At 35.3% G+C, this 53691-nt stretch overlaps 8 protein-coding genes across 20 annotated transcripts; 3 read left to right on the forward strand and 5 right to left on the reverse strand.

Moving 5' to 3' along the window:
* Window positions 1-1815: 1815 nt before the first annotated feature.
* On the forward strand, window positions 1816-5299 carry LOC7482826 (uncharacterized). Its single transcript, XM_002297845.4, has 7 exons — window positions 1816-2110; window positions 2963-3134; window positions 3348-3397; window positions 3694-3994; window positions 4245-4433; window positions 4548-4730; window positions 4899-5299. The coding sequence occupies exons 1-7, from the start codon at window positions 1929-1931 to the stop codon at window positions 5142-5144; spliced, it is 1323 nt and encodes a 440-aa protein (XP_002297881.4). The 5' UTR covers window positions 1816-1928; the 3' UTR covers window positions 5145-5299.
* A 1400-nt stretch (window positions 5300-6699) lies between these two features.
* LOC7482827 (peptidyl-prolyl cis-trans isomerase FKBP19, chloroplastic) lies at window positions 6700-10180 on the forward strand. 4 transcript variants are annotated; one of them, XR_008058975.1, is made up of 11 exons: window positions 6710-6925; window positions 7005-7047; window positions 7135-7275; window positions 7904-7989; window positions 8095-8145; window positions 8605-8685; window positions 8766-8810; window positions 9151-9206; window positions 9353-9428; window positions 9508-9662; window positions 9924-10180. XR_008058975.1 is itself a non-coding variant. In XM_052452079.1 (10 exons), the coding sequence occupies exons 1-10, from the start codon at window positions 6863-6865 to the stop codon at window positions 9601-9603; spliced, it is 738 nt and encodes a 245-aa protein (XP_052308039.1). In that variant the 5' UTR covers window positions 6712-6862; the 3' UTR covers window positions 9604-9873. The 4 variants fall into 4 exon arrangements, 1 of the variants encoding a protein (XP_052308039.1); XR_008058976.1 differs by lacking the exon at window positions 9924-10180 and having other exon boundaries at window positions 6700-6925; window positions 9333-9428; XR_008058977.1 differs by lacking the exon at window positions 9924-10180 and having other exon boundaries at window positions 6702-6925; window positions 9345-9428.
* Window positions 10181-10213: 33 nt separating this feature from the next.
* On the reverse strand, window positions 10214-12878 carry LOC7482828 (sterol 14-demethylase). Its single transcript, XM_002299320.4, has 3 exons — window positions 12650-12878; window positions 11733-12236; window positions 10214-11393 (listed from the first exon to the last, which is right to left on the reverse strand). Exons 2-3 carry the CDS (start codon window positions 12198-12200, stop codon window positions 10395-10397), a joined length of 1467 nt encoding a protein of 488 aa, XP_002299356.1. The 5' UTR covers window positions 12201-12236; window positions 12650-12878; the 3' UTR covers window positions 10214-10394.
* Window positions 12879-16803: 3925 nt separating this feature from the next.
* On the reverse strand, window positions 16804-20155 carry LOC7491437 (mediator-associated protein 2). The gene is made up of 5 exons (XM_002299321.4): window positions 19981-20155; window positions 19627-19770; window positions 19303-19381; window positions 19100-19183; window positions 16804-17559 (listed from the first exon to the last, which is right to left on the reverse strand). The coding sequence occupies exons 2-5, from the start codon at window positions 19756-19758 to the stop codon at window positions 17159-17161; spliced, it is 696 nt and encodes a 231-aa protein (XP_002299357.4). The 5' UTR covers window positions 19759-19770; window positions 19981-20155; the 3' UTR covers window positions 16804-17158.
* A 3164-nt stretch (window positions 20156-23319) lies between these two features.
* LOC7491438 (protein NRT1/ PTR FAMILY 6.1) lies at window positions 23320-26803 on the forward strand. 4 transcript variants are annotated; one of them, XM_024600819.2, is made up of 6 exons: window positions 23320-23562; window positions 23669-23831; window positions 24017-24270; window positions 24599-24816; window positions 24920-25500; window positions 25737-26803. In XM_024600819.2, the coding sequence occupies exons 3-6, from the start codon at window positions 24033-24035 to the stop codon at window positions 26614-26616; spliced, it is 1917 nt and encodes a 638-aa protein (XP_024456587.1). In that variant the 5' UTR covers window positions 23320-23562; window positions 23669-23831; window positions 24017-24032; the 3' UTR covers window positions 26617-26803. The 4 variants fall into 4 exon arrangements, with proteins under 4 accessions (XP_024456587.1, XP_024456602.1, XP_024456585.1 ...); XM_024600834.2 differs by having other exon boundaries at window positions 23669-23725; XM_024600817.2 differs by having other exon boundaries at window positions 23320-23558; window positions 23669-23725.
* A 1609-nt stretch (window positions 26804-28412) lies between these two features.
* Window positions 28413-32412, reverse strand: LOC7482829 (E3 ubiquitin-protein ligase At3g02290). Of its 7 annotated transcripts, XM_052450127.1 has the most exons (6): window positions 31762-32407; window positions 31093-31381; window positions 30628-30839; window positions 29513-29945; window positions 29300-29409; window positions 28413-28745 (listed from the first exon to the last, which is right to left on the reverse strand). In XM_052450127.1, the coding sequence occupies exons 3-6, from the start codon at window positions 30745-30747 to the stop codon at window positions 28719-28721; spliced, it is 690 nt and encodes a 229-aa protein (XP_052306087.1). In that variant the 5' UTR covers window positions 30748-30839; window positions 31093-31381; window positions 31762-32407; the 3' UTR covers window positions 28413-28718. The 7 variants fall into 7 exon arrangements, with proteins under 7 accessions (XP_052306087.1, XP_002299358.3, XP_024453483.2 ...); XM_002299322.4 differs by lacking the exon at window positions 31093-31381; XM_024597715.2 differs by lacking the exon at window positions 31093-31381 and having other exon boundaries at window positions 30628-30857.
* A 2717-nt stretch (window positions 32413-35129) lies between these two features.
* Window positions 35130-36229, reverse strand: LOC7491439 (uncharacterized protein At4g14100). The gene is made up of 2 exons (XM_024606400.2): window positions 35698-36229; window positions 35130-35487 (listed from the first exon to the last, which is right to left on the reverse strand). The coding sequence occupies exons 1-2, from the start codon at window positions 36170-36172 to the stop codon at window positions 35318-35320; spliced, it is 645 nt and encodes a 214-aa protein (XP_024462168.1). The 5' UTR covers window positions 36173-36229; the 3' UTR covers window positions 35130-35317.
* A 737-nt stretch (window positions 36230-36966) lies between these two features.
* On the reverse strand, window positions 36967-42113 carry LOC7491440 (uncharacterized). The gene is made up of 4 exons (XM_002299324.4): window positions 40718-42113; window positions 39379-39950; window positions 39060-39279; window positions 36967-38383 (listed from the first exon to the last, which is right to left on the reverse strand). The coding sequence occupies exons 1-4, from the start codon at window positions 41924-41926 to the stop codon at window positions 37037-37039; spliced, it is 3348 nt and encodes a 1115-aa protein (XP_002299360.3). The 5' UTR covers window positions 41927-42113; the 3' UTR covers window positions 36967-37036.
* Between the last annotated feature and the right edge of the window lie 11578 nt (window positions 42114-53691).

The raw sequence follows: 53691 nt of genomic DNA on the forward strand, positions 1-53691 counted from the left end.
ACCCGATAATTCTTTTTATCAATTCCTATTTTAACCATCTAGGTGGTGACCCAGTGGTAAGAGCTTGGGACCAAGAGGTTTGCTCCCTCTGTGGTCTCAGGTTCGAGCCTTGTGGTTGCTCATATGATTGCTACTGGAGGCTTACATGGTCGTTAACTTCAGGCCCGTGGGATTAGTCGAGGTGCGCGCAAGCTGGCCCGGACAGCCACGTTAAACTAAAAAAAAAACTACACTTTCTCTCTCTACCAATGGCGAATGTTGAATTTTTCAGCTAAAACAACCATCATTATTCATCCTTGCCACCCACATTTCCCTCTTAGAAGTATATTAAACACTCCCCTTCAATTAATTTAATATAATTTAAGGGGGTTAAAGAATAATATAAATTATATCTTGAAACCTCACATAACAACTTAAGCTATTGAGTTGAGATAGTTCTTTCTTTCAATTAATAATTTATTATTTGTAATGATTTATACCGAGGCTTGTGGCCCAGCGGCAGAGGTAAGGTTTCCTTGCCTCTGTCACCTGGGTTCGAGCCTTAGCGTGCACGTCTATCATTCCCGCGGTGTTTTACCTACCTACTGGGCTTGCATGGTATTCAGTGGGTTCGGGGATTAGTTGTGGTGCGCGTAAGCTGGCCCGGACACCTCGGGTTACCAAAAAAAAAAACAAAATAATGGACCTAAGAATGAAGAGAATGTTTGATATTATTTTTTATATATATAGAAAATGTATTGAAATAGTATTTACTTTTAAAAAATTATTTTTGATATTAATAAATCAAAACAATATAAATACAATAAATAAAAAAAATTTAAAAAAAATAAATTCTTACAAAAACATTTTCCAACCAACAAAAAAATCAAAGCGAGAGGGGCTTTCCACGATTCAGATTCCGAATTCTTCTTTTTAATCTCAACTGTACGGCCGACGATTAAAGAATTGATCTGAGTTAAGTTGGATTAAATAATTTGAACTCGGTTTATACCTACAAACAAGAATAAAAGTAGTTGAATTCGAATTGTTGTAAAATACAGGAGCCTAACCGCAGTTGTCACCTAACAAGCAAAGCCTTTCAATTTGAATTGTCCTTTGATATCCGTGAGATCATTATCTTAAAAAGCCACTTGTAATAATCTTATATTAATTTTAGAATTTATAAGATTAATACGTACAAGCACCAAATTTGTTATAAAAAGAAAAGTCAGACTCCGACATTCAAACACATTTTGTAGACTCTCACCTAAAATATGGCAGCAAAATTAGGAATAAGGACGTGGTCACCTTTAAAATATCTGGAGACGCCTAATTGGTAATAAAAGCAATCAACTAAATATAGTGTTTGCTATTTCAGTTTCTTTGAATTAAAAAAAAATAATTTTTTTATGTATTTTTTAATTGTTTAGATATATTTATTAAAGAGTTATCTCAACCTAATAATTTAAACTATTAAATAAAATCTAAAATATAATTTATATTATTTTTCAACACATCATCTCAAGTGAAAGTACTTTGAATTTAAAACTCGTACACATCTACACTACTTTGTGCTTAATTTTTTTTATCAAATTAAATAAAGATTGTGAGATTCGAACTCGTGACCACTTGATCATCAAGTTTCTAATACTATATTAAATGATTAATTCAACTTAAAAATTTAAACTGTTAAGTGTAGTTTTAAGAATAATATTAATATTAAAAATAAATTTTAATTTAATATATTTTCAAATAAAAAAAAATAACATTCACTATTTTCAAACAGCGCTAAAAGCCCCCACCTGTCCCGTTAAATCAGAGGAAAAAAAAAAAAAAAAACACACTCTGATCAAATTTTGCAATACCTTCTACTAAAAATTTCACCAAACCGAACACCTTCTCTGCCTCCCCCCCCCCCCCCTCTCGCTCGGTTTGTGATCTGAATCACTATGGCTACAATTTCAAAGCTATCAAATCCAAGCCCTGCTGCCTCTCTACCAGCTCCTTCTTCTTCTTCTTCTTTGCCTAGAGTTTTCCTTGGTTTCAATACCAAAACTTCTTTCTCCAAAGTTGCATCATCTTCTTCTGGGTTGTCTTTGACAAACACCCAACCTTGGAGGACCTCCTTTGTGTAACTATTATTCCTTCACTTTTTTTATCTCTCTCTCTTTTCTTTTTATCTGTGTTTATTTGGCGGTGATCATCTTGGCTCTTGCTTGGTTTCGCCTTCTGATCTTTTTATACGTCGATGATCAAGCGTCTTCTTTTTCTATGAATATGTGATACAGTTACTACGCTTTAGACCTTGCTTTAATGTATATTCTCTAGCCTTCTAGGGGCTTGAGGTACCTGTTTATGACAATTATTTAGTATCATTATTGAGGCAATTAGTTTAGGGAACATGTCTTCTTCATTTTCTATGCCGTAGAAAGTATATCTTAAGAAGTATTAACATGTACAAAGGGATGCTAGTTATTGCTTAATCTTTGCAGCCGCGGGCCTTATAATAAATACATTGTCGATATGTTCTTATATCATGAACTTTTGCTCCAGCTCTTATTCAATCCTTTTGAAATGATTTGCCATCAAGTAAATTGGTCCATCTAATTACAAGCATTTGTTTCGGATTTTTTTTGCGTGAATGAACATGTGTTAATCCTGTTAAACACAAAAAAAAATTACAACATGTTTTGATGGTGTTAAAACTGCTGACTAACTGATCTCGAACAGCGCTTTTAATGGATTTTGGAGTTTGTAGCTTTGAGCTAGCATAGAAGATATCAGATTCTGCGATAGTGGATAACAAGGAAGAGTTAATTCCAGATATAGAATTTCTTGGTTTTCGAGCTGTAGCTGAATGAATTAAAAGCAATGATCTATTATCTTTAATTCATGGTTGTTGCTGGTTATTTAATCCTTTCCTCTTTCCCTTTGATAATTGTGGACTTTGTTCAGTTGTTGTTTAACAAGATCTCTATCACAGTGTCAGGTGCTCTCAATCCAGTGGAAATGGTAGTCCGATAAAGAGAACTACCCTTCATGATCTCTATGAACGGGAGGGGCAGAGTCCATGGTATGACAACCTCTGCAGGCCTGTGACGGATCTGATTCCTCTGATCGAGAGTGGAGTCAGAGGTGTAACGAGTAACCCAGCGGTAATAACTATTATCTTTAAAAAAAATAAATTCAAGACTTGTCCAACATGCATAAAAAGATGACTTTCCTTGAATTAAGTTGAAGAAAGTTAAGTGGATGAAATTGAAAAGAAAGGTGGAATTGATAAGGGTGTATCTTCAACACTTCTTTAGTGGCTTTTCTTCATTATCCTCGGTCCTGTATAATGGGCTGTTTAAAACATATGATTGCAGATTTTCCAGAAGGCAATATCATCTTCAAATGCTTACAATGACCAATTCAGGTAAATCCAATCAATTGCAATTAACTAGTTTTATCATGTTTATTATTATTATTATTATTCAGAATTGATTACTCTGTTCTTTTCTGTTACATGATGTATATGAAATTTACCTGTTATGCCAAGAGGGGAAAAACAAAACGAAGTTCACATATCTCTTCTAAGTCTGCCGATTATTACATACTCTTGGGGTTTGAAAGTTGGATGTTAATTTCCAAGTCAGAATTTTAAGATTGTCAAGCTGATCACTATAGTGTTCATATATTTCTACTCTGATTTTAGAATGTTGGTACCTTCAGAGAACTTGTGCAAGCGGGAAAAGACATTGAAACTGCTTACTGGGAACTTGTGGTGAAGGACATACAAGACGCATGCAAACTTTTCGAGCCAATATATGATCAAACAGATGGTGGTGATGGCTATGTTTCTGTTGAAGTGTCTCCCAGACTAGCTGATGATACTCAAGGGACTGTTGAGGCTGCAAAGTGGCTTCATAAAGTGGTTGATCGCCCCAACGTGTACATTAAAATTCCCGCTACTGCTCCTTGCATCCCCTCAATCAAGGAAGTTATTTCTCTTGGCATCAGTGTCAATGTGACTGTATGTTCTTTCTGTGCATTCTTTCTTGCTTAGGCATTATTGTTGGCTAATGATTTTGTCACTGTAAATGATGTGCACATAAGTAGTCTTTTTCCATGATCATATGCTGATGAAGTGATCCTGATGACCTAATGGTTGAAGTCATGGTCAAACCAAGTTGGGAAAAGCAATCTTGAATGATCATGTAGTTTTAAGAAGTGACTCTTTTATTAAATCAGATTCAGACTGTTCTCCTTTTTCGCCTGTGCAGCTGATATTCTCTCTCACCAGATATGAAGCGGTCATTGATGCCTACTTGGATGGCCTTGAGGCATCTGGACTAAGTGACCTCTCCAGAGTTACAAGTGTTGCTTCCTTCTTTGTCAGTAGGGTGGACACTCTCATTGACAAAATGCTAGAAAAGATCGGAACCCCAGAAGCCCTTGATCTACGAGGAAAGGTAACTAGCTCTGAACTCTTGTTCTTGTATACCATTAATTCTCATTATATTCTAAAGAATCCGTAACCCAGTTTGTCAACTTTCGTTAACGTGACTGGATGTGTACTGTTTTAGGCTGCTGTGGCTCAAGCAGGCCTAGCATACAAGCTCTACCAAAAGAAATTCTCAGGTCCAAGATGGGAGGCTTTGGTGAAGAAAGGTGCTAAGAAGCAGAGGTTGCTGTGGGCATCAACCAGTGTCAAGAACCCTGCCTACCCAGACACTTTATATGTTGCTCCCCTCATTGGACCTGACACAGTAAGCCATCTTATATCTCAGAACCCTGTCTCCTGTATTTTATGTGCATTGCTGTGTAGATATTTCTGGAAGGAAATGATATCATGTTCAAGAGGGAGTATTCACGTTTTAAACTGTAATTTGTTGTTTAATGTTTCCCCTTGTGTGGTTTGTTTTTTCTTATGATAGGTCTCAACCATGCCTGACCAAGCTCTCCAAGCATTTGTTGATCATGGAAGTGTTGCAAGGACAATCGACTCAAATGTTTCTGAAGCTGAAGGAATTTACAATGCACTTGAGAAGTTGGGAATTGATTGGGGCTACGTGGGAGACCAACTTGAAGTTGAAGGAGTGGATTCTTTCAAGAAGAGCTTCGATAGTCTGCTTGATACCCTGCAAGAGAAGGCAAATTCTCTGAAATTGGTTAGCCCGTAAGCCTTTTATTATTTGCTTATAGTATGAATTCAATGTAATAAAAGAGGGCATCGATCTTGCCGTAGAAAAGAAAACCCATCGGTGAGTGCTCTGTAAGAAGTTAACTACGTATCATAAGGAATCATAAAAATCCACTCTAAAATATATTCTAAAGATGACTACGTATCATCGGCCATTTCCCTTCTTTTATATTTGCGCCAAGCTTCCATTATTCATGGCATAATCTGGCCTGGAAAGCCTACCTAAGGAGAGCTAAGATCTCTTGGGTTGAACAGGAGGCCACAGTCTCCGACCTACATTTGAAGATTAACATTTTAGGAGGTGAAATGGGATAAAGGGATGGAAAGAAGGACCGTTTTCTGCAATGCGGGGAGATCTTTAATTAAAAACTAGTCGTGTTATCATCCATGAACAGGATAATTTTTAACTTTAACAAATCTTTTTTTTTTTCAAGGAAATATAGAGAACCTGCCCACGCTAAGAGGAACTAAAAAAAAAAACGAAGCACAGAATTTTGTGCCATGGATTTCTCAATAGAAGAAAAAAAGTATTGTCATCTTTTACACACGGTATAAGTGAAGATCTCTTTGCCTTGCATGTTTTACTCTACATTATTTTTTTGAAGACTTTCTAAGAAGGAAAAAATTGAAGAATTTTGCTCCATGCTCGAGAAATTATTGCATACATCTCATCCACATTCACTATCACGCTCTTCTTTTTTGTCTTGTACATGGAATTGAAGACGAGAGGGAAATACTGAGCGTGAGAGCGAGAACAACAAATTAATCCAATGCACAGTTATAATTCTGATTTTTTTTTAATTATTGAAGATGATATCGGACCAGTTTGCGTGTATTTTGATTAATTTCACATGTCCTGAAGTTAACGATCATGTAAGCTGAAGTTAACAATCATGCAAGCCTCCAGTGGTCTTAAAATTTATGAGACTCGAACTAATGATTTTTAGAAAGTAAATATTATTCCAAATTTTTTTGATATAATTGTAATATAGATAAACATGTTAACTTAAATTTTAATTTTTTAAAAAATCATAACAATATTATTCTAATTAAAGTGGTTCGTTTTATTTGAATTCAAATCTTAAGTTTTTTAATTAAAGTATAAATTAATTCTAGAAAATGAAAAGGAAAATTAATCCTACCACTTTTGAAAAAGATAAAATAAAAGAGGAATTGTTGTAGCTTATGTTTTTTAGAATATTTTATCTAAAAAATATTAAACTAATACTTTTTATAATTTTAATATGTTAACGTATGATATGTAAAAAAACTATATATTATTTTAACTATCAATCACATGTAAAAGCCAAAAATATGGATTTAGCCGTGGTGGGCCGAACAAAATGCAACAACATAAAAAAAAAAAAAAATTATGATTTTTCATAGATTAATTAGCGATAACTATTAGTTATTTTTTAGATGTACTTAAATAAAGAAAACAGACTAAAACATATAAAACTTATTATCCATCTAAAATAATAAAACTATAGGCACCTAGAATTTATATCTTTGTATATTTATTCAAAGTGAATAATATAAAATAATTAACAAGATACTAATAGCCGATCGACATAAAACTCGCAACACGGTGGTCTCTTCTTCTCTTTTTACTCGTAGAAAAACTGAGGCTGTTATCTTCCCGCGACTCATATCACTCTCTCTCTCTTTCTTCCTCTCTTACTGGAAACTTGTACATTAATGGCCTCCATTTCAACTCTTGGAATTCCATTCCAATCCCCTGGAAGAGCTTCAACATCCACAGTACGTCTTCTTCCTTCTATTTGTCTATCTTTTTAATTTCACTTCAATTTTAAAAGTGACGATAAAATTGTTGTTTCAGAGATGTTGCAGACCGATTGCAACTCTAACTTCTCACCATCCAGGTTAATTCTCCTATCTAAGTTAATTTCGATGGAAATCTTGAAAAACCCTCTCCTCACTCTTATCTTTTGATGCAATTTGACTCGTAGATGTTTGTATTAAAAAATGTGCCGGGGTCATCGAGAGAAGACAAGTTATAATGTTATCTGTTGGGTTACTGGCCGGAGCAGCTCTGCAGCATTCTTCTTCAAATAAAGATGCTGCAGCTATGGCAGCCGAATTCACTGACAGTAATCTCATCTCACGATGTCCCTTCTTTTCTTGCATTTATGGGTTTTATTTATGTGTGTTTCTGCTATATTATGGACAAAATTGATCCTTGCTTCGTGCTGATGTTTGTCTAGAAACTTCCGGGGAGTTGTTTGTTAACTGCATCAATAAAGGCTAGTCTCCATGAGTTTGGTTTGTCATCACTGTATTCTGGACAGTGAGCGTTGCTATTATCAATAAACTGTTCAATGAACTATCCTTTTCTTCGCTATGTTTTAGACTACTACCTTCCCACTTCCTCCTATAGGAGAGAATCAACTTTTCACATTCTAATCTTTACAACAATTCGCACATCCAAGTTTACACCATACATTTGTGAGGGAGCAAGAATCGCATATATAATGTATTGCTTGTTTCATTACTTGAACCCTTGTTGGTGTAGATAGCTAATAATAAGAGATTGCTATCCAATTTGTTCTCAAGACTTGAACCTGCAATGCTATGGTTGCAATCCCAGTTTTAAAACCATGTAGTGCTACTGTGGATGGCAGAGTAATGTGAAATTGTTCCGGTAAAAAAAAAAAAAACAGAGAGACATATAACAACTGTAATAGAATTACTCTTGACCATGTTTTTCTGGGCATGCAGTGCCAGCTCTCAGGGGGAAGGATTATGGCAAAACAAAAATGCGGTATCCGGACTACACAGAAACAGAATCAGGTCTTCAGTATAAGGTCATTTATTGGATAGTAAATGTTTCTAATTTTATCTTTTATATTTATGCATGCACATGGTTAGTTTAGTTATGCATTCAAATTCTAAAATGAAAAGGTGTGCAGGACTTGCGAGCAGGAAATGGTCCCTTGCCTAAGATGGGAGAGACGGTTGTGGTAAGTTTCTTAGGCGGTGTGCAAGAATTTAAAGTTTGGCATAGTTTTCTTGGCTGGCCTAATTTGAATCCAAGTAATTGGGGCAATAGACTTTTGGATTTTAGATGATTTAGTTTCTTCATAATCTGAATGATGCACAGGAAATTTATATATTATAATTTATGTAGCTGAAGTTTGGAGTACATGGAGAATTTTCGAAAACAGCAAACAAAGAGGCTCCTATTCTCTGTTACGAAAGCCTGAGAGATACTTGTAAATGCTCAAGTGATAGTCAAAATAACTAAACTACAATAAATTTAGTTGTTCACAACAATCATGCTTCAAACAACTATGATGCTCACCAGTTTTAACTATAAGATGAATTACGAGTATCATATGCTGCGAGTTAACAACAAATTTGGTTGTTTTCTTTCTGATCAGTGTAGTTCAAGTAGTTTATGAATCATGAATTCGTTTTAGGTCGATTGGGATGGTTACACCATAGGATACTATGGTCGCATATTTGAAGCTCGAAACAAGACAAAAGGTGGCTCCTTTGAGGTATGAGATGCTTTCTCCTCATTCTGGAGTTCAAGGACTTGATTAGCTTTATCAATGTTCTGTGACCTCTTGATCTGCAGGGAGATGACAAGGACTTCTTCAAATTCAGACTAGGATCCAGAGAGGTAGCATATCCTTTCTCGTTTGTATAAAAAAAATTGATTTTGTAGATCAGACTTAATGGAATTGAGAATGAACATCTTTTCTTCATAATGTATCATTTTCAAATTTAACTTTCCTCCAAGTAGTTATCTTGGTTCGCTTACACACCTGTCTCTGATCCACTTGTTTTCAGAGTATCTGTCAATAGTTTGTCCTTTACATTCATAGGACTGGAATATTTAATTGGGTTGGGTTGGGTAGTGCAGCTGCATAGATGTTTCAAATGGAAAGTTAGGGACTATGTCATCATATATCAATTCTGATGCCTCGCTGATGAGATTGATTGGGTTCTTGAGCATTCAGGTTATACCTGCTTTTGAAGAAGCTGTTTCAGGAATGGCCCCGGGTGGCATTAGAAGGTGCTGCGTCTGCTTTTCTCAAGGATATAGCCTTTGTTATGTTTGAAGTTCTCTATTACATAAATTTGCCATGAATAAAATATATTAACATTTCAATCTTTGTAAGTGTGTTTGCAAATTTCACAGTATGCTTCGCAGCGATGCAGGATCATTGTGCCCCCAGAACTAGGATATCCTGAGAATGACTACAACAAGAGTGGGCCAAGACCAACAACATTTTCGGTAATGCTCAAGTGAAATTGCTGTCGCTTGTTTGCAGTTTATATATGATTCTAAAATGAAAAATGATTGTGTTCGGCAGGGTCAACGAGCCTTGGATTTTGTGTTGAGGAACCAAGGGCTGATAGACAAAACTTTGCTGTTCGATATTGAACTCCTTAAAGTAATCCCAGGCTAACTCCGAGCTGATTCCCCTGTCAGGGTGTACGTATTCCACTATTGCCGTCAAACATTCAGGTTAGATTTTGTTCTTTTGGGTATTGAAATAGAGGTCAATATATATATATATATATATTACTGTATATCCACATCAAAATCTGAAAGGAAGTTTTGAATTTGACCACCTTGTTCCTCGAGAAGGTTCTTTTTCTATCTGGTTTTTATTTGTGCAACATCATTGCCAAGGTATTTTTGGCGAAAGATAGAATTGCATTGCTAGCTGTGAACATGGATGAATCTTCATTGTTTGATTTCTGCTGCTTCAATTGGAAATTCCAGGACATCAAATAATTGCATAATCACCCATGTATCACAGTCCTCCCATTCTGGTGATTTACACATGTCAAGACCACAAGACTGAATTATTGAATGCTTTACTACTCGACTGTTGGAACATTTGATTGTCAAATGTTGACACGTTCTTAATGTTGTAATTGAGACTTGAGAGCGTAATTTCCGCGCGCTTTGTGTTGTGGAAGACGATACGGTAGGGCCTTCTGCCAAACTGGCTAAGCAAAGACTAATTATTGGTGTCATTGCGGCAGTGCAAAAACCAAAGACTATCCTCATCCAGAGTGATCGCTGACCTATTTCATTGCTTATGAAAAACTCAACCTGGATTACTAGCATAACACAGGTCTAAAACCCAAGTTCGGGCAGTTATAAATCAAACAAAACCTCGCAACAACCACCGTGAACAAATAAAACAAAGCACAGATAGCGAAAAGTCATTCTACAGAAATTGCTCCCCTAATTTACTGAAAGCTCACGCCGCTTGTAACGCACCATTACCTTGTCTTTCACACCAACGACCATTGCATTCCAGTCTATCTCAGGGAAAGGAGATATGAGCTCCAGTTCAAAATTCCTCAGCAAATGACTCCATATCGCTTTTATCTGCAAGTAAGCAAATGGTTCACCGAGGCACCCGTGCCTGCCACCTCCAAAAGAAATATATGAAAATGCCCCTGCTGCTTTGTCTTCTTCTCTCCCATAAGCAAATCTGTCGGGATCATAGCTATCTGGGTCCTTGAAGACATGAGGAAGCCGGTTAGCAAATGCAGGAGATGTTGCGACAATGTGGCCCTTTGGGATGTCATATTCTTTCCCATCTCGTGTTGTCACACTGAAGTCACTGTGTGAGCTCCGTAGAAGCATAATTAGTGGAGGATGGAGTCTAAGGGCTTCCTTGATGCACCGATACAGGACATCCATCTCGGATAAAATATCATGATCAACCTTGTTCCCGTGCTTTTTCATCAGGTTCTTCTGCTCCTCCAGTACAGCAGATAGGTATTCATTGTGTCGCAGAAGATAGGCTCCGGTCCATGTAGAGGTGATGGAACTGGTGTGCTGCCCAGCAAAGAGAGCAGCAATGAGCAAGCCTGTGATCTCAGACTCAGTTGTTGGGCGACCATCTTTATACTTTGAATCAATGAAGCACTGCAACATGTCATTCTCTGATTTGCTGGCAAGCTTACGAGAATTTATGATATTTGCAAAGATTTCTGCAAGCTTCTTGCGTGCCCGGTCACGGCGGCGATGAGCCGGGATGGGCAAGTATGGGAATAAAACACTAACTGGGAGCATTCCATTGTCAAGGTCATGGAATAGAGCAGCCACGTCATCAAAAAGCTTATCACGCACTTCTCGTCCAAGTAGACATCTACTGGCTGTCAAAATGATCAGATGCTCAAGCTCATACTTCAAGTCTACCACCCCACTGTCTCCCCATTTTAAGAAGTAATCCTGCCAGTTCCACAATGATGATAAAATGATTAGAACCACGAATTCCCACATCATGAGCGCAGCATATGATTGTTCTAGAAATCATACAAGGGTAAAAATCTAATGTAACATCATGCAAACTGTACGGAACAAAACCAGTATTCAATGATGATTCTCTAGAATGATAGATGGAAGCATGGTCATCAGACTTGAATTTAAAACCCACAGCAACTTTTTGTGTTTAAATAGCCAGCATCAAAGACATGGGTTGTCAATGAAACTGGGACACACAAGAACTGATAGCGTAGAAAGTGAATAGTAAAAAACAGAAACAGCTGACAGAACAATAAACTTGCTCACCTCTGCTTCTACCACCATCTGGTCCACATATCCCTTGAGTTTGTTCACTCTTAAAGCCTCTGTGAAGAACCGAAACTGCTCTTGCCTAATGGAGTACTCCACATCAAACACAACACCGGGACCAAAAGTAGGCACATTGAACTGATACACCTCCTGCTGGCTCAAATCCACTTCCGAAGCCTTGAAGAAATGCGCAGACACCTCAGGGCCAATCAAGAAAGTAATCTTCCTATTAACCAAATTCACAGTAAACACACTGCCAAGTTTTGGGTACTCTTCGCGAAGCATCACAATAGGACCTTTAAGGAACCGAATGAGCCCTCCAATCAAAGGCCATCCCTTCATAACAGGAGGCAAGCGCTTTTGAGATCTAGGCATTATAAGTGCAGAGATGAGCTTGGCCACCAGTAGAGTGGCTATAATGAGTAGACCCACATTCAAGAACTTGTTATCCGTATCTCCAGTCATTATAAAGCCAATAGATTTATAATTTGATTTGATTAACTGAAAATCCAAACAAGAAACAGAAATATCAGATAAATAGTACCCACGTCACATGAAACAGCTTAAACCCAACGTGAGTTTCTAACAGTTAAGATGAAAGCAGATCTAAAGGTTCCATCTTTAGTTAACATTGAGATCAGATAACTATGAATAACAAAGCTTAACAAATTTCAAAAATCTGAGGGCCCCAAAATGGAAATATCCAATCAGAAACAACCCAGAATCCAGTTCATGAAAAAGCAAAATTTTCTTTCCTTGAAGGAAAAACAAGAAACTAGTAGCACATGCATGCAGACGGGGGGGGGGGGGGACAAGAAAATGCGGTAACAAACTCAGATACTACACGTTTAACATCCATCAGAAAGTAATGAATTAATGATATAGTTGAAATTGGAGTGAAGAAGTAGAAGTACCTGATTTCAGATTGAAAGGGGGGGGGGGGGGAGGATGGCAGAGAAAGAAATCAAAGGATCGTGGGGGTTTTAGGATCAGACAGAAGACATAATCACATGAATGAGAGGCAAAGTGAGGTTTCTTTTCACTTTCTCTTCAAAAGTAGAAATAGCAAAAGAGGAGGGAGGGTGGTGGTCTTCTGAAAGGCGTATGTGGGGTGTGGGTTTAGGATTTTACGGGAGCGTTAATCATGGTGGGTTAACTTAAAAAAAGGGATGGAGGTTGAGTTCACAAGGATACTGTGGTTAGTTGTTCAGTAGGCTTGTTTATAACTTCATTACTATTATTATTATTATTATTATTATTATTATTATAATACTACTACTAAAAAATTATAAATTATAAAAAAATTAAACAAAACCAAGAAAAACAATAAAAAAAATTCAGATTGAATCATTATTATCGTTGAAAAAACAAAAACTATAAAGGATAAAATTAAAAGTTATAAAAACTTTAACAAAAGAGCATATGACAAAAATAAAAAATTAAAAGTAGAAGAACCAAATCAAAAACATTATCTATATAAATTAAAAAATAAGGGTTAAATTGAAAAACAACAAAACTTTAATAAAAAAAAAATAAAAACAATACAAAAATCAAAACTAAAGGACAAGATCTGAAATACAAATAACAATGAGAACCATGTTGTATTTACCAGGTAGGGAGAGAAAAACAAGGAGGAAAAAAAAACAAAGAAAGACTCACCAACGATAAACCGACAACATTTGGACACAATGTGCCACTCCAAATGAAAGACAAGACGATGAGAAATAACATGAGACGACGAAAGCTTATTTTTTAGCACTTGGAGTCGCTGCACGTGCTGTCCAAAACGCCCTGGCAACTGCGCATCCACTACACATGCCCCTATCCTTTTCAAATTAAAAATATTATTTTAATAGTCAATTACATAGCTACCCTTGACCAAACTAACAATTACAAAAATTATTGATGAAAGACCATAATACCCTTAACCCCAATGAATTAAATTTCTTGGATCCAAGGGTACATGCGTAATTCTACTATGTATAGAAAGGAAAAAAAAAGGTTATTAGTGATAAACCAGCAATATTTGGACACCACACACCACTCTAAATGAAAAAGGAGACGACGAGGAATAACATGAGGCAACAAAAGCTTATTTTTTAGCATTAGGAGCCGCCGCACGCACTGCCTAAAGTTCGCAAGAAGCTCCAACGTGTTGGCACATACATTGCATGCGCCAACAACTTTTTCAAATTAAAAATATTATTTTAATGATCAATTACGTAACTATTATTGAACGAACTAACAATTAACAAAAAAAAATTATGGCTGAAAGACTATAACACTCCTGACCCCAAAAAATTAAATTTCTTGGATCCAAGGGAATATGTTTAATTTTACTGTATATAAAAAAACACAAATACCAACATGCCCTCACTCGAAACCTTTATTTTTTTTATGCTCGGGAGTATTTTAATTATTTTATTATTTATATTCATAAATATATTGAATCGATCAAAATACCCTCAAATAAATCTATAATATCAAAGCCACATATATAAAAAGATAAAAATACCACTGGTTTAAAATCAAACAAATTTTCATGCGAAGGAAAAAAAAGTCAACTTGAAAAATATAACGGGAGCTACAGTAGAACACCCATCTATTTTAGTATATTTGTTACTTGGCTCGGATCTGGAAGCAAAACAAAACAACGGGTGTCACTGTGTTGTTTTGTTGTTTTTGATTGGAGGAATTTGGGAAAAATCTTTATTGACATGTGCCAGGTTGGAGACAGACAACACTGGCGCTTGACTCTTCTGCGCCACTTTACCACTCCTCCACTGGCACTGGGAATAGATTTGGGAGGTATTTTTTTTTAATTTATTTTTTAAAATATTTTTAATTAAAAAAAAATATTTTGTACATGTTTTTTTTTTTTATATATAGTTTTGATATAATAATATTAAAAAACAATATGAAAGAATATTATTTTAATGTATTTTTTATTAAAAAATATCTTTGAAAAACATTTTATATTATATTACTAAACACATCCTTAATAAAAAAGAATCTTGAGGTCCAAATAAGTAATGATAATCTAAGAAAATATTCTTCAAAAAAAAATTAAATACATTTGAGGTGCAACGTAGCTTAATAAGGATGTCTTAAAATGTTGAAAACGAAATTTGAAATTAAATCAATGATTAATTTGGTAAAATCAAATTTAATTTTCTTGACTAAATATAATAAAAACTCTAAGAACCAAAATTAACAGTGAAAAAAATTCCTAGCCTCTTATTTTTTTTTTTTTCAATTTTATTGGAGACATCTTTTTAACATTTTTAGTCCCTAGAGTTTTCAATTTTCATTTTTAATCCTTATTTTTTGAGATTTTTATATTTTAGCCTAAAACTTTATTTTTCTTGCATTTTAATCCTTGAGCTAGAGAGAGGAGATAGAGAGCCGATGGAAAACGACTCATTGGGAGATAAACTCATCAGTTCATCAAGATCCAAGAACTAAAATGATCGTTTTTTATGTCAATATGTTTCATTTCACGAGAGGAGTTCCACTAGGGTATTTTAAGCCTTCCATCTTGTCAAGAAAAGCATATCAAGGTTGAGAGAAACAACAACTTTATTTTGCAATTTCAGAGCAATCTTAAAGTGTTCTGGGTTAAGAGATTAGTTTATTGAGGTTCTAAAGGTGAATTTAAGGTTAAAATAGATTTAAAATGAGTTTTTGAATTGAAAAACTCATTGATCACCTCATTGGTGGTCGAGATTTAGAGACGCAGTCTGTTCCAAGTTATCCCGGTATCACGACCCGGGTCGCGGGATAGGTGGCCTGTCTTAGGATGACTCGGGTAAGTTTTAAAAAAAATCAATTTTTTTTTTCAATTTCATCATTCAATATTGGATTGGTAGGAGATTGAGCTTCAAATCTTTTTTTCATTTTGTTTTCTATGAAGTTATGCCCTTCTCATGACCCGAACCATGTGTTTGGTGGTTTAACACGGGCTAACTCGAATTACTTTTTTCTTTTTCTTTTTTTTAGAATTGAATTTTTTCCTTATCTTTTTTTTTTTGAAAAAATACATTTAACATCCAAAGGTTTGGTTTGAATTGCAATAATTAATCGTAGTTTAAAAAATTATAAACGCAGTAACACTTAATATCCTCCCTACAAAAATGTCAACAATAATTGTCAATTTATTTATAGAAATGCCACAAAGATCCTTGAAGCTCAAAAATAACAAAAATGCCACCAAGCTAAATAATATCTTATTAATTACAAAAATATCATTCATTTTTTTTTTATCTTTTAATATTAGATTGATTTAATATGTCACTATCTAAATATTTTTTTTAAAAAATGTTCAGTATTTAAAAAAAGCATAGTCTAATATGCATTGAATTTTTTTCATGATTAAATAGAAAACATGTTAGCAATGCTTTTATATGTTTTACTTTTAAAAAATAATTAGTATAACTTGCAACGAAGCACAAGCAGAAGATCTAGTTTGTACTAGAATAAAAAAAATAACAAAAACATATTTGGTTGAAAAAATAAAAATAAAAATATAAAATGAATTTGTTTGTAAAACAATTATTGAATGATCTAATCCCATCAAAGATATGAGAAGACATATCTCTTCTGATTTCATTTTTTTTTTAATCTCAAATCAGTGATTAAACACCATCTAAAACACCACCACCTCCATCTATCTATTCTATTTTTTTTCCCGTCTATGGAAAGTATGCACTTCTCCACCATCTTCGAATTCATGGCAGCGCACTAATAGCCAACGACGGATCCAGCGTGGAGCGTTGGCCCCGAAGGATAAAATACTCGACACCCAACTTAAAAATATATCCAATTGGGTCCATTTCTTGTTTTAAAAAAATATTGCCCTCTCGAGTCTTCAATCCCGGATCCATCATCACCGCTAAGAGCTAACAGCAACAGGCCAGTTAGCATATCCTGTGTTTTCTCAAGGAGTGGAACACCAGTCACAGACTAATGAATTATTGGCCCAGCACCAAAATAAGAAAGAGAATGAAAGTACCGGTCATGTGAATAGAATACAATGGTGGTGTTTGTGTGCTAGATGCAGATCGCGCAGTTTAAAAAACAGAAAAAAGTATTAATGCATTAAATTACGATAGAACACAAGAGTTCTACCTCGTGTCAAGGTTTCCACCAACAAAGCTCTTCTTTTCGGGGGGTGGGGGGGCATAAAGGAGAAGAGACTGGAGAGGACCACAAACAAATATGTAAATCTTGGACAAGAAAATGAAACTGCCACCTATGGACTCACTGGGAATTAGAACTTCTTAGTTGCTTCACCAACCAAAGCTTCGAGGCCAAGAGCCAATAAAATCAAAAGCGTACAGTTTCTAAATTACAATCATAATGTTCAGAGGTAAGAGATGCGAACAAAAAAGTACGATGGGGGAAATACAGCAAGGAGAGGAATCTCACTCATTTGATATCTCCTCCGATTTCCCTTGGTGTGAAAGCCCTGAGGACCCTGAGTAGGCATGACCACTATGACCTCTTCCTGAGTCTAGAGTAGACCGATCTGTGGATCCACTGCGATTATGCATACGCCTTTGTTTAGAATTTGATTGCTCCCCAGCTTCAGACAAGGAACTCTTATGTCTGCTACTATGTGTAGACGCAGCATGTCCCCTTGACAACTGTGAGTTTCGCAGCTTGGAACTTGGGGTTGTAGTTCCAGAATGGAGGGAAGAATTCATCAATGAAGATCCAGCAGACATCTGATATGAACGTTTTGATTTCTTTTCTGCTTCTTGTTTCTCAAGTTCTTTAGGGTCAGGATAATGCACAAGCGAAACTTGCCTTGAAATTTTACCAACTATCAGTGCAGATAACCATGTCAGGTAATGCTTAAATAAGATTTTAACACAACAGGATTGGATTCACAGAATTAAATCAACAGTGCACAAAGCTATCACAACAACAACAATGGATGTATATTTTCGGACTATTTTAATAATCAGGGACGAATAATCAATTGCACAGTGTTGATTAAGGACAGTCTATGACAAACAAATGGCATCCATGTTAAATTAAGACACCTAAAACACTAGACATCCAGTGATACACTTGCATGCAACTGATTTGATGAGCAATGGTTCCAAGCTCATAGAAGTACTAGTTTTTTTAATAATTACTAAAAGGCATCAAATATATATAGCCCTATTATAGGGGGGGGGGGGGACACAAACATAGTATAGCAATACATTTCTTTCATGATATGCAAAGAAGCAAAAACACCTTAATCCAATTAAATCTAGTGAGGAGGACAAACATGATTCTTCCCCTTGATTGTGCAGCATTATTCTCACAACCATCAAAATATGCTAATGAAATGCAACCCCAAAGCTCTCCTCTTCCTTGCCCCTCCAAACTTACAGGAACCTGACTCGACCCCCACAAAACCCAACAGCTTCAAAAACCAATTCTCATAAAGTTTTTCCCCAAAAACAAAAGAGTAGGAGATTCAGCTGTTTTTTATAAAGTATCTATTTACCAGCACCTTTTTAATAGTTAAAACATACTCCAAGGCAGCTCCCAAGTGAAAAAGGACACTACAGAGGGTATTTTGGAATTTTAACCTTTAAGTTCCTCTGCGAGAAGTTGCTACCTTGCTATTCACCTCAATGCTTGACCGGAACAATCCTTCCACAAACTCTATAGAAGAATCACATTAAAATGACCATTTTTATTTCATCCCAGTATCACTCTCCATATGCCTAGATAAAGAGTTAACCTCCTTAAATCTGATAAAAATTTAATTCGTAGGTAAACTAAAGAGTTCATCAAACTACTAGTTCAATTGCTATCTAATTCATATTCCACCATGAGACAAGATACTGATCATGAGTAGAAATGACCTCCCCTTTTCTTTCTTGTCTATATTTTCCCTTGTTTAAAGTGCTGACTTCATTTGATGCAAATAGCTCTCAACAATTCAACAGCATTATGGGAAAAATCCACATGGAGAATTTATTTGTGATATAGATACATCTACAACAACCTTCACCACTTCAACTCTTAGTTATCTAAAGACCCTGGTGTCAACATCCAGCTCTATACCTCTTCCTATAGCCATTTTCCCAGGTCTCTTGATTCCAGCAGGCACAGGCGCGCAGCCAATATCCGTACTCTCACTCAATGGTCAACAACAGACAGATTTCCACAAGCATATTAAAAAAACAAGTGGTTATATGCAAGTCTATGAAATTGATTGGAATTTGGAACAATCAACAACATAAAATACTAAACAATTGAAAAGAACAGAAAACAGTATCATGTTGGGGATAAAGTAATTTCATAAAATACAATTCATTTATAATTCAGGAAGAAAAAGAAAGTAGAAAAGCCAAATTTACCAATCTTCGTTTCCAATTCAGAAGAAAGGAAAACCGTTGCATCTAGCCCTTGAGCAGAGCAGCTGACCAGATCAAATGATTTCCCTGCCACAACAAGTAATAATAACCTTTGTTATCTCCAAATTATGCACACACCAAGATTAGCACACATACAGTAACTGTATGCTATTTTCAATGACAGAAACTGCATCAGTTGTTGATACCTGGAGATGCCTCGAAACTTCCCAAACATCCATCCTGATCAAGACTGAGCGATAGTTCTTTCCCATTAAAATCAGGAAGCTTAAATACACATGCAATTAAGAATGTTAGCAATTAAATCTTACTCTCCATGACTCGCAAAACAATGATAGCAATGTTTACAATGACCTTCAAATAACTGGCACCTTATTAAATAATACTGATAAATTTGTTTTCCCATAACAACAATGAACGCAAAACTCAGTAATAAAATAATAATTTACTTAATGAAACTATTAGTCATTTATTTATTGAGATAATAAAAAGAGCATGTAAAGCTTACTTACTTCATTAATAGGCCATTGAATGAGCCAGAGCTCAGTCGAATCTGACAAACTAATATCAGCCAATGGTTCCCTCGAATCTTCTTCAAATCCTGGTTCAAGCTTGTAACCCTCCACCTCCTCAACATCATCCATTACCCAATACCTCTGCGAAAACAAAAAAATATAACATCAAACATTCATCAAACACCTTCCAAACAATTTCCATCCCTTTCCTTTTCCTTTATAGGTGTTACAATTAACAATTTTGTTAATTAAAAAAAACAAAGGAGCTTGCTGCTTGTGCAGAGGGAAACTTTAGAGATTGAATAGAAGTTACGTGAAAGATAACGAGAAGAGAGAGGGAGAGAGAGGTACCTTTATGGATAGTAATAAGAGTAACGGCGAACAGGAAGTTGTTCTTCTTCTTCAGTCGTGGTGCTTGTTGCTTGCAGTTGCAGGGGGGTTTAAGCGAAACCTAAAAACCTCACGGCTTTCCTCTCTGTTTTGTCTGGTAGCAAAAATATTTCGCAGAAGGAAGGTAGTGTGTTAAGAGGCCGAAGCCTAGTGGGAAAAATTAGAAACAAATGTCCAAAAGATACGAGGCTTGACTAAGGCTCTTATGGGCTCAAAATACTGGAAGAAACCCAGCCCAGTTGTGGACACGTCCCACTTTTTATTTCAGGTGTAATTATTTTATCCATTAAGAAATATCCATCCTGAATAATATTCTTCTTTTCTTTCTTTTTATAATTAAATGATATTATTTCCAGTGAATAATTAATTACTTAAATACTAATATAATTGAGAAGAGATATCTTTATTCTGTAACTTAAATTATATTGGATGGAAATATAAAAATACTCTGCAAATGAGTGATGGATTTCATCGGTTTAGTGGTTGAAACTTTTTATAATTTTTATTTTTTTAGAATGTATAAAATTATTATCATGATACTTAACCATTTTTCCATTATAGAGTTGGCAATAGGTGTTTATAAATTGGATTTCTTGATATTAGGAATTTAAATATTCATAAACTATTAAATTTTAATTATATAATATATTAACAAAAATAAAATAAAATAGTTAATATACATATTTGAAGTAAGTATATATATATATTAAATGAAAAAATGATAAATATTATTCATGTATGTATTTATATTAATATTAAGATATGTATATATCATATTATATTGGGAAAAATCTAAATATTCTACAAATATATTTATATAATATAAACATATATTTTGATTTAAATTCATATAAGTTTCAATTTAATTTAATAATATACCTATTATTTATCAAGTCTAAAAAATACTTATTTATTTAGGTAGGATCTTTAAATTGTTATCCCTGTTCCATCGATGCCACGTACTACGGGCTCACCTGTGAGATTCATCCATCTCAGGGGGGAGCTGTAAGGACATGGGAGGGACTACAACAACTCCCCCAAAGTTTCACATCAGTCCTTATACTTTCGTGATTTTTTTCAGTTGTGTCCTTACAAATAAATAAATTGCCCCCTCCAAAATAGCTGTGAGTTTAGAGATTGAGAGAGTAAACAAGAATTTTATATTCATGATCTTCTTAATTTTTATTTTTTGATTATGTCATTTGTTTTTTCATTTAATAATTGTAGCTTGGTTTTCTAAAATTGATGCTTAATATACCATAAAATAATATTTAAAATTATAAACATTTAAGGCAACATGAGACAAGAGATATTAAATAAATGATGGAAATGCAACATGAGATAAAGACATAAACCACCACAAGTTGTAATAGTTATCCAAAATGTTTTTTTTTTATTACTTAATTTTTTGTATTCTCTATCCAACTTTTCACATTAAATTAATTTGAGTTTGAATTTGATGTTTTATTTCAATTGAATTTATATAAGACTTTTATTGTGTTAAGAACAAGTTTTAACATTGAGTTAATGTTCGAATAAACCAAATAAAATTTAGTAATTTTTATTCAAATCAATTAAAATTGCAGGGATCCAATTTTAAATGAAAGCAAACATCCAACTCTTTTTTTTATAAAAAATAATATTTTTATCTTGGTTTTCCGATTCAAATCTTTGGTTTGAATCAACATGCTTTTTATCATCTATCAACATTTAACATTTATAATTCATGATTTATTTTATTGAACATACGAACTTTGTAATTATACTTTTGTAAAATGAAAAAAAAAAGAAAAAAGAGAGAGAGAGTTAATAACACTCCCAACCTTTTTTAAGTGTTGAGAAAAAATATATTTTATCCCGCAAGGGAATCAAACTAATTTGCCTTGCAAAAGTTGGCTTTACAAAATGGCTGCCAAACCCACTTTTCATCCCTAATCTTTTCAACCTAATTCTACTCTAACCCCTACTCTTCTCTTTGATGTGAAACCATACCCGTGCCTTTTCTGGTTTCTATCTGGGTATTCCGACTTTCGATTTAAAAAAAAGAAAATAAAAATACGCATCTCGTTCTTGATACTCGTCCATCTCCAACCTGAAAAATACGCATAATAAATCCAACTCCACCTTACAAGGTCACGTGACGATCACATGCACATCATCTTCTTATAATCACGTACACAATACATGCCCATAACCACAAATTAAAAAAGAAGAAGGAGAAACTCATAATTCATTCTTCTTCTTCTTCTTCTTCTTCTTCTTCGTATAATCCCCATTAACGCATGCCTACCCAACCTTGTACCCATCGCCTACCGAATTCCTTCAAAAGGGCTTCCACTCTCTCCACGAATTTTTAGACTTGATCACTGAAACCTATAACCAATTAAAGACGTACCTTTGCTTGATCGAATAAACATTGACAACAATGAATAAAAAGGTACTCGCTCGTGTTAAAAGCAATCCCAAGCAGATATCAATCAATGCTAACCGATAAGGATGAGTTTGGGAATGCAGGACGTCGAGTTGAATTATGTTGTTGAAAGATTTTGATTTTTTTATTTTAAATTAATTATTTTGTTGACTTTCTTGTTCAAATCAACATCATTAATTAAAATCGATACTATATAGCAGTAGGTGGTCAATCTTTTAGGGGACCTTTATTATTAGACAGTAATGCTACTCGCCTTTTTATTTGTTAATTAGAATCTAAATTTAGGTGTGATGCATGCTACTCGCCTTTTTATTTGTTAATTAGAATCTAAATTTAAGTGTGATGCTACTCGCCTTTCAACAATTTATAACATCACCGCTGCAAAAAAAGAAAAAACAAGAAGTCGTCGTTTCAGCTCGGGTAAAAAAAAACTATAGTTATATTATTAATAAAAAAACAAAATCTTTATATTATATTTATAATAGAAATTAGATTTATGATACTGATTAAATATGAAGATATATATATATATATAATCTTAATTTCTTGTATTGCTAAAATTAAGTATTTGTATTTTAAAAAGAGTGTATTATTAATGTTTTTTTATTTGAAAAATTGCAAATGAATATTGTGGAGATCGAGCTATAACGCAACCCCAACCCTAACTCTTATCGATAGCGTCACCATGACCTCAAAAAAACAAAAATGAAGATTGCAAAGCATCAGCTTTCATTGAAGTCCGTAAAATCAAAGAAAATCGATGTCCACCCGTTTTTCCCGCTGGATTATCACTCTGCGATGCATAGTTGGACTAACTAGACCACCATTCATTCCATCAGCAGTATCGTCTACTGAGAGCGAGAGGTAGCGGAAAGGTTATTCGTTTAATTACTTATAAGCCGAACTCCAATAATGATGATAGGGCGGGCAGGCAGGCAGCAATCAATAATGTTGGGATTGTACGTGAAACTATACACGTCAAAGCATTAATGCAACGTCTCTTTACTCTCTACAGATCACTCTTGCTTCTTTCTTTCTTTCCTAACTTTCACTGGAGGATCATTTATTGCCATTTGTTTTAATCTCTTCCAATGGGGCTTCATCGTGGGTTGGTTGGCCCTCCTTCATTGTTCTTGCCTCTTGGTTTCATTTTATTACTGGCTAGCCACGCAGCTGCTAACTGTCCCATAATCACGAACCCTTTTCACTTGGATGCAGGACCATTGAAGTTGCATGTGAAACATTCACCCACTTAAGCTCCGGTACTGCAGCTAGGTATCTAAGCTAAGCTCTTCTTATATAAGACTGCCTCGATATGTTTTTCAGCTGCTACTTTAGTTACGTTATTCTCAGGAAGTAATTTTCTGGACTAGCCTTAGAGGTGATGGTGTTAAATTTCCATAGATACATAGTTCATTAAATCTTCTATTTGTTCTGCATCAGAATGTTAGAGAGTAGAAGCTTAATTGCTATTATATGTATATGAGGACTTACTAGTATGTGTGATGATAGTAGAAAGCAGACACAAATTGATGTGTATTATTGTTGGCTTAATTAATCTTACAGGGAATTAGCCAGAGACATGGGTTCCGGTGAAATAAAGTCACCAGAAGGTCTACCAGAGACACCAGCAACATATGATGGAGTTTCAAACCCAATTCATAGCAAGAAGCTTGGAATTTACTTCCTCGAGTCCGACAATAGGAGGATGGCTTTTGGCCGTGGATATACTGGAGGAACTACTCCTGTTGACATCCATGGGAAGCCTATTCCTGACCTCTCGAAGACAGGTGGCTGGATTGCTGCCTTATTCATTTTTGGTAAGCAACTTCTTCATATGAGTTTACATTCCATTTCTTAGAAAACTGTCACATGAAGGTTAACAATTAAGTCGTGTTTTCTGGTGTAATAACTGGGAGATTAAATTAAGGTTACACTACAATTATGATAGACAGGTGAATTGGACTAGATCAGAAAAACAAAAATACTAAGAGTGTTTCTGTAGTCATAGAATATGATATATGCTATATATTCTTTCGTGGAATTAATTTACAACTTGTGTTCAAGAAGTGCAAGATCATGTGTATGTTTGTGTTCAGTCAAATCATATTTCGGTCCCTTTCTGAGCTTGGATCTTTTTTTGTCCAGGGAATGAAATGGCAGAGAGGATGGCTTACTTTGGCCTCTCTGTTAACATGGTGGCCTTCATGTTCTATATTATGCACCGACCCTTTACCAGTTCATCCAATGCAGTGAACAATTTCTTAGGAATTTCTCAAGTTTCCTCTGTCCTTGGCGGATTTCTTGCAGATGCGTATCTCGGTCGATATTGGACAATTGCAATTTTCACAACAATCTATCTTGCGGTAAGATGTGTTCATGAACACGTAGTCGTCAATCCGTTCCTCAAGTTAAATCCTTGGAGGTTTACTGATGATGCGTTTTCCTTCCAATCTTTGTTTCCTGGAGGGCTTGACAGGTATAACCTTGTGTGCAACAATGAATATTTTCATGCCGGACCAGGGTCAATGCGATCAGCTATCCTTGCTTTTGGGTAACTGCGAGCCAGCGAAATCATGGCAGATGCTCTATCTTAACACAGTTCTTTATGTGACTGGATTTGGAGCCGCAGGTATAAGGCCGTGTGTTTCTTCATTCGGAGCCGATCAGTTTGATGAAAGAGGTGAAAATTACAAGTCTCATCTGGATAGGTTTTTCAACTTCTTTTATCTTTCTGTAACTATTGGAGCAATAGTGGCCTTCACTTTAGTAGTCTACATTCAAATGAAACATGGATGGGGATCTGCCTTTGGTTCACTGGCCATAGCTATGGGCATGTCAAACATGTTATTCTTTATCGGTACTCCTTTGTATAGGCATAGATTGCCAGGAGGCAGTCCACTAACAAGAGTTGCCCAAGTTCTGGTCGCGGCCTTTCAGAAGAGAAAAGCCTCGTTTTCCAGCAGCGAGTTAATAGGCCTTTATGAGGTTCCTGGCAAACGTTCTGCTATAAAGGGTAGTGGAAAGATAGCACATACAGATGACTTCAGGTATAATTGCTAATCTCTTACATTTTTAATATTTCATGGATTAATACAGTTTTAGGCTGTGTGAATTTTGGTTCTCAACCTCTGGCTGTTTGTTCAATGGTTTTGGAGGATTTCTCTTACAAGTTACAAGGAAATCTGTTTTGTTCATTCTTTAAAAAACCAAAAAACAAAACAAAAAAGGGAAGGGAAATTATATTTTTCACCATATAATTTCCAAAACTTCTGGGCTTCAACAGATGTCTGGACAAGGCAGCATTGCAATTGAAGGAAGATGGTGTAGATCCAAGTCCTTGGAGGCTTTGTACGGTGACTCAAGTGGAGGAAGTCAAGATACTTATAAAGCTTGTTCCAATACCAGCTTGCACAATAATGCTCAATCTAATCTTAACAGAGTATCTGACTCTATCAGTACAGCAGGCATATACTTTGAATACACATTTGGGTCATCTCAAACTTCCAGTAACAAGCATGCCCGTGTTTCCTTGCCTCAGTATATTCCTGATATTGTCTCTCTATTACTCGGTATTTGTTCCAATATTCCGGCGCATTACCGGCCATCCTCGTGGTGCTTCTCAGCTTCAAAGAGTAGGAATCGGTCTGGCATTTTCAATTCTTTCTGTTGCCTGGGCAGCCATTTTTGAGAGGTATCGGAGAAAGTACGCTATAGAACATGGCTATGAGTTTAGTTTCTTGACTCCCATGCCTAACCTGAGTGCCTACTGGTTGTTGATCCAGTATTGCCTGATTGGAATAGCTGAAGTCTTTTGCATTGTGGGCTTGCTTGAATTTCTGTATGAGGAAGCTCCTGATGCAATGAAGAGTATAGGATCTGCCTATGCTGCACTAGCAGGTGGAATTGGCTGCTTTGCAGCAAGTATATTGAACAGCATTGTGAAATCAGTGACAGGGAACCCAGACAAGAGGCAGCAATCATGGTTATCCCAGAATATAAATACTGGTAGATTTGAATATTTCTACTGGCTGCTTACAGTTCTGAGTGCGATAAATTTCTGTGCCTTTCTATATTCAGCCCGTAGGTACAAGTACAGGGCAGAGCAGAAATTTGGGATTCAGGAAGTTGTAACCAACAAACAAAACACCCCAGCCAGGGGCTAGCAAGCCGAATATGAATTCGAAATCTAAGATGGACAAGTACCACATTCACAATTAAATTTCTCTCTTCCAGTGCAAGATTTCCCCTTCATGATGTTTCCCTTCTAAAACATAACTTGGAACAAGATAAAACATGAATCACAGCTGCATTTTCCTGCGTTTAATCGAATTGCTGGCAACATTTGAATTCTGCGACCTTGTCATTATCTCAACCTAGTCAGGGTGCATTGAAGATCCTGATATTGCATGTGCGCTGTGTGAATGATCATGGTTTTCAAGAATTGGCATATTCCCTAATGATCAAGTTAGGAGCCTTTGCCAATGAGTGCCAGGGTCCAATATGTTTGATTGGAAGCTTGGCCAGCCCCTCTTTATGGCTGGTTGCCCGGATGGAACTGTCCAGTGTCCCATTGCATGTCTGTATCTGCTGAGCTTCTTGTCTGTTGTTCACCCATATATGTCTGCTGCCTCTAGAGGACAGAGCCATGGAGTAACTCACATGGGGCTAGCTAAATATTAAATGCCATCAAACTAATTGAATCTCGGAGCCCTTCTGATAAAATTAATCTGCATAACCATAGCATGGCCTCAGGATTCGATAAACCACTCAGAGTTGTCCAGAATCCTCCGTGGACTTTAGGTGAACGAAGTTTGTGTTTTCTTCTAAACTAATTGAATTAAAGAAGCTTTAAAAAGGGACCATTAGTTAGGCACAGACAAAATTTTCAATAACTCTAGCATGAAAGTGTTGATTTATCGATCATAATATTGCATTATTATAAAATTTATAAATTAAAGAAAATGTTGATTTTTAGTAAAGTGTTTAAGATTCTTTCATTCATAAACGATAAAATCTTAAAAGTATATTCGAATCTTGACATATTTAATCTTAAAATACATCCAAAATACATCATAACCGTATCTCTCAAGTATCCTGACCATATCCCTCACCATCTTATTATATTCCTATGTATTCAAAAGAAATTATTTTTTCATATGTAAGAAATTATTGCTACCTATCCGTTACTGTATAAGCCCAACACGAATACAGTAGCTTTTATGAAGTTTGCATGCTCCCTTGGGATCCACATAAATCTATCTCATTCTTAATGCGTGTTTATTGTGATACATTCTTATTTTTTAAATTTAAAGATTTATTAAAATAATTTTTTTAACATATTAATACATCAAAATTATTGAAAAATATTAAAAAAAACATCAATTTAATATTTTTTTCATATAACTAAATACAAACACAATGTCAAAGGTGTGTTTAATAGGTCATTACAGGTTATTTTTCAAAAAACAAATTCAATTAAAAACAAAAAATTTAGATTTTTATTTTATTTTTGATATTAACTCATCAAAACTATAAAAAAAACACTTAAAAATTCAAAAGCAAGTTGAACAACATCACCAAATGCAACGTTGGATCACTGGCATGAGTAGTTTTTAAGTGGTCCAATCTTGCTAGTGAAATCAAATATCTAAAACAAAAAATTACTTTCATGGGAATTTAAGTGGTCCGAATATCCTGTTCGAGTAGGCCCTTACCGTAGCAGAACCTCAATATTTCACAAGTAGCTTCTTAATCCACTAATAAATCAGCCAACACATACAGATGAACAACAATATAATTACACAAAATGGCAAACTAGAAAGTGCAGGCGAAGTGCTTCGATTCATTTATGCTGGAACTGATTACGTTATTCTAGATGCCACACAACGTTGTCTTATTATATGGGTTCAACCAAAGGTGTATCATAGTCAAGCATCATCCTATAGTTTGAAGCATGAGGTAATAATATCAGCAGTACTTAGGCTGTGCCTTGTATGAATCGGCATAATGTTTATGAATCAGTTTATACAAGCTATACACTGATCAGTAGAATATACACGAAAAGCAACGAGCATTTGACAATCAAGTACAGTAGGAAATTACAAGGTAGTGTAAGTAGAGAAAATGAAAAATTGTTTTATGCAAAAACCTTCTTTTTTTCTTTTGAGAAATCTATGCAAGCCTCTTTTACATAAAGCTCGGGGAGCTTTTATTTACACTCCAGCCAGCTCTTCCTCCATTGACGGTGAATCTGATGCACACCAACTTAAGGGCTTTCACAAAACTCCATTTCCTAGCATCCCAAATGGAAGTGGTTCATCAAAAACACCTCAAGAAATCTGGTGCTATTATTAGGATTTCCATGTAAATGGAGGACTAATTCTAACACTATTTAGTGAGCAATAATTCACAAAAAGGAAGTGAACATAGCACTTTATAGTGACTATCCAATATTTGAGATTAGTTCAAAATAAGTAATATGTAGGTGCAGAAAGCGGAGTAAATGTAAAGTTTTGATGGCTGTGATTTTATCAATATGTGATGAGAGAGAAAGTGTGCGTGTCTAGAAGTTAACACTTCAACGAATTGTCTCACTTCCTCATATGCCATCTCCACACTGACGGAATGATTAAAGGCTTGAAATTATATTTCTAGGCTATCTGAAAAACTGGCCATAGTTTTAGCAGCTACTGATACTAATTTGGTCCATAGAGACAAAATTAAGCCTGCTTACAACCTTTCCAGAGATCAGTGCCTTCACAGGAAGGTTCAGGACTCAGAATTTTTTTTCTTTTTTTATTTTCAGTATGAAATTGACTATGTAATCTAAGGAGAAATTCAGCATACCTTGCCACATATTGGACAACTTTCACTTCTTTCCAACCATTCATAAATGCAGCCAAGGTGAAAATGGTGAGAGCATCGAGTTGTAATTTTAGGATTTTCTGGGGTGTACTCTGCAACATGACCGTTCAAAAACACCTTACTGGAGGGAATAAGAAAAACACATAACTTAAAAGTCACAATCTGATGCAGCACAATCTAAACACATTAAATTACCATCAAGACAGGTAGGGCAGGCATCTTCATCTTCAGAAGATGGTTGCGCATAAGTTAGCCTGTATGCAACTTTTGTTGCCAAAGATTTGTCTGACAACTCTGAATAGCCAAGTTTATTGTCATCTTCAGAATCAATCCCGTTTCTTCTTCTTCCAAAGCCCAATGATTCCACAGCAGAACTGCTCATATTTCTTCTCAGTGGTTGTGATTCTTCTTGGAAGTGAGTCATCGACTTCCTAGAGACTAAACCATAACGCTGCAAACGAGCATACCTCTGATCAGTATCATAAGGGAGTGGCCTGGATGACGAGAGTTGAGTGTCATTTTCAGAACCATCTGGTAATCCTGTGCCAACTCCAGTTGATGCCAAAGAAGTACCTTCTTGGGTTGGCGAGACAGTCCTACCTTCAAGTCTGTGAAACACTGTACCATACTGCAAGTGCATGGCAGAAGGTAATAAGTGCATCACCTAACTGGAATGAACTAAAACAACAAAAAATATGAGGATGTGTCACAACAGCACCAAAGAACATGCTTTGGAAAGGGAAATCTATTATGACAATCACCTTAGAAATTAGGATCTTTCCATGATCAAGAATATAAGTGATAGTGTAATTTAGTTAATTGGGTTTTTTCGAGCCAGTTTTAAGAAACTAAACCTCAAATCACAAAGCATACATAGGAGATAAGTTTCATTAGAAAGCATAAACATGAGAACAACTTTAATCACAAATCGGTTGAAATATTTGATAGAGCGCACCATGACATTGGAATTGCACCCAAGGGAAAGGTACTGTTTAATCATTTATTACTCTGGGGCACCTAAAGGGTTTACTATGACTATTTGCATATACTCCAAATCCTCTGGGTGAAATGTTTATTTCATGCTTTTGTAAAATCTGAGCTCTATGCAATCACAAGATTATATACGTTCATTGAAGTACAAATTGGCAAACCCCTAAAAGACCTAACCCCCTAGATTCAGCCCAAATGCCTTGGTTGCATGATCTTATGCAAACAATCTCCACAACAAAGAGCCTAGAGTTTAGCAAACATCTGTGAAATGAAAAAATCAACAGTAAAGTGTGTTGAGTTGCCTGTATTTCAATGCTTACCCCACTGCGTAACTGGTGGAAAAGGAATCTTAGGCAAACGCAGTGCCTGTATATTGAATTGCCCGAGTAAGCATGTTCTTCATGTTCATCACTGCATGGACAGCAGCAGAAGGCACCCATCTTTGTGCTTAAAAAATAAAACCCAAAAAATTGGCTGTTGACAACTAGGAAGCAACAAGCTAGGAATCAAGGATGCTATATCTTCAGCGAACCTGTACAAAACAAACAAACTTGAAGCACTCCATAAGAACAGGTATCAGCATAATTGGAATGATGAGAAGAAAAAGCGGTGAATGACATAAATCATCGGCCAAAGAGAGAGAATATAAAGTTCTTAGTAGAGAAACCCTCTTGGGCATTAGGTCCTTCTCAGAAGACCTTTTGGAGTTTTCAAGGCCGAAAATGCTTTATCTACAAACTTTGAAAGGAATAGATACATTAAAATGCCACCACGCTTCTACAAACCAGAATGGCAAATAACACTAGTCAGCAGTGAAGTCAATTCTCAAGAATCTCAAGGGCAGTCGGTTCACATAGTTATGCATTTGGAAATGGCAAACAAGTGCAGATGGAGATATGCCTGATAACACCATTTCCAGAAAGTGATAGCGGGCATGAAATTCCTCTGAAACCAGGAGCAGTGTCATGGTCATCTAAACTAAAAAAACGAATGCTCTCTTTGTCTATCATTGAAGCTTTGAAAGGGGGGATTTGATGAAACTCTTGTTTCGTGAGTTGCTATGAACTATAATTCCTTCACAATGGAATAATAAATCAATATATTAGCTACGATAGATTTTTATTTTTTTTTGAAAATAAATAGCAATGTACCAGCAGTATAATACAATATTTTTTTTTTAAAAAAAAAATCTTAATCTCACTGTAAAACAACAGCCAGTCTAAACTTAACAAGCAACAGAAAGACACTAATTCCTTTATAATCACTCACCCTACAAATTATAGAAGAAGAAGAAGAAGAATAAATTAAGAATCTGGCAGTATATGAATAACGATGATCGCAGGTTGTGTTGTGAGAACTGAAAGTGTCCTAGGGTTTGGTTAACGCGTGAATGGAAAAGGAAAAAAAAAAGGAAAGGAAAGGAATGGAGAGAGCGGAAGTTTCCTTCTACTTACCTTCAGTACAAGTGAAGAGAAAGATCTGCAGCAGCAACCCCAAAAGGAAAAGAAAATCTATAAAGTACGCCACAGCGCCAACGACCTCTGCAGTCCACAAGGAGAAAAAGGAGAGGAAAATATGTCTTGTTTCTTTCTTACGATGATTTTGTGTTTTGGGAGCTAATGGCAGGGACAGGGAGGGGAGATTTTTCTATTTTTTATTTTATTTAATAATTAACAAGATATCATTATTTACTTTTAAAAATTGCAGTGAATCAAATTAAAGGGAAAACAAATGGATAGATACTTTTTAAACAGGATTAACAGAGGCTAAATGTCGGTGAGATTAGATTAGTTGAATGAGTAGCTCAATATTTGTTTTCAATAGATAAAAAAAAAACTCGCCCTCCATTATAGCGTGGAATTAGGTGCGTTTCTAGGGTCCGGCATGAGAAAGACTGCTCAGCTTGATAATAGTTGAAGAAGTCGAAGAGCCCTCCGTAGCCCAGTGAGACACATCCGTACAGAGTTTGTTGGAGAAGAAGAAATGCCACTTCACAGATGTCTTCAGAGCATTCATGACCATCCGGAAGACAAGGATAGTTGAGAGTCAAAAGAAGGTAGCTGGATCGATTGTTTTTCTATACTCGTTTCGGTGCTGTCGGTTTCGGAGGCCAATGAAGACAGCAGCTTTGATTGTTTTTTTTAAATAAAAAAAATTGTATTTGAAATTGTATTAAAATAATTTTTTTTAAAAAAAATTATTTTTAACCTAACAAATAATTTAAAAATATCAAAATAATATTAATTTAAAATAAAAAAATAAAAATTTTAATTTTTTTTAAATCTATGTTTTTCAGTCACATGACACCATCAAATTAAGGTCTAGGTTTTTAAACCTTAAACATCAAATCAAAATATAAAACTTTTAAAATAACAGAGGATAAATATCCACAAAATTAATAATTCAAGAATCAAATTAATGTTTTGTGCTTCTTTTGAATTGTGAAAATGAAAGGGCTTTATTTTTTATATTATTTTTAATCCTTATTTTTTTTAATTTAATTTTTCTGTAACATAAATTTTTATTCGTAATATTGATCTTGAATTTGAAACCACAATACGCTCCGTATATACTCAGTATACGATAGAACATGTGAAGAGAAAAATAAATCACGGCAAATAAAACGATGCTAATACAAATTGAAAGGATAAAATAGCCGGGAAATCAATTTCAATGACAAAAAATTAATGAAACACCATTTTGGTTCCTTAATTGGTATGTATTGATTACACTAAAGCATATTATATATAGATCGAGTTAAGCTATTTATAAGCATATGAAGCTCTTTAAAGTAGGTAAATGTGGAAATCAAGCTTCCATTTTCACTCTATTAATTATATATATATATATATATATATATAAAAGATAAATTCCCTGGTATACTAGATCCATGGCTGTCCAATTCCTTGACCTTTTAGTCATTCTATAGTATTTTCTCATATTTTTTTTATTTTTTTTATCAGTAGTTGAATAATAAATCATTTGATAATAATTTTATATTAAACTTTTCAAAATTTGTCAAAATTGGTTACCTACAGATTCGATGCACACATGTCAAAGTTTGGTGGGTGATTAATGATATGTAAAAATCATAGTTATGAGACCCGGTTCGAAGTTGACCTGGCTAAAGAGCCGGGTCCCGGGTTATATTAGTTGACCCGGGTCAACTTGGATCAACCCGAATCAACTTGAAAAAAATTATAAAAAAAACATTTTAAATTTTAATATTTTATATGAAAAAATTAAAAAACAATTCTTGTGAATATAGGCTATACATGTTATAAATAATGAAATTTTAAAAATTATTTCAACAAGTTTTTATCCCACATTGAGAAGATACTATGTTAGTATGTTATCATTTTAAATTGAAGTATTTAAACCAAAAATGTTTTTTATCCTACATTGAAAAAACATAACTTTTTTCTTATGAACATGGAATATATATACTAAAGAGTTTCAAATCCCACATTGAAAAAATAATTTTTTTATTGTGAATATAGAATATATATACTAAAAGACTTCAAATCCCATATTGAAAAAATAAAATATTCTTCTAGTATTTATACAGTAAACTTTAAAAAAGATTAACAACCAACTAAAAAATATATATAAAAAAAAGATCTTTAGCAATGAGAAAAAACACATTTGAAAAAAAAAAAAATCTCAACCGGATTTCACCAGGTCACTGGCCAACCTAGTGGATTAATCAGGTTTTACTGGGTTTTTACTCATTCTAGTTTTTTATTTTATCCAGGTCAATCTTGCTACCTGATCAATCCACCGGGCTGGTTCAGACTTAATGACTATAATAAAAATAATGAACGCCCATAAGACGTGTTTTACTACTACATGCGGTTACTTTTGACGGATTTTAATAAAGAAGGATGTATTATAGTTCAACACATCGTTAATTATTATTATTTTATATATATATAAATTCAAAAGCCATGTTTAATCCAGGGTAGTCAAGCTTTAGACGATGGCAATGTTAGATCCCAATTAACTTGATCTTGGCTTTTGAGTGTGCTGCTATGTTTTTCAAATCTTTACCCTTGTTGATCAGTCCCTATATATACAAGTCAAAGAATGATAAAATTGATAAAAATATATAAAAAATTGACGTAAAAAAATAAAAATATATATATTTTTAATTCTCACTTAATATTCTTTAACAGTTTTTTTAAAAAATTCAACATGTTAGATTCATATATAATTATTCATAAAATAATTCTTAATATTATGATAACTAATTTAAAGCCACAACATAATATTAATCTTTAATTTAAAGCCACAACATTTACGGATTATACGCTAGAACAAGTAAAGAAAAACAAGTCCCAACAAATAAAACAACATAAAACAATGTTAATACAGCTTGCGAGGATAAAATAGCTAAAAAATCAAGTTCAATGACAAAATAATAATAATAAAATACCATTTTATTTTAGTTCATACTTGTAATTGCAATATAATTGTTATTTTAACTTGTAAGTATATCTATTAGATGTATAAAATCACCTATTATATTTCTATCAATATTAATGTTATGTAAAAAATAATATGTAATTTTTTTATAAAAACTCATGATATTCTCACGCATATTGATACATATATCAAGAATATTCATTCATATAAAAAATATTTTTTATTTTTAATACTATCAGGATAATATTATATTTTATCTCTTTATTCTCCTAAATGAAAACTCATGAAATATAAATAAATTACAAATCTTTTAAACAAAGAATTTAGAATCTATATGTTTTACTGTACAATATCTTTATATAATATTATTGTAATAAAATAAAATAAAATCACTCACTTAATCACCAAGCAACCCATGTATTACTTTCATAGCAATTACGCTTTGGCCTAAACAAACTTAAATGCAGAAATAATTGAAAGCCTCCCCATCAACTGATGTGATTGCATAAAGAACTGATCATTGATTGTTAGTAAGATGAACATCATCACACTATCTTAACAGAAAAACACATAAATCATTTATACTCAAAGTGCCAAGGAACCTCTCAGAACTCCACCCAACAAATTCTCTCGTGAAGTAGCAGAGATCGGATATCCAGCTTCTGGGATATTGCCGAAGCAGTACACAGGAGCTTGCCATTTTGCATCCTCAAGTGCAGCTCCCACTTCAAAAGTCATGACATGAGCCTCCCTCCCTGTGAACATCTTAATCATAAGAAAACCAACGCAATTTGCAACCCCACTTTGAAATTCCTTTTAACTTGTCAAATTAATTTCAGTAAAAATAACTATCTAAACTGATATAGAATATAGTAATGATCCATAAATATGAACAACTAGACTGGTACTGTGACAGTAGTAGGAAAGGGAATGTGGAGACCAAATTGGGAAACAAACATATATACCAGTGTAAAAGACCCAGTAAACAGGCCTTTTGGTGATAACATCTTCATAGTACCAGATGAAATCCACTTTCTCCCAAACGTTACAAAGAAAGCCATCCACGTGTCGTTGACCCAGATAATTAGCTCCATCAAGCCAATTAGGGCGAAGAATTCCAACCTCCAAGTGCGCGGTGGAACACTCCTTGTTGGAATCTAAAGTGTAGAAGAAGGAAGTACCATTGTTCCATTCAAGGTCATACATAAGCTTGCCTAGTTGGTGTTGTATGATGTTGAAGTTTCTACCATTAGTCCAATCGTACCAGAGATCTATCTTTTGAAGTGTTCCACTGTAATTCATGAATAGAATCGCGTGGAATTGGTGAGGCCATGGTGCTGGAGTTGGGTCTCCTTCTCTGGATGATTTGATTAATGGTGAAAAGAAGAAGAGAAGGAGAATTGAGATAGAGATAGAGATGGGTCTGGTTAGGGAGGCCATCTTTACTCGTTGGAGGTGGCAACGCGTGGTGGGTAGGGGCTTTTGTTTCCGTTTTGGTATTTTTCTTTTTTTTATGGGCTAAATTGTAAGAATACCCCCAAACTTAAGAACAAAATCAAATAACCCCCCGAACTATATGATTCTCTTAATTTACCCTTTCTATTAAGGTTCTATGGAAAAAGCTCATAATTTACCCCTTTTTTTACCTAAATAAAAGGCTCAACTGTTAAAAAGTTTCGCAAGTTAAAGTGGGAAATAAAGATAATATTACAAAATTGCACTTTCAAAATGTTTCGTCCGCTTTGCAGATTTAAGAAGCACGAAGCTGCAAAATAGTTCATTTACATGAGAAATGATTGGAAACAAAATAATTAAACAACCAAATAGCTTGTTTTTCACAGAGAATAATACCACGTAAGTTTAGTTTTTCATCAGGTATAACCACAACGATACATAGGATAGGATACGAGAAAGAAACTTTCTTGTCTTTTTACTTGAAATGGTGGTCTGGAGTTGCAGCATAACTAAATTATTTTTTTATATTTTTAAATTGTTTTAATAAATTAATATCAAAAATAATTTTTTCAAAAATATAAATAAATTATTTTAATATATTTTTTAATAAAAAAACAGCGCCGCTGCATCACTCACGAGTTATCATTTCAAAGCTTCAAACAGGAAATGAAGGTGGGAGAACTTAAAATTAGAGCTGGAGTGAGTGAGATCATATAAAAGTGCACTTGCATTTCCAGGGCCATATAAACCATTCAAATGAAAAGAAGTGCGAATCAAACTTTGAAAATTCACAACTCACTTGAAAATTGCCGAAACATGTTGTATTGTACAGTAGTGTGTATTTGTTGTCTAAATATACTTCATCCCTGAGATATATTGCTGTCTAGAAATCATGGTCTGGGCTATGGTATAAATAATCCCTAAGCATCCCAATATCCTGATCTTAATAACATCTGATATTATAATGGATGGCAGATTAAGGGGAAGCGTGATCAATGGTGACGAGTCCGTCTGCTTTGTGTTACTCCAAACAAACCGGTTGAAGAGTATATGGCTGGGAAACGTAAGAATGAGGACGGCTAAATTCTTGACTGCAAAGAACCAATCAGGGCCACCAATTTCAAGGCTCCAACCAACATTACCATGCCACGTATCTTCCCATATGCTGTAGAGAGCTGTCAAGACCAAGTAGGCTGATATGGCCACTGTAACAGGGAAATACCTTTGTTTGTCCCCAAAACCAGCGACAAAATCTGAGTCCTGGTTGAGAAGCAGCAGGATAGGAGCCAGGAAGAAGATTGCCTGGGTTGAGCCCCCAGTCAGATTGACGTTCAAGATCAGGCATATAGCAAAGCACATTATAGTAGCAACATTACCAACCGCGGGCATCCAAGCTCCCTCAGCAACCATTCTCTTGATTGTAAAGGTTGGCACAGTAGAGGCGCGCCGTTGCTGCATGAACCTCATTCGTGGAGCAAGATTTGAAGAACTACTTTGACTAGATTGACCATGTCTAATTCCAACCCTTTCAAGAGACTTTTCCCGCATAAGTGAGGCAAGTTCAAACTTAATCTCCAGTGCTATGAGCATGAAGATTGCTGCATATAAACCAAGAAGTGATGTTCTTGCCCCCTCAACAGCCAGTAGAGTAGTGAGCTTCCTGTCTTCCTCCGCCAGGTCTCCAACTTCATCTCCAAGGATGCTTTTGATTCTTAACTGACCCTCCAACAGATATGTCACAGGAAAGAGGGCTACTAATAATGCGAATACCCATGGTAGCAGCTTTGTGCTTGAAGCAGATGGAAAATGGGTGAAGACCACAAACACAGAGGCGCAGACCATGGTTACAACAATGAGGGCATGCAGAACAGCAGCTTGAAGAAAATACTCAGCAGAAATGTATACTCCAAGAGCAATCCCTATTGCAATGGAGAAAAATGTTCTCAGCTCTACCATGTACTTAATGGGTATGATGGATGTCACCGCTGCTAGAGTGAGCAGAATTGCAACAATAAGCAACCATGATGGCCAGGTTGGTTTTGATGCCATGAAGCCATAGATGGAAATGTCATCAGACGATTGACGAGCTGCGCTGATTATGTCAGATCGATAAGTCCATGCTAGTGGGATTGGTGGCTGCATCAGGATAAACAGTAAACCTGTTGCCACCACCAGTACTAGGCATCTCTTAGCCGGCTGTGGAAAGAAGATATGAGTCAAATCAGTAATCAGAACACCTGGCTATTGGTTCAGTTTAAATATAAACTCTTGGAGAGCCTTGAATAACATCCTAACATTTTATTGACAGGACAAGGGCCACAAGGCACCCAAAAAAGGCATTTAGATAGTCAAGGTGTCCGGGTCTTACAATAATTATCTTCACATTCAAGTGAAATTTAATAGCATTGGAAAATCTTTTAATTAGAGCTGCTTCAGTTCATTAATCATCCAATTCTTACTATTTTCCTCCACAGAATGATCACGTTGAAATTAAACTCAAATGAACAAACATAAATCCTCCTTTTTCATCCGTTCACGAAATTTTTAAGCCAAACTTTCTACAAACTAGAGTGACGATGTATTATTTACTTAACCGATTCAAATCATTCAAAACTTTTGCACTAATTCATGAGCTATCTTGTCTAAAGGACAATAAGAAGCACAATTCTATAAGTTGCTTCATTTCAGTGAGTTCATCAAACATGCAGGAAATTTCTTGTACTGGAGAGAGAAATAAATATATCTGATCAAATATGTTGGTTGCTTAATAGGCTAGTTGGTTTAATTATTTTTTGATTTATGGAGAAAGAATATAACAGAAAGAGCAAATTTGTGGAAAAAGAAGAGAAAGAAACTTCAAGAGAAAACAGACCAGGACATGAGAGAAATGCAAAGCAACAATGGGTACACAAGCCAATCCGGTCAAGGCAATGCAGAAACCCAAAAGCAAACCATCAGATGGAGCCCTCCCATTCCACCACTGAAGGGCTTCAAAAATTGTTTCACGGAAGAGCCAGACTGATAGAACAACCACACCACCATGTACATAACCTTTCCATGGTTTCATCTTTGAGCCTGTTCGTGATTTCTCCCTGCAAAGTCAAACAAGCAAAGAGTAAATGAATGCCTAAATAGAAGCAACTAGAAAGGAATTTAAAAGTCTTAAAATAGGAGAATATGTCAATACACACTTGTAAAGGAGCAATGGGGGAGTAACAGCCAGTAAAAGTACAGCTGAAACCCATACAACAGGCTTTGATGAAATAAACAGCATGGACAGCTTTGAGGAATACAGGCAAGTCAAAATCCAAACAGCCTTTGGTCCAATCCGATGGTCCACAGATAGTCTTCTTACCAGAGCCAAACCCACAAAGGTTGTCAGAATAACCATATAGCTTGGATACATCACATCCTCCTCCATTCCATGGTAGTAATATCCCGGGTAATTGAAGAACCGATTCTCAATATGGCACAACAGCAATGCATGGCTGATCAAACAAATCTCAGCTAAAAAATGAAGTTTAGGTGGGAGAAGAGCTAAACCTGGAACAGCCATGGCAAGAACAACATTTGCGATTATAAGTTTACAGAATGATTTCAGGGACATGCCTGCCATCCAAATATTTAGATCCCAGAAATTGTGCACCACAAACAATGTAACTATCAGGCTCCCGAGCACAACAAAGGAAAAATATGATGACAGACTTCTCTTTGTAACAAAACGAGCAAATTCAAATCCAGCAATCGCAGGCAGTGGAAGAAACTGCAAAATAAGGAGAAAATGGGATTAATATTTTTTTTAACATGTAAATTTCCTTTTAATTTTTTTCCCTTCATTATCTGTTAAACATTAATCATAAAGACAGAACAGCCTGAACATGCAAGAAGTATATAGTATAAAAGAGAGGATCCAACATAATTAAGCAAAAAATAAAGTGACAATTATAGTGTAAGAGCATGCACTTTCAAAATTGAGAACTGACGTGTTATTTGAAAAAAAAAAAGAAGCATGGAGGCGATGGCCACCATGCACCAACTGTGGACAGAGTAGAAAATCAATAGCAGCTCCAATACAACTAAGCGCAAAAGGAGCCCAAGGATAATGATGACAAATTGCTCAAATACTAGGTTAGTTGTTATTGACCCAAATACATTCTTTAGTTAAGAAATATGTCATCTCTAAGCTAGATTAATTCCAACAGACACATCCAAATACATTGATTGCACTGGAGGATGAAACAAAAAGGTGAGCACCCAACAATTGTGAAAAGGCAGCCCGCAAGAAGCTTTTCAGCTGCTCACACTAACGCTGTACATTGCATTGTGGTCCAAGTTCGCAAACACAAGTTTAGGAGTGGAATGCAATGCTTTAGCCAATCAAACTGTTTAGTCCCATAATCTGCACTGAAGTCCTAGATCACAACCCCAAGCACGCACAAACAACACACCCACTGTATTTACTCCTACCTCGTAATTGAAAAAAAAAAAACTGGAATCGGAGCAGAGTCTTGGAAAAATCAAGGTACATACCAGTAGAGGAAAACCCACAACAATTGCTCCAGCAGAACTGACGGTTACAGCCAAAGCAGTGAAAGACCAGTAACTAAATGCATCAGAAATCATTCCAAGGGCAGAAGCACCAGCACCAGCAGCCCCTCCAAGCATCGTCACGGTCACAAGCAGATAATTCAACGGAGGAGGAACCTGAATATACCTTCCAAAGGAATGGAAAACAACTCTAACCTCCAAACAAATCACGACAACAATCAATGCAACAGCACCATTCACGACACGAATGCTATGCAACTGATTCGCATTCTTAGTCACCCACCAAAGCGCACCCCTCGTAGATGCATACAGTTGAAACAAGAACGGAATAAAAAACAGCAGCAACAAATCACAAACAGACGCAGCTGACGAGAAAATCACCGAGTAATGCGAAGCAACATGAAATACCAACGGAAAGAAGAGCAAATTCAAGGTATGAAAACAACCCTCTAGTGGACTTAGTATAAAATTATCATCAGGAACCTCTCCACCATGATATTTCACTTCTTGTTTCGATCTAAATGAAGAAACACGCGGAATTGCAAACATCCAATAGAAGACACAACTAAAAATCATCAGATAATACGCAGCATTTTGCATACCGACAGCAGAGATTGTAGCCCAAGTGAATATCGAAGAAGCAGCGAAAGGAACACATGCGAATAACAAACGTTCAAGCGCGAGCACGATAGTAGGGTTTTCTAATTGAATCCATTTGAACTGAAGTGAAGCCCAAGCCCCGATTAAGAAATTCGTTTGTGCACAGAGGAACGCAGCGAGCAAACCAAGAGGGATCGAATTGAAAGTGAATATCAATGAGGAGCTAAAAAAGAAGGCGATCTGAGCTGCAATTAGGGAAGCCCAGACACAGAAAAACGCACCGGATTTGAAATTGAGTGAGTCGATGATGTAAGCAATCATCAAACCCAGGGTTAGGATTGCGACTACGGGAGCTCCACCGAGGTCAAGGAGGAAAGCAGCGCAGGGAGCGAGGGCGAGGGCGATGCGAGTGTTGTGAGCGAAAAAAGAAGCAGAGAAACGAGATCTAGAAGATGAGGTAGAAGGGGAAGGGAAGTCAGAGTTGGGGGAATAAGGAGAGGCGGTGGGGAAGGAGGAGGAGAAGGAAGGGGAGGAGATGGAAGAGGCGATGTAAGGGCGGAATGACCGCGGTTGGAGCTCCGGCGGTATCATTTTGGCCGTCGCCTGGATACCAGAAAGAGTGAGTGTGGTAGTGGTGATGACGGAGTTGAAAGCGGAGAGGACCTGAGAGGAAATCACGGGTGGGTTTGGGTTTGGGTTTTGGGGAATGCGTGACCTATTTGGAGGAGTAACAGTCGTTGGATCATGGATTAGCTGGTCCTATTTCTGTTATTATTTGCGCGAGAGAATAATAGGATTCGAAGGTACCAGGCAAATCTATGAAATCTGAACCCATCACGAGTTAGGCTGATCAATCAATTGGATTAATCTGGATTAAAAAATAATTAAATTATATTTTAACTGGGTTTAGTTGATTTAATTTTTACCAAATTTATTTTGAAACTTAAAGCATAGATTAATGGATCGCCGAGTTTATCTAACTAGCCATCCAGGTTAATAACAATGGTAACAGACATGCAAATGTCTAAACTCTTACAACTTTTTTAATTAAGCTACTAATTTTATTTATTTATTTATTTTCTTTTTCATATTAATATTTCATCAATTTAAAATGTGATGTGGCAATCAAGTATATTTTTTAAAAAATTCAAACTGTGGATATCTTGCTATGAAATAGCATTATTTCATAATTTTTTTTTTTCAGAAAATCATAATTTAGATGGACTCTCAATAATCCAAACTGTGGGCCAAATCCACGCCTGGGTGTCATAGCTGTCCAATCAATTGCTTTTTAGTTTCATGCTGTTCAAGATATTCTTATGTGTCCGTTCAATGTTAACACGTCAAGAGCTGACGTGGCAAGCAACGTTTTATCTTTTTTCCCCCCCAGTAAAATAGCAGATTTTATAACGAAAGAAGAAGAAGAAAAAACTCTCTTCTTCAATCTACATTTACCCTCTCTCTATCTTCTATTTTTTATTGAAAGAAAATCTAAAACACATAGATTTTTTATTGTAACAATTCACGGTGTCGATACTTTTTTTTTTTCAATTTGATTCTCCATCCCTGTTTCTTTTCAATCATGTTTTTTTATGCCAAAATTCATAGCTAATTTATCAAAATTAATTAAAGAGGGACATATTTGAAACAAATGGAACTAAAATTTAAAATAAGGAGAAAAGAGCTGGTGGTTTAAAAAATGAAATTAAAAATACACTTTCATCCTCTTACTTCTAAAATGATAAATTTTCATTCACTAAGTATTTCAAAAATTCATTTTTTGTGCAAACTTTCATTTTTCTTATTTGTTAATCTCTAGTTTGAGGTAAGAGATAAAAAATCATCAGAATTTGATGGTAGAGAAGAAAAATATCAATTGACAATGATTTTAACAATCAAAATAGTCAATTCTGACATTTTTTAAGTTATATTTAATGAGAATTGTTCTAATAAATTGTTATTTCACCTTCAAATTGCATAAAAAATAGATATAATCTTGAAAAAAATTTGAATTTCGAGTTATTTGAATGCAATATATGAATGAGTTTATTTAGTTATCTAACATGTTTTTTAGATGTGTTTAGGGTCATAAATAAATAAAAGTTTTTTTAAAAAAAAATGATGAACACCCAACTTTTTAGCTACCTCTGGTTGCCAATAACTAGACAGTGCATGCAACAATTCACCTACTAATTATTTCCAAATAAAGCAAGGGCACATGACAATAAAAAAACATATAAAAAAGAATTAGCAGGCCCAAGTGTGTGGGCTTTCCTAGGACTACGCACAGAAGTTTTTTTTTTTTTTTGAGGTTAAAGTGCACTAAGCTTTTTTTTTTTTTTTCTTTTTCTTGTTATTTTTGTTTCTTAATTTTTTTTTCAACCTTTATAATTAGATATTTATTAATTTTTCTTGCTTAACTCTTTTTCAATCTTATTCTTTAATATTTTATTTATTTTTTATTGAACAACATAATTTGTTTTAGTTTGATATTTGTAGGTTTATCGCAATCTAAAATAAACATCATGATATTTAGTTTGCTCTTAATTTTACGAATATTTATTTTTTATTATATAATTAAATTAATAAATTATTTAAAAAATTATTGAACTCGAATAAATCCATAACACTTGTTTGGCTTGTTAACTTTGATAGTTAAGAATTAGACTTTATAATTTGTTTCTGGTTAAATGAATAATTCTTAATTTATTATTTCAAATGCATGTATAGAATATTTAATATACAAATGAGATTTTTTATATAAAAAAACACATAAAAAATGCCAATATATTTATTCTTTCACTAAAAATTATTATTTATTACATATCAAATAATTTTTCTAATCTAGTCTCTTTTTGTCTCCTTCTCTTTCTATTTCTTTATCTTTATCACCACCTCAAAAATTTTATTTTACCATTAAAATTCTTTGTGTTTTGCAATGGTGAACCTTTTCTCTACTATTTATTTTACGACTTCCTGGAGGATCACCAATAATATTTTATTTTAAGCTAATTTCTATTTTGCACATCCGTCCTTTTGTACTAGTATGAACTTTTTTTTAACCTGCTATCAGGAGAAGGCTATGTAAGGAAACAAGTCTCACGTTCGAAGAGTAAATACTACACGTGTTTAGAAATGTTGTTGTAATTATTTTTTAAAGTATTTTTTATTTAAAAAAGTATGTTAATAATTTTTTTTATTTTTTAAAAATTATTTTTGAAATGAGCATATCAAAATGATTTAAAAATATCAAAAACATATTAACTTAAAACAAAAAAATTAAATTTTTTCAAAACTACTTTTAAAATACAGAGTCAAACGCACCCTTAGAAGTTTTATTATTAGATATTTGAAGATTGTTTTTCATTTTATTAATAGAGTAAAGTAGGGTTTTTTGACAAATAAATAGTGAGTGACAGACTGATGAGATTTGAAACTCAAATGTTTTTTACTTATAAAACCTTAGAAAAATCATCTATCTATATTTCCTTTGTATTTTCTCTTTTTTTTTTGTTTCATATTTAATTTTGAACTCAACTTTTTTATAGAATTATTATAAGTTTTATTATTTATACGCTATGTTTTTTTGTAGAACAAGTTAAAAAAAAAAAAAAGTAAAAGTAACGGATACCGTTAAAATGAAAATTTCATTAAAAAAACAAGCCATTTATCACATACGCATGTCCCCAGCAGAACACTTAATTATTACAACGTAAGATGCTGGAACATCAATTCGAAAGAAATTGAAAGGCGCGGCCTTGCAGGGGCTCTGAGTTTTCCATGTAGTTCTGGGCTAAATACCCAAAAACAGCGAATTCAACGATGAAGTATCTCCACGAGCAAGAACCTCGGCCTCTTGAAGGCAGGCCATGGAGGTTCAATCGGAGGCCCAACTCAAATAACCGCAACTGCAGCTTCTTAAAAAACTTTTCATAATTAACTTTGCTTTGAAATCTTCTTCATTCAATTTAAAATAGAATTTAATTTTTAAAAATAGTATAAAAATAGATTAGAGATCAACTTCTCTAATTTATTATATTAATTAAAATTAAAATCAAATCTAGTTTTCTGCCTTAAAAAATAATAATTCTAAGGCTGATCATATTTGAGTAAAGTCAAGCTAACGGTAAACTTTCGAGGCGAATGTGAGCACAGTAGTGGAATCCAAAGAGTCGAGTTTAAAAACTTAACTTTCATAAACAAGAAGTAATCAGAAGGCCGAAGGGGATTGGCTCTTGAGCACAACTATCTAAAAACTAAAAAGATATGTTCGCGGCTCTGGCGTCAACAATCATATACTCAGATGCCATCAAGGCTCCTGGCTGCGCAGCCACCAAATTTAAACGTGGTTTTCGTTTTATTGTAGTCCTCGCAATATTGCAAGCTGGTTAACACTCACACAGTCTCCAATGGTTTCAGGTATTAGAGCATTGAATAGCATAACAAACTCAACAAAATCAGGAACAGAATCAAGCATGGGAGAAAGATCAGAGGAAGATCAGAAGAAGATGAATAAAGATAATCTGTTATAGTTTAAAATTCAAATACCTGCACTTATCTTATTTTCAAGACTGTACGCATATATATATATATGTACACTGTAAAACATTGAGTATGCAGAGAATATAATTTTCTTCATCTTCTGTCAGCTCTCATTTGCTGTAATCTTACATGGTATCAGAGCAAAAATAGGTTAACACCTAATTTGCCACAGCTTCCGCACATTAAACACAAATCCACTCTTTCACTATTCTCAACCATGACTTCATCCGATTCCACAACACTTCCCCTGTTCTCTTCACCCCAAAAGATTCAATCCAATTCACAACCAGTCAGCCAAAGACTTGAAGGACATAATTACCTGCCATGGAGTGTTCAATTTCAAGTTTTTCTTCGTAGTCATGATCTAAATGGTATGATTGATGGTTCTGAAGAGCCGCCAACCAGAACTCTTCCAGATCATTCTTCTAATCCAGCCTACGCAATTTGGTTCAAAAAGGATAATTGTGTTCTCAGCTGGCTACTAGCTTCCATTTCTGAGAAGTTAGTTTCTACTGTCTTTAATTTAAAGACTTCCAAACAAGTTTGGGACTCTCTTCAGGCAAGATTCTCGTCTACCTCAAGATCCCGCATTGCTCTTCTTAAGAGACAACTTCAGACTCTTGTTCAAGGCAATCGTCCATGTTCTGCATTTCTTGAAGATGCTAAACAGTTAGCTGACCAACTTGCTGCTGCAGGCAAACCTGTAGATGATCAAGACTTCATTACATTTTTAATTGGAGGACTTCGTCCCAACTTTACTCCCTTTATCACGTCCTATAATTTTGCTTGCAGAGATAAGGATCTGTCTTTGGATGATTTTCAATCTGAACTTCTGAGTTTTGAAACATTACTTGAAGCTTCCACTACAGTCCAAACTCATAATTTTGCCTTTGCTGCAAAAACATCCCATTATCCAAAAAGGAAACCTGCAATTATTCCTGCCAAATTCCAACCAACTTCTGCATTACCACCATCTCGAGGCACTTCCAGAATTCAGCCTCATAGTGATCGTGTTCCTTCATATGACAGACCACAATGTCAAATCTGTGACAAATATGGTCATGCTGCGTTGGATTGTTTTCAGCGGTTTAATTTTTCATTTCAAGGCAGACGACCTCCTTCTGAATTGGCAGCAATGGCTGCTGAAGCCAATACTACTTTTGAGCAACATACTTGGTATGCTGATAGTGGGGCTAACGCTCACATTACTGCTAATGCCGCAGATTTAACAACTCTGCAGCCTTATAATGGTATGGATACTGTCCAAGTCGGGAATGGTTCAGGTTTGATGATTCATAACACTGGTTCCTCCTTGTTAAATACATCACATAATTCCTTTCGTTTGAATAATGTCCTGTATTGTCCTCAAGCTGCATCTAATCTGTTGTCCATTAATCAATTCTGCCTAGACAATAATTGCTACTTCATACTTACTGGAACTACTTTTTTTGTCAAGGAAAACAAGACCAGACGACTGCTGCTCCAAGGACTGGTTGAGAATGGCCTTTATCCAATCAATGGGAATAAGAATTGCAACAAGCAATTTCGATGTTTTACTTCTAAATTAGGGACAAAAGCCACTAGGGATCAATGGCATAAACGCCTTGGTCATCCTTCCAATTCCACTTTAAACTATTTATCTTCTTTCCTGCCAATAAAAGATTCACCTAGCAAATCCAGTGTTTGCTCTTCCTGCCAGTTAGGGAAAGCTAAAAAGCTACCTTTTAGTGATTCTCAAAGACAGTCGGTTAGACCTTTAGCCTTGATTCACACTGATGTCTGGATATCTCCTGTTACTTCAGTAGGGGGATGTCGATATTACGTTTTATTCATTGATGATTTTAGTCGCTTTACATGGATGTATCCTATGCGTTTCAAAAGTGATGTCTTTTCCATATTTCAACAATATAAAATTCTTGTTGAAAATCTATTCTCCTGTACAATTCAACAACTACAATCTGATAATGGTGGAGAATACTTATCAACAGAATTTCAAAATTTTTTAGCTGACCATGGAATATTTCATCGCTTGACATGTCCCTATACATCCCCACAAAATGGGATTGCTGAACGTAAACATCGCCATATTCAAGAAATGGGATTGACCTTATTAGCACAAGCCTGTCTTCCAAACTGTTATTGGGTAGATGCCTTCTTCACTTCAGTATACCTGATCAATCGTTTACCAACCAAAGTTCTTAATAATATAACACCTTACTTTGTACTCCACAAAACTATGCCTCGCTACTCTGATCTGCGCACATTTGGTTGTGCATGCTATCCTTATCTCAGACCATATGAAAAACATAAGTTAGCTTTTAGAAGCAAGCAATGTATTTTCTTAGGGTATTCAAGTCAACAAAAAGGTTATCGATGTTTAGATTTTGCTACAGGTAGGGTGTTTATTTCCAGGCATGTTGTTTTTGATGAAGATACTTTCCCTTACTTGGATAAAAGTCACTCTTCTACCACTTCTGCGAGCAACCAGTCTTCAGGTACTACTCTTTCTTCCAATATAGTTCCTTTAATTTCTCATGCACCACATTTCAATTTTACTCCTCCAGTTGTCATTACAAACTCTTCTGCTACTGAACGTCTTACTTACACTGAAAGTCCACCCTTGCAACCTTCTGCAATTGCAACTCCAATTACTACACCTTCTGATCCTAGTTTCTGTCCTGTCATACCCCCAGTACTGCCTTCCCTAATACTGCCTTCTTCCCCAAATCAAACTCCAATTCCTACACCTTCTGATCCTAGTTTATGTCCTGTCATACCCCCAGTACTGCCTTCCCCAATACTGCCTTCTTTCCCAAATCATGTGTCGTCAACTGATCCTGGTTCCTCTCCTACAATGTCCCCTGTACTGCCTAGACAAATGGTTACCAGATCCCAAACAGGATGTCTTAAGCCTAAAGAGTTTCCTGGTTTTAAAACCTTTTATTCTACCCGACATCCTCTACAAGCCTTCTCCAGTATAGTCATTGAATCTGAACCTACTTGTTTCACCAAGGCAGTATCCAATCCACATTGGAAAGCAGCAATGGGACGTGAATTTGATGCGTTACTGGCAAATAAAACATGGTCTCTCTGTCCTCGACCTTCACATACACATGTTGTCAGGAATAAATGGGTGTATAAGCTAAAGAGACATCCTGATGGTAGCATTGATCGCTACAAAGCAAGACTTGTAGCTAAGGGGTTTGAACAAATTCCTGGTATTGATTACTTTGATACTTTTTCACCTGTAGTAAAGCCTACTACCATCCGATTAATTCTCTCTCTTGCAGTCTCGTTTAAATGGAATATTAGGCAATTGGATGTTTCCAATGCCTTTCTGCATGGGATTCTCGATGAAGTTGTATACATGGAACAACCCAAAGGTTATGAGGATCACATCTTTCCTGATCATGTATGCTATCTACACAAGTCTATTTATGGTCTCAAACAAGCTCCTCGAGCTTGGTTTACTCGTCTCTCACAGCAGCTGATTGACTTTGGCTTTTCAGAGTCCAAGATGGACTATTCATTGTTTACATACAATTCTGACACTTTACGTGTTTTTGTGTTAGTATACGTTGATGACATAATAATCACAGGTTCTGACAGTCAAGCAGTTCGTTATTTTATTGATCAACTACAGAATGTGTTTCCAATTAAAGACTTGGGTGAATTAAGCTTCTTTCTCGGTGTTGAAGCAATTAGGAATCAAGCTGGTTTACATTTGCGACAGACGAAATATATCACTGATTTGCTCAACAGTACCTATATGCTTGGTGCAAGGCCTCTTCGTTGTCCATCATCTTCTGGCTCCAAACTCTCATCTACTGCTGGTGAACTGTTAGAAAATCCAACCGAATATCGACGAGTTGTAGGGGCTCTTCAATACTGCACAATCACAAGACCAGATATTTCCTACTCAGTAAACCAATTATGTCAGTTTATGCACTCTCCGTGTACACTTCACTGGATAGCTGTTAAGCGTGTCTTACGCTATCTTAAAGGTACTATCGAGTTTGGTCTTCTTTACACTCCAGGAACAATCGCAATGCATGCCTACTGTGACTCTGATTGGGCAGGCAATCCTGATGATAGGCGGAGCACCACTGGTTATGGTGTGTTTCTTGGCTCTAACCTTATCTCTTGGTGCAGCAAAAAGCAGAGTGTTGTCTCTCGATCTAGCACTGAAGCTGAATATAGAAGCATGGCTCAAACAGCTGCTGAATTGTACTGGCTTCGCATGCTTCTTCAAGAATTGCAAATCACGTTGTCTGCTGCTCCAAGCTTATGGTGTGACAATGTCAGTGCTATTGCATTAGCTTCTAATCCTGTTTTTCATTCACGCACGAAACACATCGAAATTGACTACCATTTCGTCAGGGAGAAGGTGGTTAATCATGATATTCAAATTCAGCATATCTCCACACAAGACCAAATTGCCGATGTCTTTACAAAAAGCCATACTGCAAATCGATTTTGCTTTCTCAGAGACAAACTGTGTGTCTGTCTTCTTCCCCACAGTTTGAGGGGGGGTATTAGAGCATTGAATAGCATAACAAACTCAACAAAATCAGGAACAGAATCAAGCATGGGAGAAAGATCAGAGGAAGATCAGAAGAAGATGAATAAAGATAATCTGTTATAGTTTAAAATTCAAATACCTGCACTTATCTTATTTTCAAGACTGTACGCATATATATATATATGTACACTGTAAAACATTGAGTATGCAGAGAATATAATTTTCTTCATCTTCTGTCAGCTCTCATTTGCTGTAATCTTACATCAGGGTAAGGTGATCGTGACCAGAGAGTTATCTTCCACCTCTCTTTGAAATAAAGATCTGGTGCATAGTACTCGGCATATCAGTCCGAACAAAAAGCCAATAAGGCTCAGCATGATCCCTGTAAATTGTCTCAAATACGTCAATCCTTGAAAACCAAGCGTTCCAGTATCACATTCTTGTTTAGCAGCCTGCAGGAACAAAGTCCCAATCATATCCTTATACCTGGATTTCCCTGCAACACTTGCTACTCAGTCTGGGAGAGCAGCAATGACCCACTTTTAAGGTCCTTTCACTTTCACCACAAAGCACGAAGACATGGCCTTATCTCGAAGAAGGGCAACGGAAAAGTCCCAATCTCAATTCTATTTTGCATTTTTTGAAGTAGGGTCGTAACACCATTAAAAGGACACACAACCCTCCGGGATTCTAAGTCAAAGACAGCTACAGAGCTTGTATCTTTCTCTAAAACGTCCCCAACATGAGTCCAACACTCGTGTGCCTGGTTTTATAGCTATTAATAAGCTGACAAATGCCTACCACATTACACAATATATCAGGGTTGAGACGCATCCGACTCCACTTTACATATTGATGGGTACTCCCTAACTTCTCTGTTCAATCAACGTGTGAGCAGCAGACCCATAGTAAAATGTCTAATCAGCAGCCACCCTTATGCCAAGCGAGTAAGAAAAGCAATTTTTTGAATGACAAAAAACGGAGGGGAACGGCCCTTTTTGCTTTGCTAGAAAGCAGTCTGCTAGGCAATGGTCCCTGCAACATGATAAGATGGATCATGTTAATTAATTACTGTAAATATGAGATTTCTTTAAACATTGCATTATACCATAATTTCAAGTGTTTTGAAATGCACTGAGCTGTGATTTGTTGATTCATTGCAGCTTAATTTTATAAATCCATATCATGCATACATGGATATTTTAAATCATTTTCATTATTATTATTTTTCACATTTGCTTGAATTTCAGGTCATTCTCTCGAGTGAAATGTGTTGCTCAATTGTTTAAAGTTGTAGAAACTTTACGTGGTGTATTTTTCCCACATCATTTTCTTGCTGGAAGATAAAGTATTGCTCCAATCGAGAAAAAAAGGGGAAAGAAGGGAAAGAAGAAGAAATGCAAGTGGAGCCACATTGCAGTATATTGAATGGAGAGGGAAGAGAGGATGAGGAGAGTGTCTAACCTCCCCTGATGGGGTAGAGCTGGTGGTGGTTAAGGCCACATGTTTCTCATAAATGCAAGAGACAAAGCCAAAAGGCTTCTATTTATACAGACTTCCCTATTTGTTTGTACAGTTTATTTTGTCTCCTTGGGTTGCTCTCACTGTCCCCCTTCCATGTCCATGGTCCATGGATCCCCGCCTAACTTCCAGTACTCGTGGCCGCATGTTGGCCCTTGCCTGCATCGCTATAAAAAGGACTCCAGCTTGCTTAAAGTTAACAACATATAAATGTGGATATCAATCTGCTTTTTTACCTTTGCTAAATTTCAAGCTACTTCTACACCTATTCTAGTCATTAATTTGTTTCAACCATGACGGCTAAAGTTTGTACAAGAAACTGTTGGTTGGTACATCCGAGACATTATTTATACACTAGTATAATTATTATAGACAAAAAAAAATAAAAGAGATCAACATGTTTCTCACCCTCTTATACTTGACATTAAGTACAAAAAATTATTGGTAGGGATATTGAATCCGAGACATTTTTTATACATTTGTATGATTATCACATACAAAGAAAAATAGATCAATATGCTTTTTGCCCTCTTATACTTGAGTTCTTGACATTAAGTATGTCATAGGTTTAAAATAACATGTTGAGGTTCTTGATACCTCTGACACATGAAGAGAAAGATGAAAATAATCTAAGTTATGACCAAATTATATCTACTTAAACTTTCAATAGTGTTTGTTCCACTCCATACCCTTAATCATATAGTATTCATAATTATAAATGTAGAAAGCCTGTAGATATTTTTTTATGTCTCCTCACTTTAAAATGTCCGATTCAGTTAAGTCTTTTACATGTAAAGTTCATAATTTGTTTATCAAGATCATAAAATATATTCAAGCAAGTAATGAACAATACAAATTTCGAGCTGGTTTACATAAGTATCATAATGAACATAATGTTGAAGATTATTTCATGATACAAATTAGACCTGAACGATGTCATTTGAAAGCCAATCATAAATTGTAAGTGAGTAGTGCTAGACCATTCAAAATGTTGAAAATGATTGAATTAAATAATTATATCATTAACCTGTCACTAAACTTTGATGATATTAGCTCTACTTTTGACATGAAGGACCTTGTTATATATAAAACACAACAACTTATCCCTGGTGATCTCTTTGAAACTCCTACCTCATTATCCTTATCTTTGGCAAAAAAACAATATCTCAATGCTACTTTGAATGCACAAGTTGTTTTTACTAGGGATGATGAACTGCAATGAATCCTAATATATGAGCTAGACGACTAGTTTCAAATCATGTCCAAACTATATATGGAGGAGCATTATTGGAGCCACCTTGAACTACATTCAATGATGTTGAATTTCTCCAACCCCATGAGAGTTGGTGGGGACACCGGATCTGAGACATTATTTATGCGCTCGTATGATTATAGATGATAAAGGATAACCCAAACCATTGAGAGATTGGGTTTTAATTTATGTTTTAGTTTAATTTATTTAAACTTTTAGTTGATGTTTATTAATTAATTAGATTTTATTGGATTTAATTTAATTTTTGTTAAATATTTTATTTAGTGGACTATAAACTCAATTTCTTTTCTAGTCAGAGTTTTAATATTTATATCATATTTTTTTAAATGTAAGGGAGTTTTGATAAATTGAATAAAAATTGTAGAATTGCATACTTTTCCAACCCCGTTCTTCTCTTTTATGGTTTTTTTTTTCTTTACTTTTAATTCTTGGCTTTTTTCTCTAAAAACTTCTTTATTTCCTGCTTTATTTTTTTTTAGTTATTGGTCTGCATCACCG

Source organism: Populus trichocarpa, chromosome 1, assembly GCF_000002775.5.
Source record: "Populus trichocarpa isolate Nisqually-1 chromosome 1, P.trichocarpa_v4.1, whole genome shotgun sequence".
Taxonomy (NCBI): Eukaryota; Viridiplantae; Streptophyta; class Magnoliopsida; order Malpighiales; family Salicaceae; genus Populus; species Populus trichocarpa.

Coding starts and splice junctions, on each gene's coding strand:
- LOC7491438 (XM_024600817.2), top strand. Junction 24,271..24,598: donor TGCTGCCTTATTCATTTTTG/GTAAGCAACTTC, acceptor TTTTTTGTCCAG/GGAATGAAATGGCAGAGAGG. Junction 24,817..24,919: donor TCACAACAATCTATCTTGCG/GTAAGATGTGTT, acceptor TGTTTCCTGGAG/GGCTTGACAGGTATAACCTT.
- LOC7482826 (XM_002297845.4), top strand. CDS start 1,929: ATGGCTACAATTTCAAAGCTATCAAATCCAAGCCCTGCTGCCTCTCTA. Junction 3,995..4,244: donor GCATCAGTGTCAATGTGACT/GTATGTTCTTTC, acceptor TCGCCTGTGCAG/CTGATATTCTCTCTCACCAG. Junction 4,731..4,898: donor CCCTCATTGGACCTGACACA/GTAAGCCATCTT, acceptor TTCTTATGATAG/GTCTCAACCATGCCTGACCA.
- LOC7482829 (XM_002299322.4), bottom strand. CDS start 30,747: ATGGGTGCCTTCTGCTGCTGTCCATGCAGTGATGAACATGAAGAACAT. Junction 29,946..30,627: donor TCCACCAGTTACGCAGTGGG/GTAAGCATTGAA, acceptor ATGCACTTGCAG/TATGGTACAGTGTTTCACAG. Junction 28,746..29,299: donor GTTGTCCAATATGTGGCAAG/GTATGCTGAATT, acceptor TTGGGATGCTAG/GAAATGGAGTTTTGTGAAAG.
- LOC7482828 (XM_002299320.4), bottom strand. CDS start 12,200: ATGACTGGAGATACGGATAACAAGTTCTTGAATGTGGGTCTACTCATT. Junction 11,394..11,732: donor AGATGGTGGTAGAAGCAGAG/GTGAGCAAGTTT, acceptor TGGAACTGGCAG/GATTACTTCTTAAAATGGGG.
- LOC7491440 (XM_002299324.4), bottom strand. CDS start 41,926: ATGATACCGCCGGAGCTCCAACCGCGGTCATTCCGCCCTTACATCGCC. Junction 39,951..40,717: donor TTGTGGGTTTTCCTCTACTG/GTATGTACCTTG, acceptor CTTATTTTGCAG/TTTCTTCCACTGCCTGCGAT. Junction 38,384..39,059: donor TGCATTTCTCTCATGTCCTG/GTCTGTTTTCTC, acceptor TTCTTTCCACAG/CCGGCTAAGAGATGCCTAGT.
- LOC7482827 (XM_052452079.1), top strand. CDS start 6,863: ATGGCCTCCATTTCAACTCTTGGAATTCCATTCCAATCCCCTGGAAGA. Junction 7,990..8,094: donor AATCAGGTCTTCAGTATAAG/GTCATTTATTGG, acceptor AAAGGTGTGCAG/GACTTGCGAGCAGGAAATGG. Junction 8,811..9,150: donor TCAGACTAGGATCCAGAGAG/GTAGCATATCCT, acceptor TTGAGCATTCAG/GTTATACCTGCTTTTGAAGA.
- LOC7491439 (XM_024606400.2), bottom strand. CDS start 36,172: ATGGCCTCCCTAACCAGACCCATCTCTATCTCTATCTCAATTCTCCTT. Junction 35,488..35,697: donor TTACTGGGTCTTTTACACTG/GTATATATGTTT, acceptor AGATGTTCACAG/GGAGGGAGGCTCATGTCATG.
- LOC7491437 (XM_002299321.4), bottom strand. CDS start 19,758: ATGGATGATGTTGAGGAGGTGGAGGGTTACAAGCTTGAACCAGGATTT. Junction 19,184..19,302: donor AAGTTTCGAGGCATCTCCAG/GTATCAACAACT, acceptor TTGTTGTGGCAG/GGAAATCATTTGATCTGGTC. Junction 17,560..19,099: donor TGAATTGGAAACGAAGATTG/GTAAATTTGGCT, acceptor CTGCACTGATAG/TTGGTAAAATTTCAAGGCAA.